The 72,089-nt window shown below is 38.7% G+C and overlaps 1 protein-coding gene and 1 pseudogene across 1 annotated transcript; one reads left to right on the plus strand and one right to left on the minus strand.

Annotated features, from left to right (window-relative positions):
• The first annotated feature begins 12,859 nt into the window (after nt 1-12,859).
• On the plus strand, nt 12,860-16,884 carry LOC136759664 (mucin-3B-like; annotated as a pseudogene).
• A 31,868-nt stretch (nt 16,885-48,752) lies between these two features.
• Nucleotides 48,753-53,971, minus strand: slitrk2 (SLIT and NTRK-like family, member 2). Its single transcript, XM_066714973.1, has one exon. It carries the CDS (start codon nt 53,334-53,336, stop codon nt 50,790-50,792), a length of 2,547 nt encoding a protein of 848 aa, XP_066571070.1. The 5' UTR covers nt 53,337-53,971; the 3' UTR covers nt 48,753-50,789.
• Nucleotides 53,972-72,089: the final 18,118 nt, after the last annotated feature.

Consider the following 72,089-nt stretch of genomic DNA (forward strand, 5'->3'; position numbering starts at 1 on the left):
CGGATGGTCTAAAGCAGGGGTTCCCAATGTCTGGTGATGAAAGGCCAATTTCCGGAGGTTGCATGGGATGGGGGGCCACAGTAGAAACTGAGCCACCGATGAAAATGAAATATGTCCCAAATCATACCTTTTTATTTCCTATACATTTCTGTTAGGGAACATTTATGAACTTTAATTGTTGTTTTATTATTTTCCCCCAAATTACATATGCAATTTGTAACAGAACATTTTCAGAAAATGTAAAAATATAGTACAGGTTCAGAAAAGGGGTGGTTGAAGGTTGGCTTTGGGGGGCCACACCAAATATCCTCGAGGACCGCATTTGGCCCCCGGGCCTCACTTTGGGAACCCCTGGTCTAAAGTCTCCTCTCTCAGGGTTTTCGGCTTGGACACAAGCTAATTCTCTGATTAAGGGTCTTACACCCCCCTCACCCCCTTCCCATTTTATTTAGAAGGGTTAATGACTTAACACAGATAAATGTTTAGCTTTTGCCTCTGGGGGTTCCATGAAATTAATTACAGCTGACTTTTACCCAAATAAATAACACCACAACCCAGAAAATATGAGAAGAAGACCCAGTAGGTCATAGAAAATGCAAAAAAGGGAAAATCTACAGAAATGAGTCATTGACATTGCCTCACAGTCCACAGCAAGTTCAGACAGATATTAATCAACATGACATAAGAAAAACATGTTATGCAGACAAGGTAGACAAAATATTTTGAATAAAGCAAAAGCAGTGATTTAGAAAACCAACACAAACTCACCTACGAGGTAATATTGTTAAAATTCTAAACAATTTACAACAATTCTGATTGTTCAATCTAAACCTGAGCTCATCTCTTTATTATCTCTGTTAACTGATATGCAAGTACTGTAATTAGATTACAAAACCTTTCACACTTTGTGTCAGTTGTGTTCAGATTATTGCACACAATTTATTTTTAATTTGCGAACTAAATATAAGTTAAAGGGATGTCTATCCCAAAGTTGCAGTTCGTGAAACTTAAATGATTGAACTCAGTCATGTTCACTTTATTAGCAAAAAACCTTATTGTTAAGTTACTTCTGATTTAATATTTGATTGCATCTTTTTTTCTTCTTCAGATCAGCATATCTCAAGGTAGTTCTGTTCAGCAGTCCTGGGTCTTTGGCTGCCAGATCAAATTTCAGCTCACTGGCATCAACCATCTGCCAGCAATATGAGGTGGCATGGAGTTCTCCATACGGAACAGGCCACTGGCCAAGTGTACACTACAGTATAATCCCTTCAATGTGGCTTATAAACTCAATACTTTGCACAAGTATCTTTTCAGCATGAATATGGTCATAGAACATGATGCATGAAACAGAAAAGAAAGACATTGCTTTCAAAATCGCATTCAAATCTGAACTTCTCTCTTTTTCTTCCCTTACAGAAATACATTTATGAATCAAAATTCTGTAGTTTTTTCATAACCATTGAAGGAAAAACTAGCAATGAACATATCAATTAAGCAAACAAACAAAGAAGCATTAACTAACTTGCACATTACATATTGAGATATAATCTGAAACGCTACCTCATAGAAAAATGTACTTGCCTTCTCGGATCTAAATCTCCACACCGAAGTTAAAATCTGAACATTTTACTATGTTTTCAAGCAAAGCAAATGCTTTACAGGAAGCCGATAAAGAGCAACTGAAGGATGCCCAGTCTCATTATCTGAATATCCTCAAAAGACAGAGAGAAAAACATGAAAAATGTAAGAAGACAAAGGTTTGCTCACACAGGCTTGTTCACCTGGAGCAATTCGTCATACAGCTCTTGAAATATAGTACACTTTATAGTCCTTGAATAAACCTACCTGTATTAACCTACATGACAGTATACTGCTTGTCTTTTTACTTCACACTGTGAGTTTTGAAACGATATTCTGCAGAACAGCTATGAGCTACAAACTATCCAGACAGGCTTATATAAATAAAATATTCAGATTGAGACAGACGGTAACAGAAAAACAACAATAAAACTGCATGCAGACCCTCAAGAGGCCTTTTTTGTGTGAATGATGCCACTTCAGTCGATGTTTTCCATCTGTAGCTGAATTGATTTCCTTCACTCTTATTTCATACTTTTTCATTCCATTTCTTAATAATTCAAGTATGGATCTGGGAGTATCTTTGAGGCTTTTGTATTCAATACGCTTTACAAATGTAACACAAATGTTACAGCAACACCAATATCAACACCACTGTCAACATCAAAAGAAAAAAATCTATTGCAATATTAGCTGTATAAATTACAATATCTAGAGGAATCGACTGTTATGTAGAATGATGACAGAGAGGATATCAAAATATTGCAACTACTACTACTAACAACTTCTTGAGAAAAGCTGCCCCCCAAACTTAATCTAATGTGAATGAATTACACAATAAAGCTGTAACATACAAATAATTACTTATAATTTAGATTAAAGCTGAAAAAGTATCAACTCTCTAAGAACACCAAGAATAAAACATCCTTCAAAAGTTATGAATATTGACTTGTGACTCACTAATTCTTAAAGTGTTACTGCCTGGAACTTCGACTCTAGCCCCTGAAGTAATCCTATAAGCTTTAAGTGATGTGAGGGGTGAACTTACAGAATTGCACCCGGAAAGTGCACAGTCTGCTTTTATCTCCTGTGTAAGAATATTTGCAGCTGTGGGAACTGCAAAGCTGGAATGCAGAGTTTTCAGTGGTCAAGAGCTACAACATATGTTAGACAATTATAGACAATTCAACTAATCATGTAATTGAAGGAATCTATTGTAATCTAATAAATCAGGAAATTATTATGGCGTAACCCCCACATTAAAGGCTGCTGATAAGGGACAACCCCAAAGAAAAGAAAAGCAACAGCTCACACTGAACTCTGTAGATACAGCTGCTGGTGGCAAACTAGTTCAGTTGAGGTAATGTGAAATATCTGTTCAGTTTAACATCTTTATTCTTTAAATATAGTATTGTCACAAGAATTTCAAAATCACCAGAATTCAATTGTCCATCGATTATATGGAGATAAACACATGCAGATAATAGCACATGCAGGTTGAGCTTTATTTCATATAATGTTACTGTTGTTTGTTTGTTTGTTTGTGTTTTACAAGCACGTTGAACTTTTGTTTTCTGCCTGTTTGCCTGGAGGCCTCCTCCTTCCCTTCTCTGTAGTATTGTTGCAGTATTACTTCACCTTTGTGGTCAGTGAACACAGCACCATGTCACTTAAACTCCCATCTCCTGCCTGATAGGCACAGCTGGGGTAGAAGCCAGCAGTGCTGTTGAGAGAACATCGCCGCTGCTCCTGGCAAAGTCAACATTGACAACTTTGTCTTAATGATTAAAGAGCAAGACAGAGTATGGATCAAAAATGGCTGTACAAACACAGAGATGTGTATCTTAGGTGTCATATTTGATATTTAGAAGAAACTGAAAAGACGAACAGTTCACATGGCCATACGGAGTGAAAAAGGACAACCCACTATAGCACACCACAAGACCAAAATATATATTTGGTGTGGTGTACCTAACCTAGTTTTTGCTTGAAACTTTTCTTTAAACACATACACATCATCTTGGCTATTCTAAGATGTAATTGCAACTGTTCTGTGTTCTTTTACAAGTTCAATGACAAGCCACCTTACCGGTCGAGGACCATCTGTTTAAAACCTAGCCTAGCCATGAGTAATAAAGATAGTCAATAGATTTATTTGACAGTCAATATTAAATGCACAAATGCTCTAAAATATTGAAAGGGGAACAGCTAGGGGATCTAATTATAATGTAAAGGTCAAATAGTTCCCTCATCTAATTGAAACCCTACTAAGAAGGGAAAAATATACATACAGTATTTGCTAAAGCAACGGTTCATTATCAATTCCAAATGAAAATATAACAGTGCATGTGTTTAACAGTCATTTTCCATGGCCCATGATCTCTTTGAATAATAGTGTTATGAACACGTAATGTTTTCACTGTCATGGGAAAAAAGTTTATGGGAAGAAAAATGAGTGAGAGATGATCAAATTCTGCCTACATGAAACACATGTAGAAGAAGATTTAGTCCTTTTTCTTCTGATGCAGATAAAGAAGATTAAATACAGACACAAAACTATCTAATCCTCCAGTGTTATGCCATTTACTGAGGAAGGTTGCTAGTGGGTGACATATTATACATATATATGATTACAGTATTGACACTAGCTATGTAGTTCACTAGATACCATGTAAGGCCCCCTTGGACCTCTTTCCTGGAATTAGCCTATGCATTGACTGAAAAGTGGAATAATCTGGAAAATCCAGATTAACATGAAACAAAGGCATGAGGTCTTCATTGCTAGTAGGGATGTTCTGACCTTACTGAACTACAATATTGTAGTTCTGTCATCCAAGATATTCAGAAAAGTAATAGTCAGTGCTTTAGAAGTGTTGAAAGGAAGATAAATAGTTTACATTTGTTGATCTATTGTCAACTAATGAATAAATCAGAGTATCAGAGTTCATGATTATTCATGAAGTCCATCCTATTAATTAATCAGATTCATCCTGATTCCGTGACTGTCTGAGCTCAGAACTGAGAGGATTATATTTGACATTTGTACAGATACAAACCAAGCCAAACCCAGACAACACATGAAAAGGCATACACTGCAATTGTTAGATTGTATAAAGATGTACAACAATGTACTTATACACAACATGCCTTACTACATAGCCACCCAATTGCTTACCACAAAACTTTTTCGCAAAGAGCAATTCTAAATATTACATTGTACTTCAATATGATCAGAAATAACCCTCTAATAATTAAACACAGACGACTCAAGCAGTCATTATGAAAAAAAAGAACAAACCACAGGACGTTTGGGAATACTACACTACAGTGTCAGCACTAGCACTGCACTGCTTCATAGAAGATGAGATTGCATCTCTGTGCTCACATGTATACTCTCAGTTTCATAATTATTGTTGCTGTTGAAATGTATTGCATTACTGTCTTGTGCCATATTTGAAGTGGTTGCAGGCAGTTAACTTTACTGCATTTAATGTATGGTCTGCTGTATAAGTCAGTGTATAAGGCCACCTAAATTAGTATTGCACTGCTACTCATTTAAATGTACTTGTGAGTTAATCATGCATTACAAATCATGCACCTATATTATTATCTATAATAATAATAATAATAATAATAATAATAATAATAATAATAATAATAATAATAATAATAGCTATTTTAAATACACTCTCTGAAAGCTGAAAGAGGCACTTGTTTTGTTTTTTCTAAAGAAAGTTAGAAAATGATAAAATCATAATGATTAACATAATTGCTTAATGTTTTATTAGTTTTATTTTTATTTCACTTTCCATTTTCAGTGTTGGAAACTAATTTTATATTGGAGTGATAAAAGCAACAGATAGGAAATTGTCATACACAACATTTACTGTACTTTAGAGAACCTTAACAGAAATGATCATTTTTATTTGGCAACCCAAAAAGCATTTGAAGTAACTTACTGGCAGTATAATATGTGAAAGGTTTGGCACTATGCTACTTTATAAATAACATTTTTGCTAACAAATCTGTTTGTGCCCCTTGATATTTTTCCCAGAAAGTGTATATGTTTGTGTGAGTAAAATAGCTATTTATAAAACACTCAAAAAGCTTTTAAAATCCTGCTCATACCATTGTATAGCTTGTGATGTTTTCAGGGGTTATTTTTTTTTTCTTCTCTCTGATTATCTATTATTGAAAAATAAGACTTACATTTTCCCAATTAGTGTTGAAAATCAATATATAATTTTTATTGGCTCATTTATTTCCCTCCATTTTTAAAGATCAGCAGCCTTAAATTTCAAGACCAAGAAGACAAAATGTGTTTAGTTTAATCAAGCTTCAATGATATCCAATTATTATGCTGAACTAAGGAATTAATGTTTTGAGGAAAAATAGTACACTTTATTGTGTATATTCTAAGTATATACATTTAGGTCCATAAATATTTGGACACGCCAAATGTACGCCACCACAATGGATTTGAAAGGAAACAATCAAGATGTGCTTTAAGTGTAGACTTTCATCTTTAATTTGAGGGTAGTTATATCCAAATTGGGTGAACGGTATAGGAATTACGCCCATCTGTATATGTGGTCCCCCCAATTTTAGTGGCTCAAAAGTATTTGAACAAACTAACATAATCATGAATTAAATTGTGTCTGGAGTCCCAGACACAATTTACACAACTGTAAAAGTCCCCAAGAACAAACAGGAACAGCTGCAGTGCAGGCCTGGCAGAGCATCACCAGGGAAGAAACCCAGCATCTGCTGATGTCTATGGGTTCCAGACTTCAGGCAGTCATTGACTCCAAAGGATTTGCAACCAAGTATTGAAACTCAAAATTTAATTCATGATTATGTTAGTTTGTCCAAATACTTTTGAGCCCCTAAAACTGGGGGGACCACATATACAGATGGGTGTAATTCCTACACCATTCACCCAATTTGGATGTATCTACCCTCAAATGAAAGATGAACATCTACACTTAAAGAATATCTTGATTGTTTCCTTTCAAATCCATTGTGGTGGCGTACAGAGGGTCTTCACCTGAACACTTTGTAATTGTGTCACTGTCCAAATATTTATGGACCTAACTGTCTTTAAGAGAAAATATATTAATGCATAATGATGTCTCTTCAGCATTAATTAAGTAAAAACTAACAAAAAGTACTGTAGTAAGATTGTGATGAATGTTTCCAACTGGATTATCAATAGACCTTTTGAACAAAAATACAATAAATCATCCATTAAAAAATAAATGCAATTTAAAAATTGTTTCATGTAAATTACATTTTCTGAAAGTGATTTCTCCCTTTATGCAATACTATACTACACTGTTTGTCTTTGTAAAAGAACACTTTCAAACCTCAACCAGTCTCTACACTATTCAATTGATCTCTTAATTGCTTAATACTAGGTAAATGCATTTTAAATTGTTGTAAAACTGTATTTATTGCTAAAATAATCTGTTCTTTATTACAGTTTCTTGCTTATGTCAGGAAGAGAGACTCAATTTAGAACGTGTAGGAGTTATAATCAGTCACCCGAACTGCGAAAGCACATGCGTAAGACTCCATCCTACATATTGATCTGCAGTCAGTAATATCTGAGATGTCCCAGAACTGCAATGTTCATGCTTTTCCTTGCCAAGTTCTGAATGAGTGGAGAATGTTGCAATATGGATGGTAAGTTAGGCGTGCATTGAGGTTAGACTCTTTTGCCCAGAAGGCTGGAATTAATCATTTTAAGAATGTTTCAGGAGTGCAGTTAACTGGTGGCATATAATGCTATGACAATATTTCAAGTTATAACTGGAAATTCCCATGTTTAGAAATGATGGAAATGGGCAGAAAGTGTCATGGAATAACATAACGCCTCAAAGTGGGTTTTTATCATCGTTTATTTAAAGTTGTAATAAAAAAATCTTTAGATGTTTATACTGAGTTCACATCTGATGATTATACATAGTTCAGGAGAAATAACATAAGTGGTATCCTGTTTTCCTTTCTGGATTTACCTCTTGAGTAAGCACAACTTATAGCAACTATATACAGTGGCTATATGAAATGTTGATGCATTTTAAATGGGATTTGTTTCCTTTGATTTCCAACTCTTACACCCACCGCTAACAATAGCAAGGCCAGCTGCTCTACTAGTGCATCTAGAAGCGAGGCTGTATATGTACTTGCACAATAGATGGCTCGGGCAATCAAGCACCTTGTGCACCCTCCACACATTAACATGGCAGTGAACCTCTGGTCCTGCAGGAGTATGGCCACAGATTCACTGAATAACACACCGCTGGCTAGTCAACTGAGTAGCCACAACTGAAACAGTATACACAACATGGCAGCAGGAACATTCATGCTGCCTCCGTGCAGCACAGGAGAAATCACGTTCACTGAACGATACAGAGCGGCCAGCTCCACTGTGCTGTCATAACAACTATACACATCACGGGGTGCAGGAAGCAGATCATGCACCACCACGTGACACGGGAGCAGTTGTCACCTATTAGCGCAGCTAATGCAGGACAACACCAGGCTCTTCCATGACCATCAAACCATAAACATTGCGGTGTGCAGGAAACCGTTCAAGCACTCTTCGCATAACATGGGAGCATTGGCCGCTTGCTCCACCAGCCCAGCTAGGAGCAAGGCCACACCAGCTCTACAATGTCGTACAAGTGAACAACAATATATATAGCGTGGCAGCAGGAACGTTCATGCCGCCTCCACGCAGCACAGGAGCATCCAACTCAACTGAACAGTACAGAGTGGTGAGCTCCACTGTGCTGACCACTTAAAATGTCGTACAAACGAACTAAATGTAAACAGGTGGTACATTTGGCTATAGGGTTATTTTCTTTGTGTTGTATTTAGGTTTAATTAATTTATGTATAAACGTTATCAAGCTATATACAGTTTGAAGTTTGCATACCCACTGGTTTGTCATCTAAAAGAGTAGAATAACTAATTTTAATCTAAGTAGCGACATCTCTGCGGTCCTTCTCACCTCCAGCCGCTAGGGGCCGCTGCTCTGCAGAAGTAAATTAAGTTAAGTTAAGCACTTCCTTTTTCATTGCTTTTCCAGGTTGAGCTGAATGGGGAGAGAGATGCAAAATGGATGCTGCGGTGCATCGGTGCTAATCTTCGGTAAATCTTTAATCTAGTTATGACATCTTGTTGAAGTATAAATGTATACAGGTTTATATATTGTTATGTTACTAGATTTGTGAACATATTACATGTTTTAGGTGTTTTATCGTGACGGATGCCTTGAGTTTAAAGAAGGAACCTGATGTCTCCTCGTGGTTATCGAAGGTAATTAATCCAAATGATTTGACATTCACATCTGTGTTTTACATTTGTATTTATATTTAAAATACTGATATTGTATTTCAAGAGTGTTTGTGTTAGTGCCCTTTTCCCATTAAAGCTAATCCAGGAACAGTTGTAAAAGTGAACTATAGTGTAAGCCACTGATTTATGTGAGAAAGTAAACACATGCACACATGCAATACAGTGGGCTAAATAGATGTATTTTGTATTTTGTCTTTGTCTTCGTACAGCTGTAAGCCCACTGCCGTATTGTCTAGTATTATTTAGTATTCTCATGTATTATTTATTACTATTGTGTATTATCTTGTATTTTGTTTTATTTTGTATTCTGTATCTCGTATGTCCTATAGTAAATTCATTTCATGCCAATTTAGAAAGACCAGTTGCACATCCTCTCATAGCAACATATAAAAAAAATAAAGAACCGCAAAGAAGTTAGTGTCTCCTGTGTAGTGCATCACTTCCACGGGCTACACGGGGTGCAGGAACCACTCATGCGCCACCCGCGGAACACAGGAGCAGTTGACGCCTGCTGATTAGACCAGCTAATGCAGGGCAACAAAGGACTAAAGTGCTGACAAATGAACTATGTACACAGCAGAACATGAGAGCCCGCTCAAGTGCTTACCACTGAGGACAGCAGCAGTGGTCTCTAGCTCTATGGAACACAGCCAGAGCGGCCACAGACCTGTTGACCAGGGAACTATGTACACAGCGAGGCAGTGAGAACAACTTGAGCGCCATCAGCTGGGAACAGTGGCAGTGAGCTCCATTCTACACAAGCCAGAATGGAGCCACAGTCCTGCTGTTTAACACATATTATATACATAGTGGGGTACAGGCCAGACACATGCACCACCGCAACACAATGCATTAATGAACAAACTATCTACAGAGCGGCCTCATAAGGCAACGTACCTGGAGGCCGCATGACAGACCCTAGGAACACATCGACAAGCTGTCAGCAAGTCCAGGAGCAGCTCGCATGGGTGCTCAACTGGAAGGCATAGTCCGGTGGAAGGGAAAGACACGGTTCAAATAGCTCCATCAGGATGCACAGACTGGGAGAGGAAATCAGGAGCCAGAGCCCGTGGGCTACTGGGGCTCGACTGCAGACAACACTGGATTCCCAATGGAAGGGTCCGGTCCTGTCACATCCAACCTATAGAACCGGGCAAATGTAATCGGCGAAGCCCAAGCTGCAGCCAACGGGGCACCTTGAGAAAGTGTCCATGATGTGGCCACGCCTCGAGTCAAGTGGGCCATCAGGTGTTCAGGCACCGGGGTCCCAGTGGACTCGTAGGCCATGGTAATGGTGTCCACAATCCAATGCGAGAGGTGCTGCTTTGAAAGCACCTTGCCCTGTGTCCATGCTCCATAAGACACAAACAATTGGTCATAGCACCGAATGTCCTTAGCGCGTTCCAAATAGCACCTGAGGGCCCGCACAGGGAAGAGCAGGTGAAGCCGACTCTCTTGCTCCGAAGCAAAGGGAGGAAGATGAAAAGCCATCAACTCAATAGGCCTGTTGACATGAAATGGAGACAGCACTTTCGGGAGGAACGCAGGGTTAGGCCGTAGCGTGACCCTGGAGCCATCTCCCACAAAACGGACACATGATGGGTGTATGGACAGGGCGTGTAATTCGCTCACACTAGCTTCGGCTCAGCTGAGTTCAATGGCTCAAATGTGGCTTGGAAAAGTGCATTCCCCGAGAGAGGAGGTCTGCTGTCGTGTTGGACAGGCCTGGGAGGTGAACTGCTCTAACGGAGCGGAGCCATAGCTGCGGCCACAGAAGCAGACGGCATGCTAGACAGTACAGTCTGCACAACCGGAGACCTCATCTGTAAAGACCCAAACCATCACTACAGTGTCCTCAATCAGAGGAGGCCGAGGGGGAGGGTCTGTGATGCTGCCACTAGGAGGCCCAGCAGCCTCTGGCAAGGCCTCTGGCAACGCAAGGGGGCAAACACGACATCCATGCACTTGGAAAAAGCTTGGGCTAGTAACAGGCCGCAGGGAAGAACAGCAAACTCGAATGCTCGGCCCTCGTAGGCGAAGTGGAGGAATTTCCTGTGTACCTGCACAATAGGGATGTGAAAGTAACCGACTTTCAGATGCACCACAATTAACCAGTTGCTGGGCTTGATGGCCTGGGACATGGTGTGCAGTTCAAGCATGCTGAAGCTCAACACAACGGTTCAGGTGTCTCCAATCCAAGATGGGGCGGAAACAGCCATTTTCCCTGGGTACTAGGAATTGTTGGGATTAGAATCCCCCATGCTGCCCCAGAGGGGGTGCTTCATAAATTGCTCACTTCTGTAGGAGAGCAGCGATTTCGACACAAAGTGCCACACACTGCAACGGGTCCCTCACTCGCGTCCGCACCATGCCTCAGAAGGGGGGTGGACAGGCCTGAAACTACAGGGAGTAGCCAACTGTTATAGTTTGGAGTTTCTGGGAGGTATATGGGTGGGCCAGAGACTGTTGGAATGTCACAGGGTCGAAGTGCAGGAGGGAAAGGGGGCGGGGGTCCACCAGGGTGGTGGGACTGCTGCCTGGGAGCCGAGGTCAGAAAACGTCAAGCTCCTGAAGGCTGCCTGCGAGGCTGGGACGAGGGTGTAACAGGGCTAGCTGCAGGGACTGTTCCTTCTCCTGGGGAGTGCGCGTCAGCATCTCCTCCATGGAGGGGCAGAAAGTAAAGCCTGGCGATATGGGCACATCTATGAGGCAGGTCCTGTCCGTGATAGGCACCCATCTTGCCTGTGATAGCCAGAGCTGGGAGCGTGCCGCCACAATAGCTGCCAAGGAGCATCCAGTTGCCCTTGCATCGTGACGCATCACATTGACCAGCAGGTCGGTCCCCACCACTATCTCTCTGATAGGGGGCGGGCCCTGTAATACAGTGACTGGGTCTGAGGCCTCAGCCAGCTGGGCCAGGTAAAGGGCCAGCAGGCTTTCGGTGTTACACAGGCAACCCGCTTGGGCCAGCCTCGTAGGCCCTCCGGAGCAGTCTCTCAGTCACACGACATTGCCTGTCAGGACAGGCCAAGCCCCGTGACTCTGTAGACAGCAGGGTTAAGGAGACCAGCGTGGCAATGGTGGAGTTCACTCGGGGGAAGTCCACCAGGCCCGCTTCAGCCACACCCTGGGTTCTGGTATAAGCCGCCCCGGCCCATGCCTGGGCAGGGCCATTGCTGGGTGGTTCCAGGTGGCTCTCAGGTAATTCAGGAGGTCCAGCCCTTGTGGGCTGCTGCGGCCGGTGCTCCCTCTCAAACCTGGAGCGTGGGGGGGTGGGTCAGAGGGCCAGGGGATCTGCAAGCAGTCCACGGCCCTCTGGATCACCATCCAAAACTCCTGATCCTGACTTATAGGAGCAGGGGGAGTGTTGTTGCTCAATGGAGTGGGGGGGGGGCGAGGCTGGTTCCGTGTGCGGGATGAGTAATAGGTGGTCCTCCTCCCAGATTTCCTGTCTGCTGGCCTTGTCCATAGACAGTGTTGCATGGGCCAGTGGTGGAGACTTGAGATGTGGGGGGGATAGGGCCTGTGCTGCTGTTTGCACTGCCTGGAGGGTGCTTGCGCGTAGGTGCACACCGCGGGCACGTCAAGGCAGGGCGGGGTGCGGCAGATGGAGAAGCTGGCGCAGGAGGCGAGGCTGTCTCTGAAGCTGTGTATCTGGAGGAGGAGACAGAGGGGCTCGGAGAGAGGCAGAGGTCCAGATCCACCAAAGCCCCGTCAGACGCTGGAGTGGGAGATCACCAGGTGCGGAGGCGATTGCGGCGGTGCCCGGTGGGAGGCTGGGGCTCCGAAGGCACGCTGTAGCAGACCCAGAAGTCGCAGTCAATTCGCGCCTGCCGTTGGTGTTACTGTTGATGCCCAGATGGGGCAGAGGACCTAACCACTCCAACAGCAAGGTGCGTTGGCCACAAGTGGTGTAATGGTGGGGGCGAGAGGAGCTCATCCCCGACTGCACACACGCGTGACCAGAAAATGTGCAGCGGGGGCGCCGGACAGTGTTTGCACCAGGGGGCACACAACAACTGAAAAAGTGGAGTGTCTGCAGGTGTGTCTCCACCCGGCAACGTTTATGTACACTGGGGCACTGCAACACCAACCAGATGCAACCTTGTTGTTGCCGGACAGACCACTGTATATTCCAAGCACCAGGTGCTGGATACAAGCGCCGCGTAGGCCCAGAGGCTTAACCACACTGTGTGCCGTGGTTTCTGGGGACACCGGGTGACGCGGGCACCTCTCGCGAGCGAGATCTCTTACGACAGACCGAGGCTTAGGCCGGGGGGGCCAGGCCTCGGATTTTACTGCCGCTGCTAGCGCTCCTGCTGTGGAGGAAAAAGCCTTGTGGATAAAAAACAACACAGCAAGCAATCGGATAATATATAGCACTATATTAACATAATTATTATTTTTTTTAATTATCTATTTGTGAACTGAAACTGAAACCGAAAGCGCAGCCGGAGCCAGAGCAATAATACAGAGCAATTCAAGGCATAATACATTTTACAAATTCACAATTTACACAAGTGTATACGAGATATTACATACACAATATATAAGGTCTTACATCCTAGAATTAAAAAGCTGATACGTGCAGACAAGATGTTAAGTCACTGGACTCTCAGGCAAGCCAGCTGAGAAGTCGCTCAAGTCGCCGCAGATAAGTATCGCTTTTTCTCTCGCGTTTCCTCGTTTAGTTAAGTTACATTGACTGTTTATGTGGTTTGTTGTTTAGCTACGAATTGTATATCTTGCCCCTATTTTGTAGTAAGAGCAGCAACTTTTTTTTAGTGAATTTAGCCAGTTACATAGCGCACTCAACACAATTTACAATTGTGCAATCAGAAGCGTTACACTGTAGGCTGAGATTATTTAGGATTTGTTTAGCATTACTACAAGCTATTGTTCAGTGTAACTGCGTGTGTCTGGCACTGTCTTTGTCTGTATTCGGATATTAAGCGGCCATTAATTGTGCTATTAGCAGTCCTGCGTGGGAGGGAGGGCCATCCTGACCAGCCTTGTGTCATTCAATGCAACACAGGTGTGCACTGTCCTAATTAGTTACAGGTGTCATATTTAACCGCCCCCCACCCCTCTGCGCCAGCAGTCAGTGCCAGCAGCCTTCAGTGCCCCCCTTCCGAAGGGCCACGCTTACAAAGGGCAGGGACTCTAGCTGCGGGGACTCCAGCGAGGAGAAGACTGCAAGGAGACGCTACACAGCAACAACAGGCAACCATGATGATCTCTCCGATTCCTGTCCTGCTCTCTCCGTCTTCTCGGTGTGCACCTCCACACCATTGCTTCCCTAATCCATCCAACCTCATCTCTCTGCCTCTCCCCCCTCCTCCTCCCTCCCCTCTACTCCACTCTCTGGGGGCCTGTGGAACTGCCACTCAGCTTCCAACAAGGCTGACTTCTCCGCCTTTGCCTCCCACCAATGTCTGGATTTCCTCACTCTCACCGAGACATGGATCGCCCCAGACAACTCTACCACCCCTGCTGCATTATCCTCTCTGTTCGTCCTGTCCCACTCCCCTCATCTTACCCTTCTCTCCTCTTCTCTGCCCCCCCCCTCTCTCCTCTATCACAACCCACAGCTTTGAATTCCATTCAGTGGAAATCACCTCTCCCTCTCACCTCTTCCTTCTAGTTCTCTACCGTCCACCTGGTCCACTCACCTCCTTCCTGGATGAACTCGACTTTCTTTTCTCCTCCCTCCCCTCGCTGTCCTCACCTACCATCCTCCTGGGAGACTTCAACATCCACCTCTCCAACCCTTCCCACTGTGCCGGATTTCTTCCTCTCCTTCACTGCTTTAACTTCTCTCACTCCTTGTCTCCCTCCACTCACAGGGCTGGCCGCCAGTTAGACCTCAGCTTCTCTAGAGGCTGCTCCCCTTCAACACTCTCCGTGACACCCATGGACATCTCAAACCACCACTCCATCTCCTTCTCCCTTTCCCTCCCCTCCCTCCCCACTCCACCCACTCCCTTTGTCACCTTCCGCCGTAATCTCAGCTCTGTCTCCCCCTCCACCCTTGCCTCCACCGCCCTCACTCTCTTACCTTCCATTGACTGTTTTTCCCATCTATCTGTCAACTGTGCTACCTCCTCTTTGTTCTCCTCCCTCACCTCCTCTCTTGACTCTCTCTGTCCTCTCACGTCTCGTACTGCCCATCCCTTCCCTCCTCAGCCTTGGATCTCTGCTGTTCTCTACGCAACCCAAACTAGTCTGTGTGCCGCCGAACAGTGGCTAAGGAACAAACTCCCAGCTACCGCTCTCTACTGTCCACATTCTCGTCCTCTCTCACCTCTGCCAAGAAGTCTTACTTCCAATCACTCTTCGAATCCACTGTCAACAACCCCCCCAAACTCTTCTACACCTTCTCCTCCCTCCTTGCCCCCCCTCCCCCACCTCCTCCCTCATCTCTCACTGATGATGATTTCGCCTCCTTCTTCTCCTCCAAGATTGCAGACATCCGCAGGCTCTTCAATACTCCACCCTCATCTCCCATCACACCAAAACCTCCCACCGATCAAGCTTCTTCATTCTCGCCTCTCTCAGATGCTGAAGTTTCTGCTCTCCTCCTACATCACAAACCTACAACGTGTGCCCTGGACCCTCTCCCTTCTCGCCTCTTCCAAGCAACCACTCCTGATCTTCTCCCCTTCATCTCCTCCCTCCTCAACTCCTCACTCCTCTCTGGCTGTTTCCCCTCTGCATTAAAACAAGCTGCTGTCATCCCACTCCTCAAGAAACCAACCCTTGATGCCACCTCTCCTCAGAACTCCCTACTCCCCTTCCTCTCAAAGACTCTCGAGCGGGCGGTCCACCTGGTCCGCACAGCTCACTCCACCGAGACGGCTCTCCTGGCTGTCACTGACTCCCTCAGCTGTGCTCGGGTGGCCTCCCTCTCCTCCGTCCTCATCCTCCTTGACCTCTACGCAGCATTTGACACTGTTGATCACTCCATCCTCCTCTCCTGCCTTGCTGACCTTGGAATCTCTGGGACTCCAACCTCTCCTCACAGGTGTTCCCCAAGGCTCTGTCCTGGGCCCGCTCCTGTTCTCTCTCTACACTCGCTCCCTGGACCCCCTCATCGCTTCCCATGGCTTCTCCTACCACTTCTACACTGATGATGCCCAGATCTTCCTATCTTTTCCCTCTTCTGACCCTCTCATCCCCTCTCGCATCTCTTCCTGCTTGTCTGCCATTTCCTCCTGGATGCACTCGCACCACCTCAAGCTCAACCTCTCCAAATCAGATCTCCTGTTTTTCCCCCACTCTTCCTCACCTTCTGCTGACCTCCCCATCTCGATCCCCTTGGAATCCACCACACTCTCTCCTTCTCCTTCCGCTAAAAATCTAGGAGTCACCCTCGATCCTGCGCTCTCCTACACCCAGCACATTACCACGCTGACACGCACCTGTAGATTCTTCCTGAGCAACATACGCCGGATCCGTCCCTTCCTCACCGACTACTCGACTCAGCTGCTCGTCCAGTCACTGGTCCTCTCCCGCCTGGACTACTGCAACTCCCTCCTGGCCGGCCTGCCTGCAACTACTACCCACCCACTCCAGCTCATCCAGAACTCTGCGGCTCATCTGGTATTCTCTCTGCCACGATTTGCACACGCTACTCCGCTGCTCCGTTCCCTCCACTGGCTCCCGATAGCGGCACGCATTCAGTTCAAGACACTGACCCTCACCTACCACTGTCTCGACCACACTGCACCAAGCTACCTTCAGACACTCGTCTCTCCATACATCCCCTCCAGACCACTGTGCTCCTCAAGTGCCAGAAGACTAACTCTACCTCCTCTCCACTCTCCTTCCTCCAGAGCCCGCTCCTTCTCATCCCTGGCCCCTAAATGGTGGAATGACCTGCCCACCGAAGTCAAAACAGCAGAGTCCTTGACCTCATTCCGGCACTTACTCAAGACGCATCTTTTCCGACAGTACTTGTAATATTAGTTCTCTATCCCTGCTAGATAGCACTTCACAGTTTTTATCATGCTTCTCGCGTTCATGATTGTTTTCCTCCTTGCTCCCTTTCCCGTAGCCCTTGACTGTGACCCTACATCTTGACAGCATTTAGCTTTTACCATCCAGGATGTAGGACCTCACTTACTGTACTTGTGTAAATTGTAAATTGGAATCTGTAAAATGTATTATTTTGAATTTCTGTTTTAGTTAAATTGAATTTGTAAAGATTGATGCCTTGTACTTAACTGTATTTTTGCACTTTGTTTGCACTTATGTTGTAAGTCGCCCTGGATAAAAGTCTGCCAAGAAAAAATAAAAAAATAAAAATAATAATATTATTATTATTATTATTATTATTATTATTATTATTATTATTATTATTATTATTAATAATAATAAGTCAAAGTTAAGAGCTAAGGGAAAGGGAGCGTAGGGGAAATCAAAATAAACAATACAAGTGCAAGCAATGCAAGGCAAGAGTATGACAAACGTTGTATAAGTGCAATCTTACAGGAGAATAAATGACTAAATTACAAGTAGAGTCTGAAAAGATGCATCGCTAGAAGGAGGTCAGGAACTCTGCAGTTTTGACTTCAGTGGAAAGGTCGGTACACCACTTAGGGGCCAGGGATGAGAAGGAGCGGCTCTGGAGGAAGGGGAGTGGAGAGGAAGCAGGGTTAGTCTTCCTTCACTGGAAGACCGAAGTGGCCTGGAGGGGATATATGGAGAGATGAGGGTCTGCAGTTAACTCGGTGCAGTCTGTTCGAGACAGCGGTAGGTGAGGGTCAGTGTCTTGAACTGAATGCGTGCCGGTGGAGTAGCGTGTGCGAATCGTGGCAGAGAGATTACCAGACGAGCCGCAGAGTTCTGGATGAGCTGGAGCAGGCGGGTAGTAGTTGCAGGCAGGCCGGCCAGGAGGAAGTTGCAGTAGTCCAGGCGGGAGAGGACCAATGACTGGACGAGCAGCTGAGTCGAGTAGTTGTTGAGGAAGGGACGGATCCGGCGTATGCTCAGGAAACATCTGCAGTTGCGTGTCAGTGTGGTGATGTTCTGAGTGTAGGAGAGCACAGGATCGAGGGTCAGTCCTAGGTTCTTAGCTGAAGAAGAGGGAGAGAGTATCGTAGATTCCAAGAGATCAGCAGAAGGTGAGGAAGAGGGGAAAAAAGAGGAGATCAGATTTGGAAAGGTTGAGCTTGAGGTGGTGTGAGTGAATCCAGGCACAGATAGCAGACAGGCAGGAAGAGGTGCGAGAGGGGATGAGAGTGTTGGATGAGCGAAAAGACAGGAAGATCTGGGCATCATCTCCGTAAAAACGGTAAGAGAAACCATGGGATGCAATGAGGGGCCCCAGGGACGGTGCGGCATCTCCTCGCAGTCTTCTCCTCCCTGGAGTCCCACAGCTAGAGTCCCTGCCCTTTCGGGTTCCTATGGAAGTGCGCAGAAACCCCTCCCCCTTGGGCAGTGCTTCCAACTTGAAAGATAACTGAATTTTATCAGTACTCCATACCACAATGTCATCTTCACTCAGAGACCATGTACCCTTTAAACTTGTTTTACATTTTTGTAATGACTGGGGTGCAAAAATACATTATGTTAAATGTGTTCATAGGTCTTTCCGTGTTACACCAGTTCATAAACCCACCAGTTGCCACTGGCCACATGCTTCACAGTAGGTATGGTAACTGTTTTTTTTTGCTTTGGGCCAGACATAACTCATTGCATTTAGGCCAAATAGTTACATTTGTGTTTCAATGGACCACAGAATCTTTTGCACATATTTTTACAAATTCCAGGCAGGGTTTTACATGGGCTTTTATTAAATTTTTTTAAAGAATTGTGTTCCTTCTTGCACTCTTCCATACAGGCCAGACTTGTGTACTACCTGAGCTATTGTTGACAAATGGAAATTGTCTCCTGTCTAAGCCATGGAACGCTGTATGTCTTTCAGAGCTGTAATCAGGCTCTTGGTGGCTTCTCTGACCAATGCTCTTCTTACCAATGCTGCTCAGTCTGGGAGGACAGCCTGCTCTTAGATGATTCTGGGTGGTGCTGTATGCCTTCCACTTCTTAATGATCAACCTGACTGTGCTCCAAGCGATATTCAATGCCTTTTAAATATTTTTATACCCCTCCCCTGATCTGTGCCTTTCCACAACTTTATCCTGTAGTGGTTTTGAAAGCTCCTTTATCTTCATAGTAATATATTTTCTTGGAATGTACTATCCAACCATGGATCCTTACAGATGTATTTGATCTAAAATCATGTAAACCACTTTTAGTGAATACAGATGGACTACATTCAACTTATTGTGTGAATTCAGAAGGCAATATTGTGTAGATCAGAAAAAACAAATCCCATTTAAATGCAAGATGTCAACTTGTAACGCAAGAAAATGTTAAAAAGTCCAAGGGGTGTGAATACTTCCTATATCCACTGTATCTTTAGGGGTTTGAGCATTTACCAGGAATTAGTCACAGGTGAAATGTTTCTCTTTAAAGCAGGAATGTGGATGTAGAGAGGTAAGTTGGGTTTGTGTGATTGATTTCTAGACTGTGAAGTTCATATCTAAGCATGCTGGCCAAATTGACTGACATTTAATTAATCATAATTTGATTTCCTTAATGTAGATATCTATGATGCTAATGAAAATACATAAATAAATGTGACCCTCATAACCTTTTATACCTCCAGAAAATGTACAGCTCCAACACATCAACTGTATTAATCAATCATGTGCATAACCTTTTATTGCATATGAATCAATCCATTTCATTAAGGGTTTTCATCACTATTCTGGTTTTCTAGGACATTGTTTGTTTTATGAAATGGACACAGAACATTCCTTATTACACTAGTTGTTTTCTGTTTAAGTAAAGATCCTAGGTATTACAATTATAGACTATTTGTGCCATAAGTGTTAGCAAGTACATTGTCATGGTGATGAAAAAGCTGTAATATTATGTAATAAATCACCTCTTGAGATATCATGGGGGTTTCCTTTGTCATAAATGTTTTCCTTCGAACAAGTGTAAAAATGTGACCCCTTCATGCATTTTCAAATAAAAAACTACAGAGAAAACCAGGTGTTCAGTGTTGATAAAGCTACTGAAGTGTGTGTGTGTACGTGTGTGTGTGCATGTGTGTGTGTGTGTATCTGGGGGTGGTGTGGGGGTAGGCAGTATCAGTAAAACCTTAAAAAGTATTCATAGAACATGTTGATTTGCTATTCATTGATTAGATGAATTCAGATATACCCAGTTTACCTTTTAATCACTTTTGTTGAACAGCATAATTATTCTACTGTTATATATATATATATATATATATATATATATATATATATATATATATAGTGGATTATATCTGTAGCAATATATATAACTAACAGTATGAATAAAGAAAAATGGAAATCATTGCCAAACATAATTTGTCATCATCTCCAGCTATGTGATAGAACATAAAAACTGTCACAAGAAACTAAATTGGAAACAAAAGGGATTCACCATCTGTGAGTTATGCAAATTGAAAAAGTGAGCTGTTTTTTTTTTCCATAGGATGCCCTGATTGTTGCATAATTATCGTTGACAAGAATTTGGCTCATGGAATCTAGGCAAGACAATTAGTTAAACCTTGAATTTTAAACATATAGTCCAACAGTGGGGAATATACATAGGGGGCAGAAAGAAAACAAACAAACACCACAAATGTCTTTTCATAGACCAAGGAAGTAAGGACACAAGTGCTTCTTTTATCTAAGGCATGTATTTAGTTCTGTGTACATGTGTGCTTGCATGTATGTATTGACTGATTTATTCTGTTTTTTAAGTTTTCTCTCCACAGCTTTTGTTAACATTTTGTTGCTGTCAATGTGGTTTACAGAACAGTTGGCATCAAAAGAGCAGCTTCAGCCGGTATTTCAAGCATGTCTTTTGTGAAGGCTCCAGATAGTTTCGCACAGAGCGATTCTAAGGAGGAGGTGGAAGTCTAGCCGTAGGGTAACCGTTTTATGCTGGATCTAGCACAAAAGGTTCAGAATGAGATTTTAAATGGCCAGTTAGAGCATTGTCAGCGTTACTCTGGGCTTCAAAAACACAAGGGCTGTTTGCAGAATAGCGGTTTAGTTCATCACTCTTGATGAAAGACGTACTTATTCGCAGTGGATTGCCATTGTGCTGTGTCTTTTGTACAGTATTTTCTATAGTATAATAGCATTGCTGCTTGCATATATTAATCGGATATTTAGAAACAAAGATAATTGCCTGATTTCAATTTTACACCTTGGTGTCTTATTTGTGTGCCTAAGAAGAATAGGATCAGTATTGTCTTTTCAATATACTTATCTTTTTCTGGCTCTGCTTTAAAAATACATGAGCACATATCCATGGTGAATTGCAAATGAATAGTGCAGGATGAACACTAAAGATTGTATGCATCTCCTCAAAAGGTATGATGTTGATCACGTTTAAGAGTTACAGGAAGGGTTAGGGGTTTGGGGGTTGAGTTATGTTTCAGGGTAGGGTTAGGACTGGCACATTAGATGGAAAAACACAAGATGTGCAGGTGTAATTAGTGTGGTATTGATAATCTGTATGATAAAAGTGTGAAAGGAATGTAATGAGTCAATAGATGCTATTTTTAGATGCTTGTGTTTATTGTTCAAATGTATCAATTTCAAGTGCTTTGTCTTAATCCACTGGTCCTCTTAATATAGATTAAATACAAGGAAGTTAACCAACCTGGTAGATGTGCACTGTCCGTTAAACAGACCTCCCCCATGAGACGTGAGATGTTTTCATCCTATTTATTTAAAGGGAAATGTAACAATCTTTAATGGTTATCCTTGTTGATTCGTATGCTATATGTATTTTGGGTGATCAGTCTATGACAGGATTTTAATCCAGAACTGATTTTAGGCCAAACTCATTAAGTATGACCATGACTTAAAAACAAATTGGATTGCATGAAATTCTGTGCTAGACTTATGTGATTAAATTATGCAAAGCTCTCTCTTTTTGATCTCTAGTTATTCAAATCAATGGAGAGTATGTCAGATAAAATCAGGTTGCACCACATTTTAATTTCCAAACAGAATGATGTATTGAATACATACATGAAGAGTGATTGTAAGTTATTTCTATAAATACTGGTAAGTCAGATGTGCAATATACCTAAGTAACACATTGACATTCGTGAGGTTAAAGTGTACAATTCATGTAGAAATTCCTGTCAGTTTACTTGACATGCCTTGTGCAGGCATTTGAAATATTATTCCTCCCTCTTGAGACCTCTGCATAAGCTAATGATAGTTACAATATATTAATGTGTGACTAAGTACATGTGGCACATTGGTGGATGAAAATAATGCAGTTCAGTCTCCTGCATTACAGTGATATCATGAAAATGTGAATACTCCTGGATTCACAGTCTGTACAATGAATGTGCAATGATAAAAACAACTTTAGAATAGAATAAGACAGAGTAAACATTTCATTTTGGTAAAGAAGAAAAATGGCATATATATTAGTTTAATATTGATGTGATTGAGGTTGATGAAAGTTCAAAATGCATAACTCTTTAGAAAAGTTCATAAATGCTGTATTGAAGTTCTATTCAAAATAATCTAGGTTATTTTAAGGGATTGGAGAGTGAGTCACCTAGGATAAAAGCTTTAGCTAAAACAAAATTAAAATATCATAATTTTACAATATCGCACAGGTTTCTGTACTTGTTTTTTTAGTACCAGTGGCAAATGGCCTGATTCACTAAATCCTCTACAACATATTGAAAATTGTTTTATTAAAATCCTCCTTGACTTTTTTCATGGTTTTTCTGTGTGGTTTAAAAAAATGTATGTAGGTGTTTTTGTTTTTTTTTTGTTTCATCTGGAGCTCTCAGTTACTTCAGTTATACAATCCAGGTATTGGGGAGTGTGGGGGGACGGAACAGTCTGCCTTTCCTTCTGGTTCAGTAGAAGAGAACATATATACAGTAAAATTATTTAAATGTTGTTTTACATTTCATGTCTTATTAGATATTATTTTTATTTAAGGGACACTACCTGTAATATAATTTGCAGTAAGCAGAGTATTTAATTTATCCCTTTAACCAGATAATTAGACCAATTAAGTGCATGATTTGAACAAAAGCCAGAAAACACTGCTGCACTCATTAGGAGATCCATGTTCTAGAACAGTGGTTCTCAATCCTGGAGGACCCCCTACCCTGCTGGTTTGTGTTCCAACCAAGCTCTCATTTCCTTAATTGAACCCTTAATTTAACTGATAATTTTCTCAGTCAGAGCCTTTTAATTATTTTTAAAAGAAAGGAGTTTAAGTTAAGTATAAAATTGGATAAGTAACTTATTTTCAGTTAGGACAACTCATGCAATAACTTAACAGCTTATTGACAGTGTAACAAGCATTTACATAGACATTGGCATTGGTCTCACATTCAAGGGGTCCCTGCCTGTCATTCATTTTGGCAACGCTTTCATGCCTGACCGACTTCAGCTTTGGACAGGGGCAGCATAGCTGCCACTCCCCCTTTGACATGGGAGCCAGGACACAGGCTGGGGGGTGGAGGGGAATTCAGAAAACATGGCAGGGGAACACTTTTTTTGGTGAATTTAAATACAATTTTTTCCTATAAATTTTCTCAGGCAACCAATGGTCTTGTGCGATTAGGTGAGTTTCCTGAACCATCGCTTTGCTTAATATCTTATTAAGGACTCAAGTTTGTATCAGTTACACAATTTCAAAATTCAAATGTATGCAAATTATTACTTCAATTACGTGTTAAATTAAGTAATTGAGAGCTTGGTTGGAACAAAACCCAGCAGGGTAGGGGGTCCTCCCAGACCAGGGTTGAGAACTGCTGTTCTAGAACATATTAAAATAAGAAGAATTACATTGGCTTTCTCGTTCATGTTCATTCTAGACTGGAACACAAATTCAGGACCCTTTTTTTCCCTCAAGGGTATCATTTTGTTAAAAAAAAGCACACACAAACACAAAAACAGGTTCTATCTCAAAGTTTGCTTTTCTCGCAATCCTCTGCTTAGTCCTTGCCAGTGCTGATCCATCAGGAAACTTGTCTTACAGAAATACACAACCAGTTTACTCACTCCGGGATGAACTCTCCAGTATGACAGGGGACTAATACCTTTCTTACAGAAGGGATGCCTTTACTTAGCTCTGCAATTCTGACAAATCTCCTGTCGGGTTTAATAGCAGTTGCCTTTGATGCCTGATCAAGGTCCTGTGCTTCCAGGAGAATTAGAGTGCTTCGATGCAGAATTCGGAAGTCCACAGCGGCAAGGTAAAGATAAGAGAGGGGACACAGCCAGGCTCTGATTTAGAGGGGAAATAATATATAACATGGCCTAAGGGTAAATTTACATTATAAACACTAAAGCCCAAGTAGTTCTTATTCTTTTATTATAATCCCTAGGGTATTCGACAGCTTAATAACTGGTTGTACGTGATGTGAGGTGATGTGGTGCATTGGGTACAAGTCATCATGAAAGCATAATTCAAATTGTTTTATGTTGGAACAGAGACAGGGTGTTTTAATCATTCACCATACTTCCCCACCACATCAATGAGTCTATAATAAAACTACTGATATAAACTAGCCATTGGGTTAATAGAGCATGTACAGCATTTTCTATCATGTCTGCGTAGACAGATTTTTTCAAAGTGGAAAACACACATTGTCCTTGATAGGGAAATAGATACGTAGTTTGTACTTTAGAGGAGGAAAAACAAGTACCTGAAACTGGTGTGGAAGACCTAATTGGCTAATTGACCAGCATGTGTGGTTGGCCAATCAGTCAATTATCCCGCTGGGTGGCACCACACCCTTTTTAAAGGGTCTCAGCTCTCCAACTGAAGACGACACAGACACAGTTTTGTTCTTCAGGCCAACTTGCTGGTGGCTTTGTTTTGTGTGAGTTTATTTAAATAAAAGTATTTTATTTTCCATACTTTTGTTTCTGCCTCCTGGGTCCCAGCTCAATATATATTTTATAGACCATATCAATGTAACAATCCGTTTTCCATTTATAATATGACTGATGGGAAAACAACTCGGCTCTTCTAAATGTAGACAGAAAATAAATTCACAAAGGAAAGTACAGTTTCCTCACTGGAGACAGAATGGTAACAATCTAGATTAAAGATCTCATATAAAAGATCGATAAAACATACAGAAACCATTTGTTAGTCATTAATAGTTAATTAGGTTCTTTGATGCATTGCATTGTACCCACCTTTGACTCCCAGGGTGATCCATTAGCTGAAGAGGATCCTCATATTTGTTTCTAGGACAGCTTAAGATGTGATTAAAGAGAAGCACCTGATGAAATAAATGACTGGATGATTAAACAAAATATCCACTCGCTTTGCATCCCTGTTCTCTAAAATGCCTGTAAACACAGTAATGACTAGACAGTGCCTTAGAGCTTTAAAACTTGCAAAGGAAGCAACTGTTACATAAAATACAACTTTTTGTAGACACCATATTTGGTATAGTTTTCAGTCATCTCCAGCACTAAATGTACCCAATTGCAGTATTCTTATATTTATCTTATAGAACCACTTGCCAGGTATATGAACAAAATAACAAAGGGGTTCGGTCAGGTACAAATATACCATGAAATAACATATATGAATCACTGAAAAAATGACAAATTATTAAACAAATTTTGACCTGTTATTTAGCTTTGTTTCATTAACACACTTCGATCTGGTATAGGCAGACTAGGCTTTTCTGCATGAAAACGTCATAACTGGCTTGCCTAGCCTAGTTTATTTTTGATAAACTATTATGACTGACATCTCTAAAGACTTCAACAGCCAATCATGGAGGTTTTATTTCATTGGGGTATTCACATTTTGCAACAGACAAGTATGTTGTTTGACATGAAGGGAGAGTTCAGGTGAGAAGACGGGTTTAAAATGACAGTGAATGTGGAAGCGATGCGAAGGGCGATTGAGTGACAGGGGCAAATCAGTGAATCAGTGATAAGGACAGTTAAGCAGATTATTTATATTTTACTGTATTGGTCTTATATAAGATTTGGGGAAAGACTTATTCAATTCTGGAACTGAATGTACACATATCAGAAGTGGGGATATACCGTATCCCCACTGGGGATAAAATATGACGACCAGAGGGGGGGATGAAAAAAGCAGAAGGAGGAAAACCCCGCCATTCCTGGTGGCAAATTGCACCCAGCCCATACCTTTAAATCAGTCAAAATTACAAATACAAAAAATGAAATTACTATAGTGAGATGAGATATAAAAATAAAACAAGAGGACTATTGGGGAGAGTATGGTGGTGGTATCAATAAGAACAAAAAAAAAAGCTTTTTTTTATCTAATAAGAAACTTATACTGAGTATATATATATATACTGATTATACATCTATCTCAGTAACCCCTTTTTTCCTGAATTGTATGTAGTTTATACTTCCATCACACATGCATATCAAAAGGTGCATACACAGCTGTGTTGGACTTGTCAGTGTGGCAGCCTGTACATGTTTAGCTGCAGCTCAATTCTTCAACATCAAAAATCCATAATCATAATTATCTCTAAATTGCACCCCCTTTTGCACCGTCAGCACCACATGGCCATAAGGCCAGAGGCTGAAAAGGAACAAAAATGGCTGACACAGCATAGCAAGGTCTTTCAGGACAGTTTGGAAGTAAGCTTGAACAGGCTTTTTCTGACGCTGAGCTTGACCTTCCCAGCAATATCTTGTCAGATCTCCAGGACTGTGAAAAGCTCTGAAATGTGTCAAATACACAAACAAATACATATTTTTTTTCCGTTGCTATCACAAGTTCCCACATTGTTAAATAATACATTATGTTTTTAATATTAGAGTTTTCACAGATTCATAATAAGCATAATAAAGCTAAATCAAAATGTAATACCAGACATTAATTAATAACTGATTTATAAACATACTGTGCTGTGCCAGTGATTAATTATATATTACTTGCCTGTTGTTTAAATCATCCTATAACATATTTAATATATATCCTATCAATTTTTAATGAAACATCAACTAATAGCATTCTCAAGGCTTCACATTAAATTGTGCAGTGCATTCTTATTCAATAGTCTCTGGAGTGAAACTGCAAATAATAGCATAGGTTACTTATTTTAGATGACTGTAACCACCCCAGTCAACACGCAAAGGCCTCTAATTCTCCCTTGGGGGTTTCTAGGGGTGTGAGGTTAAAACTTTATGAATCATGAGGGGCATCCAGTAACACTTGTTCTTATCTTTTCCCAGCCCACACACACATCCTCATTCATTGTATTTTAAACCTGCATTTTTATGACACACAGTTTATCTCCCTGAGGCCTAATTGTATCAGACAAGGGGAAAGAAAATGGCTCGGCTTCTAAAAGCAAGAGTCAGGTGAATGAGAAAAACAGAGAAGGAAAGAAGTGTGAGGGTCAGTGGATCACTGTTACACACTTTGTTCTGCCCGAGTAGGTTTTATCTGAGGCATGGAGTTTTTACCTCACTTAAGATATGTGGAACCAGGTTAAGTCGATTCCTCTCTTCAGACTTGCCTCACCATGGGGCTTCAAGTGGTTTCAAACAGGTGTCAAACTTAGGCTGGGAATAGTGATAAGACAGTAGATACATGTCACTTTCTATATCTTTCAGCTTGTATGTCTTAGTTTCAGTCTGTTCCCAGTCACTCCCTATATGTTATTACCTTAAAATGCCTTATATAAGAACTGTCTAATGTACTCTCTCCTGTTTTATTACTTGATGACTTGGGTCCTTGATTTTAATGATAATCCTTGTTTTCTGTTTTATTTGTTTCCTTGAGAAATTCAGTTTCATTGGACTCCTGGTTTGTATTTACAATTTCAATGCACGTTCTTATCTTGGACTTCAGCTTCACCATTTAGAAACTAAGACCTAGGCTAATGTTCCTGTTGCTTAATTAATTAAAAGAAGTTAAGGATCAGTACATGGGGCAAAGTACTTATTCCTAGGTATCCTTGTTAATTATGTTTTTTTGACACAAGAAAAGCTGCAGTCAGAGAAACAAACAGCTATTTACTGTTACAATTGAGGGTTAAGGGATTTAAAATATAAATCCGCATGAGGTGCAGTATCAGGCAAGTATAAAGGCTACTTCAGTCAGGACAACTCATGCAATAACATGGTGTTTATAAGTAGTAACAAGCATTTACATTGGTCATTGGGCATTGGTCTCACATTCAAGGGGGCCCTTGCAGCTGCCACTCCCCCCCTTGACATGGGAGCCAGGATGCAGGTGGAGGCTGGGGAGGTGGTGGGGAATTAAAAAACACTGCAGGGGATGCTGTTTTGGGTGAATTTATATACCATTTGTTTGTACTCATTTCCTGAGGCAGCCAATAGGCTTTTACCCACTGAGTACAATTAAGAGAGTTTCCTGCCTGAACCATTGCTTTACTTAATTTATTGCAGGTCTCAGAAGTAGAGGGCGGTGCTCTTCCTTTACTTTAATGATTGGATTGACGGCATTTACAAACAACAGCTCTGTGTTTCTTTTCCTGTTCATTATTCATAATGCACTATATAAGTTGAACACAACTGTATATGAGCATCACTGTCATTGTCTACAGGCTGTACGTATGTTTATGCCAAAGCGCAGTGTGCATAGATCACGGGTACTCTTTTTCAAAAGCCTGATTAATATAGAATGCTGTTCTTGCTGCTTTTGCTAAGTGGCAAATTAGCGACAGTAGCTAGCCAAATATCCAGGTTAAATTGACTGTGAGTGATAACAGTGTCTATCTGACCCAGATTCCATGTATACATTAGCATCATATTTTAAGTCATTTTCAATATGAATCCTGTGACAAAAACAGCTACATTTCTACAGTAACAATGTTGTTTCATACTTGAAACAGTATCTGTGTCTCTATGGGCTGATTTCACAGACCCAGATTAGCTCTAGTAGTAAACAACCAAATGTTATGTTAGGTAGGATAATCCAAGACTGGAGCTAAACTATATATATATATATATATATATATATATATATATATATATATATATATACACTCACCTAAAGGATTATTAGGAACACCTGTTCAATTTCTCATTAATGCAATTATCTAACCAACCAATCACATGGCAGTTGCTTCAATGCATTTAGGGGTGTGGTCCTGGTCAAGACAATCTCCTGAACTCCAAACTGAATGTCTGAATGGGAAAGAAAGGTGATTTAAGCAGTTTTGAGCGTGGCATGGTTGTTGGTGCCAGACGGGCCGGTCTGAGTATTTCACAATCTGCTCAGTTACTGGGATTTTCACGCACAACCATTTCTAGGGTTTACAAAGAATGGTGTGAAAAGGGAAAAACATCCAGTATGCGGCAGTCCTGTGGGCGAAAATGCCTTGTTGATGCTAGAGGTCAGAGGAGAATGGGCCGACTGATTCAAGCTGATAGAAGAGCAACTTTGACTGAAATAACCACTCGTTACAACCGAGGTACGCAGCAAAGCATTTGTGAAGCCACAACACGTATAACCTTGAGGCGGATGGGCTACAACAGCAGAAGACCCCACCGGGTACCACTCATCTCCACTACAAATAGGAAAAAGAGGCTACAATTTGCACAAGCTCACCAAAATTGGACAGTTGAAGACTGGAAAAATGTTGCCTGGTCTGATGAGTCTCGATTTCTGTTGAGACATTCAGATGGTAGAGTCAGAATTTGGCGTAAACAGAATGAGAACATGGATCCATCATGCCTTGTTACCACTGTGCAGGCTGGTGGTGGTGGTGTAATGGTGTGGGGGATGTTTTCTTGGCACACTTTAGGCCCCTTAGTGCCAATTGGGCATCGTTTAAATGCCACAGCCCACCTGAGCATTGTTTCTGACCATGTCCATCCCTTTATGACCACCATGTACCCATCCTCTGATGGCTACTTCCAGCAGGATAATGCACCATGTCACAAAGGTCGAATCATTTCAAATTGGTTTCTTGAACATGACAATGAGTTCACTGTACTAAACTGGCCCCCACAGTCACCAGATCTCAACCCAATAGAGCATCTTTGGGATGTGGTGGAACGGGAGCTTCGTGCCCTGGATGTGCATCCCACAAATCCCATCAACTGCAAGATGCTATCCTATCAATATGGGCCAACATTTCTAAAGAATGCTTTCAGCACCTTGTTGAATCAATGCCACATAGAATTAAGGCAGTTCTGAAGGCGAAAGGGGGTCAAACACAGTATTAGTATGGTGTTCCTAATAATCCTTTAGGTGAGTGTATATATATATTTGAAACATCATTAACCACTTCAAAGAGGGCATATTTTCCTATAATTTCACAGTGAACATTTGTAATTATAAAATATCCTCAAGCTGCCTGTACACAAGGCATCAAGGTTTTCCCTTCATTTTAAATAATCTCCTATAGCATATTTATACTTGTTTCACTCTATCTTTGTCTGTAGTTAGTTCTGAAAGCTTTCATTAAACTTTTGATTGATAGAGGAATTTACACTATTCAAAATATATCACACTGTTATATTTCCATTTCAATTGCCTATTAAACATTTGCATAAGCTATTACATTCATTTTATTTAGCCTTTTTAGGCCTAAACCAAATCAAAACTTTGACCTACCTGAGAATCACAGATAACAAATTGTACCCTGTCACAACACTATTCATAAGTGATATAAAGGAGTCTCTCTGGCAATAAATAAATACATATCTTTTCAAAAAGCGACAGGATGCTGGTTTGTTATTTGTAATTCACAGGCAGGTCAATGTTGGTCGAGGCCCAAATATGAATTCTGCAAATAGGAGATTATAACTATAGATTATATAATTATAACCTGTATTTTACATATATTTTATTTCTTGTGATACTGCCAATTCTGTATTGTTGTGCTTTTTTATTATTATTTAATGATTGCTGTTATTATTCCTTCCTTGTTTTTCATTTTAAATTTAACTTCTCAAAAAACACTCAGACAAATATATTTCTAAGACAGATAAGAAATAGGTAAGTATACATAATAACATATCTCCACCAAAAATTTAATCAAACTTGAGCTTTTGTTTCCATAAAAAAGAGGTTCAAGGTTAGTCTTGATGTAGATGTTGTGAACTATGCATTTGGTGCAATAACTCTCCCTCCTTGTTTGCTTCTGCACCGTGCCTCATCTGTCTCGCTTCACCTTGGAGAGGAAAGAGATCAGCAGCGAATTAAGACTGTTTGCAGATTTAACATATGAATGAATCACAAATGTACTGCAAACACAAAATCATATTAATTTCCACCCCCTCTGCAGAATATATATATATATATACACACACACACAGTACTGTGCAAAAGTTTAGGCAGGTGTGAAAAAATGCTGTAACGTAAGAATGCTTTCAAAAATAGACACGTTAATAGATTATATTTATCAATTAACTAAATGCAAATTGAGTGAACAGAAGAAAAATCTAAATCAAATCCATATTTGGTGTGACCACCCTTTGCCTTCAAAACAGCATCCATTCTTCTAGGTACACTTGCACAAAGTCATGGATTTTGTAGGCATATAGTCAGGTGTATGATTAAACAATTATACCAAACAGGTGCTAATGAGCATCAATTCAATATGTAGGTTGAAACACAATCATTAACTGAAACAGAAACAGCTGTGTAGGAGGAATAAAACTGGGTGAGGAACAGTCAAACTCAGCTAAAAAGGTGAGGTTACTGAAGACAGTTTACTGTCAAAAGTCATACACCATGGCAAAACTGAGCACAGCAACAAGACAAAAGGTAGTTATACGGCATCAGCAAGGTCTCTCCCAGGCAGAAATTTCAAGGCAGACAGGGGTTTCTGGATGTGCTGTCCAAGCTCTTTTGAAGAAGCACAAAGAAACAGGCAACAATGAGGACCATAGATGCAGTGGTCGGCCAAGGAAACTTACTGCAGCAGATTAAAGACACATCATGCTTACTTCCCTTTGCAATCGGAAGATATCCAGCAGTGCCATCAGCTCAGAATTGGCAGAAAACAGTGGGACCCTGGTACACCCATCTGCTGTTTGGAGAAGTCTGGTCAGAAGTGGCCTTCATGGAAGACTTGTGGCCAAAAAGCCATACCTCCGACGTGGCAACAAGGCCAAGCGACTCATCTATGCAAGAAAACACAGGAACTGGGGTGCAGAAAAATGGCAGCAGGTCCTTTGGACTGATGAGTCAAAATTTGAAATATTTGGCTGTAGCAGAAGGGGCTGCATTTCTGCAAATGGAGTTGGGGATTTGGTCAGAATGATTGGTCTCCTCAATGCTGAGAAGTACAGGCAGATACTTATCCATCATGCAATACCATCAGGGAGGCATCTGATTGGCCCAAAATTTATTCTGCAGCATGACAATGACCCCAAACATACAGCAAAAGTCATTAAGAACGATCTTCAGTGTAAAAAAGAACAAGGAGTCCTGGAAGTGATAGTATGGCCCCAACAGAGTCCTGATCTCATCGAGTCTGTCTGGGATTACATGAAGAGAGAGAAGCAACTGAGGCTGCCTAAATCCACAGAAGAACTGTGGTTAGTTCTCCAAGATGTTTGGACCAACCTACCTGCCAAGTTCCTTCAAAAACTGTGTGCAAGTGTACCTAGAAGAATTGATGCTGTTTTGAAGGCAAAGGGTGGTCACACCAAATATTGATTTGACGTAGATTTCTGTTCTGTTCACTCACTTTGCATTTAGTTAATTGATAAATATAATCAATTAACATATATAATATATCATATATCATATATATATATATATATATATATATATATATATATATAATTAAAAAAGGATAGAGATGATCAGACTTTGTGTGGAAGGTTATTTTCTCTGTTTTCTAAATCATCATTTACACAAGACAGAGATGCAAAGTTAAAGGATAAATTAAAAACACCAGCGCTCAATGCAAGCTCATTACCACTTCTCCAAAAAGGTCTGCACTGCTGGGCAAGTCAGTAATCGCCTGCTTAATAAATGCTTTGAACTTGGACCAGGGGGTATGGACATTACATTGGCTTTTTTCTCAGCAGCAGTACATCATAATGTTGCTCCATGCAGACAGTCAAATGGAAGGCTGCTATTTTAACCCTTATGATTGAAATTATAGCATGCAACTGAAAGCAATGGCCTGAATCATCATTGCTTAAGTGGGCCATTGCAATCCCAAAAGACCCCAAATTATACCATAAGGCCATGCACATTACAATACATAAGTATTCCATTAAAAGCAGTTTTGAAGTTTCTTCCTCGGTGCCCGTGGTGGTTCTAGACCATTTCAGCTGGGGGGGCCTGGCTGGGGCCAGTTGTAATATTAGGGGGGCCATCAATTTCTTCCCCCCTCAGAACCGCAACTGCTCCGTGATGTTTAAAGGCAATGTACACCAGAAACAAATGTGCATTTCTCATAAAATGGTAAAAGAAAGATCAACACTATATAGCCTCCCCTGTATAACATCAGAGGATTTTGCTAAAGATCGTTATATGGGGAACCACCACAGCTGCCAACTCAACAGTCAGCTGCCCTCCTCACTCAGAATCATGTGACGGTGACATTGATTGAATCGGAAGTTTACATATACCCTGTCTCAACTCAATTCATTCACATTAAATCTATACCTATACAGAAATCTGTGAGGAAGTAATATCCTCCATAGCAGATATAACAATGCAGAATACCAAGGGACATATACAACAGGAAATAATAAAATGACAGAATACACTACTTCAGTCAACTGATTCGGTTTTGGTATAGGCCTTTTCAAAATTACCTATTACTGTGCATTTGTGAAATGGATTGCAAAAGCACTCCATTAAGGACAGCCATACAGACAAGTTCTGATGGGCATCGCTGAAACATTAGAGTTAGGCATTTTCACTTGCATTGTCTGCCTCTTCTTTCTTGAATGCCAGCCAAACCGAATAGTCACAATTAAAAAGAAAAGGAAGCATAGGAGGTAAATTGTAAGGTTGTCTATTAAAGCAATTACCACCCCTCAAAATTGGTGCCTTTTATCTTTCTAAATGTCCTTTTGTGTGCATCATTCAGCTGTGAAGGCCTGCAGGTGTTGAAACATATTTTAGTGCTGCCCGATACAAAGCAATACTGAGCAGCACTGTGAGAATGAGCCCATTAAAACAAGGTATCCCTTTATCTCCAACATCTTAATCAATATGTCCATACTCGGCCATGAAACGTAAGGACTCAAATGAAACTTTTAGTATCTTGGAATGATTTTAGACACTTTCACATCCAACAGAGGGAGAAAATGTCATATGTGGATTCATTTGTATATCCCTCCCCCTTCCACGCTGCCCCAAAACACACAAACAGCACTGCTATAACAATGTTTTATATATATATATATATATATATATATATATATATATATATATATATATATATATATATATATCAAAAATGTCATGGAGCAGGGGTGTATACACTGTTGATTTAGAATTGACAATCATTAACAAAATAATGTGTTTCTGGCATATTGAATCTCCCCTTTTTAAACATTCTGTTAAAACAAACAAACACACACACAAAAAAAACTATTATGATCTTAGAATGGTACCTTTGAAAGGAAGTTTCTTGCATAAACTGTCATCGTTTTGTATCCCTGGCATGCTGCCTAAGCTGTACAAAACTATTTGCAGCTGCACCAGAAGAGATACATCAACCATTCTCACTTTATGTCAGTTAATGTGAAAATTACTAAGGCTTCCATGCCAGAGGTTTGATACATTAGTGATAACCCAAAATGTTTTTTTGGTTTGTTCGCCAAGACCTTAACAGATTGATAAATGGTATGAGTGTATTCAGGCTTTCAGAAAAGAGAACGGTATTCTGTTAATAAAGACAAACTGCAGACGCAGGCTATATTTAATTCTAATTTGAGATTAATTAAATAGAATTTTCTTAAGTTAATGGTTTTAAAGATCCATGTGCTATTAATCCTATTCACACCAGCTTAAAATGGAGTGTCATTCACTTAATTAAATTGCAAGTTTTTGAACCATGACATTTACTTACTGCGCTGTTGTAAACAATTGAAAGGTACGCTAATCACTGATATATCCTGTTTGTTTTTAATGCAATAAAAATAAGTGATGTTTTCAATATTTTAAGCTTGCACAGGTTTTCAATACTTTAAGCCTGCACCGCATTAATGAAAAAATAATTGTGAAAAGGACTGAACTATTTAAACTATTTGAATAAGTGTTATAATTTCATGAGCATATGATGGTTGTATGAATAAAAATGTGAATGGGTGTGTAACAGGAAATAGAACATTTGCTTTGGAGACTGTCTTTTAAAAAGGAACCATTCATCACAGATAATTATAAAGGGTGGTTACCAGTTGGCATTGCTATTTGAAGTACATTAAAGTAGCATTTTGAATATACTTCACAGCTGCATGGACTGCTCTATTGATCCAAACAGTTTATGACATCCCATGAGTGTTTTGTCTTGCCCAAAGCTTGAACAGCTAGGGGCTTGTAACATCATAACTAGAGCTTGATCCATCATGTCTCCTGTTATTTAATAAAAGTGGGAGGATTTGCAAACCTTGGGCAGAATGCTTCCTGCCCAAAAAATCTGACAATTGAAATACAAAAGCATTGGGTTACAGGGGAACCAACATTAACACCAATGTATATGCTAATACTAGGCTTGGACCCACTCACCTACCACAATAAGTCAGTTGAAGGGACCCAGAAGGAGCTGGAGAGAGAGAATGAGTAACTTAATGCAAATAATAGTTTGATCCTGGGATTCAATGACAAACCACACCTGACTAAAGAGAAAATTTGATCAATATCCTATGATCACATGCTGTGACCTGTGTCTAGTTTCAATCAACTTAAACAATTATTGGATCATGTGAAATTACTGAACTCGGGGGAACAGATCTTTTCTCAGCCAGGCAGCTTCTGTGTTTCTTCTCAGCAAGAATTATTGTAGGTCCATGGAGGGGATCCATCAGTCACATTCTTGTCACTAAGTCCCCAGCACTTTCCTCAGTTGGTGTACTCTACTTTGTGAGTGACCCATGAAGGAAAGACCAATCATAGTGATGAGTAATATATACATCCTCATTTTCATACCATGTCCCTTGCTAGAATGCATGCACATTATAACGGTGTACTTTAAAAGGACCCTGTTACAACATCTCTTCATATAAGGAAAGATGGCAGAGTTTCACCCTGCATTTGCCCACTTACAGCAAAACAGATCTACAACACTGTGAATAATTTATGTCTAGTGTTAAACATGCTGGGTGCACTAGGTTGTGAAAGTCACTTATGTCATCATTATTTGTGGCACGATCTATGGCATGGTGATTAGTTTCGGGGAGAACAAAGACAAAAGATTTTGTTGTTGAAAAGATGCTCAGAGAGTTGCAGTCACCTGGAAAACAATAATGACGTTTCCTGACATGTTATCTTAATTTGCATAAAAGAGACAGCATCATTGCAGTAAATTATGTTTCACATTGTATACAGGCGGTACTAGCTATACATATATTTTTGGTCCCTAAAGTAAATGCAGCGGTAAAGCTTTGCAGATTGCCTATGATCCCAAAGGGCATGCAAGCTTGTGAACAGGAATTTATTTCATCCATTCTAAAATATATATATACACAATACTGTGCAAAAGTTTTAGGCAGGTGTGACAAAATGCTGTAAAGTAAGAATGCTTTCAAAAATAGACATGTTAATAGATTATATTTATCAATTAACTAAATGCAAAGTGAGTGAACAGAAGAAAAATCTAAATCAAATCCATATTTGGTGTGACCACCCTTTGCCTTCAAAACAGCATCAATTCTTCTAGGTACACTTGCACAAAGTCAGGGATTTTTAGGCATATAGTCAGGTGTATGATTAAACAATTATACCAAACAGGTGCTAATGAGCATCAATTCAATATGTAGGTTGAAACACAATCATTAACTGAAACAGAAACAGCTGTGTAGGAGGAATAAAACTGGGTGAGGTACAGCCAGACTCAGCTAACAAGGTGAGGCTGCTGAAGACAGTTTACTGTCAAAAGTCATACACCATGGCAAGACTGAGCACAGCAACAAGACACAAGGTAGTTATACTGCATCAGCAAGGTCTCTCCCAGGCAGAAATGTCAAGGCAGACAGGGGTTGTGTCTGGATGTGCTGTCCAAGCTCTTTTGAAGAAGCACAAAAAAACGGGCAACGTTGAGGACCGTAGATGCAGTGGTCGGCCAAGGAAACTTACTGCAGCAGATGAGACGCATCATGTTTACTTCCCTTCACAATCGGAAGATGCCATCAGCTCAGAATTGGCAGAAAACAGTGGGACCCTGGTACACCCGTCTACTGTCTGGAGAAGTCTGGTCAGAAATGGCCTTCATGGAACATCATAGTCTGTCTGGGATTACATGAAGAGAGAGAAGCAACTGAGGCTGCCTAAATCCACAGAAGAACTGTGTTAGTTCTCCACGATGTTTGGACCAACCTACCTGCCGAGTTCCTTCAAAAACTGTGTGCAAGTGTACCTAGAAGAATTGATGCTGTTTTGAAGGCAAACACTCACAGTGATCACACTGTTCACTCACTTTGCATTTAGTTAATTGATAAATATATCAATATATATAAATATATTTCTATTAACATGTCTATTTTTGAAAGCATTCTTACTTTATAGCATTTTTTCACACCTGCATAAAACTTTTGCACAGTACTGTATGTAGGTATGTATGCATGTCATTTTGATGGATATGTAATATGAAAATTGCACTGAACATTTTCATTAGAAATATTTAAATGGTGATACCTTAATTAGGTTGTTTCTAAGCTAATATAATCCTAAAACAAAACTAAAATGAATGAAAAATGCACTTACAAGCCATATAACAGCCAATGGCTAAAACTGTTCCTCCGAGACCCAAGGAGTCCTCAGCTGCCCTTGTATACCTCTGTATTTCATATAAATGTATTATTTATATAAGTTTTATTTAAATCATACATTATAAGCAAGTTCATCCAATTCTAAAGTCTAAAGAGCTATGTATATGGCAAGCCAAATATTCCAGCAGTCACTGGTGTGGAACATGGCCCTATAGCATTCACTATTTATTTATTAGGACACATATAAGCTGCTTTACAATATGCTAGCTCTCACAAAATGATGGATAATATAAATTCCGTTAAGCTAAATTTTTAAAAGAAGAGTAAGCATTCTCCTTACTTCACTGCTTATGCCAATTTAAAGCTTCCTGTGTCCATGAATTTTCATTAAAATGGTGTCATTGATCTGAATAGTCACCTTATATCTCCTCCTTATTAAATGCTTGGTATAGGTTTGAAATTTATACTCATGTTACAGTGGCTGAACCGAAAGTGAAGCCTTTTTATGTTTGATTGGCAACTTTTAAACAGTGAATAATAATGTATTTCTGCTAAATTCCATGTGAACTCTGTACACCATAGCAGCATTTTTTGCAATTATGTCCCTTGGTTTTCCTCAGATTGGAAATGGCAAAAGCTGTAGGCCATTACATCATTTAAGCTAAACTACAGAATACATCTTAGTTCTGGACGGAAGCTCTAGCCTTTGAGGCACAGTAATATATGACTGAAAAACGGCATAGGGTAGCAGACCTTTAAATATGTTGTGTGCCTAATCTGTGCCAGAAGACCATCCAGAATTTGAAATTCTAGTTGCAGCACAAGCTTAGGTTATTTTCCCTATTTAGCAAATTATTTGTTGAGTTCCAAACGTGGTTACCTTACTTCACATTGGTAACCTGATCTTTCAGAATAAGCACCATTAAAATCAATGGGATTGGTCAAGTGGAAGAGCTGGAAAGCAAAATAATGATGCCTGTTTCTTAAATTGTCCTTCTTATTTTTCTGTGTAATGGATAACTAGCTATTTACACTGGCACGATGACTGGATAATGGTAGAACAGCGTTAAAGATCAGTTTCTGTAGGTTTATGGGCTTGGATTTCTTTTTTTTTCTTTTTTTTTTAAACTAAGCCTACTTTTACCCCCAGGAGAATTTCCCATACTCTTGCTGTACTTCAATAGGTAGTTAAATTATTTCCTCAGAGCTACCAGCTGTATCAATCCTTTCAGAAAAATAAGTGGTATGAAACCCTTCAAAATATTTATTTCCTGTGTTTCTTTATCTTTTTCTTCCATTCTCTCGGCAGCCTCAGAGGAAGCTGCACTGAAGATAATCCTGCAGTTTACAAGTAATCAACATGAATTAGTGTTGTGCTGGTGCACCAAAGCTCGGTCTATAGTAGACTTGTCCCAGAAGACTTGTTTATATTTTTATCTCATAAATTGCATTCTGATACAAAATCTATTGCCAAATGAACTAATTATCCCTGTCTTGGTCAGTGGGCTACCTATTTGTGCTGTGATAAGGGCAAGGTAACAAGGATAAAATAAGTATCTGTTTTTATCTCTCCAAGTGTATTTTCTCCTTACATCTGTATTATCATATTTCATACTAATACTGTACAAAACGTTTATGATAAATTTTGTTTTACATTATTACCGCATTTCTATACCTTAAACAAAGAAGCTTTTACATACACTTAATTTTGCTATAGAGGAAAATGACAACCCCCATTAAGCACAATACAACTTTGAAGGTGAAGTGAAGACGCTATCAACCTTCTTCCAGTAAGTGGCAGACCTCTTGTACTTAATCCTACACTTGGGAAGAATCCAAGTCATGTTTCAGAGTTGCATCCCTCATTTCTGTAGTAAGTGCACTCATTTATCATAGAATACTTTAGCTTTTTACACACACACATTATGTGTGTATATATACACTCACCTAAAGGATTATTAGGAACACCATACTAATACTGTGTTTGACCCCCTTTCGCCTTCAGAACTGCCTTAATTCTACGTGGCATTGATTCAACAAGGTGCTGAAAGCATTCTTTAGAAATGTTGGCCCATATTGATAGGATAGCATCTTGCAGTTGATGGGATTTGTGGGATGCACATCCAGGGCACGAAGCTCCCGTTCCACCACATCCCAAAGATGCTCTATTGGGTTGAGATCTGGTGACTGTGGGGGCCAGTTTAGTACAGTGAACTCATTGTCATGTTCAAGAAACCAATTTGAAATGATTCGACCTTTGTGACATGGTGCATTATCCTGCTGGAAGTAGCCATCAGAGGATGGGTACATGGTGGTCATAAAGGGATGGACATGGTCAGAAACAATGCTCAGGTAGGCCGTGGCATTTAAACGATGCCCAATTGGCACTAAGGGGCCTAAAGTGTGCCAAGAAAACATCCCCCACACCATTACACCACCACCAGCAGCCTGCACAGTGGTAACAAGGCATGATGGATCCATGTTCTCATTCTGTTTACGCCAAATTCTGACTCTACCATCTGAATGTCTCAACAGAAATCGAGACTCATCAGACCAGGCAACATTTTTCCAGTCTTCAACTGTCCAATTTTGGTGAGCTTGTGCAAATTGTAGCCTCTTTTTCCTATTTGTAGTGGAGATGAGTGGTACCCGGTGGGGTCTTCTGCTGTTGTAGCCCATCCACCTCAAGGTTATACGTGTTGTGGCTTCACAAATGCTTTGCTGCATACCTCGGTTGTAACGAGTGGTTATTTCAGTCAAAGTTGCTCTTCTATCAGCTTGAATCAGTCGGTCCATTCTCCTCTGACCTCTAGCATCAACAAGGCATTTTCGCCCACAGGACTGCCGCATACTGGATGTTTTTCCCTTTTCACACCATTCTTTGTAAACCCTAGAAATGGTTGTGCGTGAAAATCCCAGTAACTGAGCAGATTGTGAAATACTCAGACCGGCCCGTCTGGCACCAACAACCATGCCACGCTCAAAATTGCTTAAATCACCTTTCTTTCCCATTCAGACATTCAGTTTGGAGTTCAGGAGATTGTCTTGACCAGGACCACACCCCTAAATGCATTGAAGCAACTGCCATGTGATTGGTTGGTTAGATAATTGCATTAATGAGAAATTGAACAGGTGTTCCTAATAATCCTTTAGGTGAGTGTATATATATATATATATATATATATATTGTGACAAAGTTTGGGGTGTAGTTCAAGGGCTGGATCCCTATACTACCACTTTCACGCCGACTTTACAACCCTTTTTATGATTGACAACCTGCTTGGCTAGTGACAGGAGAAGAACCATGACTACTGATACGACCCAAAACACAGTTTCAACTCCCTGCTGATTTGCAATAAATAATAAATAAATAATTTATAAATAAATAATACTTCCATATAATAATAATTATAATAATAAAAATAAACTCTTGATTACCAGATTTACTCAATATCTTTTAATACATTGCCACTGAATTTTGCAAAATTATCTGCGCTTTTAGACACATTCAGAGCCAGAAACAAGGTATTAACTGGCGTGAAGACTGAACTACCCTCTAACACTCTTAATCTATAATCCTAACAGACTTGGCCAGTACAAAACTGAGATGTGAATAACTTCTAATGATCACATCTTCTTGTTGCTTTACCCACTCTGAACAAACGTCTTCAGACTTATAGAATCGTTCATGAGAACTAAAAATAGAACGGTGTTAGCTTTGTGTGTACGTGTGTGTTAGTGTAATTCCTTTTCATAAAGGATTTAAGTCTAATGCCTGTTTCAGCAAAGCAATTCATATAGTGATAGCACAAATCAGTTTACTCCTGCCCAATTGAAATCAGTATTTGTTCATTATATAGGCTTTTTAAATTTGCATTTGAAAAGGTCCCATTTCAACTACTCCTAAGATTCCATATATCCATATGATATTTAAATAGAAAGAAAATTATAAAAATATTTTTGTTAGAGTAGGGTTGTGTGAATGTAAGAACTCTTGAAAAAGCACCAGCTCTTTAGAACTGTACAGCAAAAGAGCAGAAGCCTCTTTTGAAAATCTAACTCTACTTGAAATGAATTTTTCACTGCCAAAAAGTGGGATTTCAAGCTTCCTGTGGGGGATTTCAGATTGTAAGAGTTCAATCCTTTAAAAAAAAAAAAAAAAAAAGTGTATGGCTGCAGTTCACTCTGCATCTATGGAAACAGGATTCTTACAGGTGGAGTAGTTTTTCACATCAGCAACACATACAATAAACCTTTATTTTAATTGGTTAAATTCATTTGCAGGTTTATATTGTATATTGCTCACAAAAGGGTGAAGGGTATATTAAAAACAATGTTGTTTTTTTCCCATCTGTATAGATTCATGTTGGCAAGTATAAAGACAAACTATAACCATTCCTTAACACCTCATTAACATTCATCACTGTAAAAATGTCTTGGTGTCCTTTATTGTGTGCACGAGATGTCACCCTGGATATAAATTACCTGTGAACGAAACAGTTTGAGGTTCCCAGCTCTCCTACACCAATTTAAACACAAATGACACCAAACATGCACATGAGCAAATGGCACTGCAAGGAGTTTTAATTCCATGTAATCTATTTAAATAGAGTATGTTTGAATTTTGATTCTAAATAGACGATGACCTACTGTACTGATGTGCGGTTGTAGAGGCCAGGGCAGAGTTTCATAGAACTACGGTGGCCAAAGAGGCTCCTTCAGGTGGTTCATGTAAGTGGTTCCAAATTATTGAAAGAGAGGAGCATTTTGAATTGCTTTTCCCAAATAATAATTTTGTATATTGGAATAATTTATACTGTTTGCAGGAAATACTTATTTTTAAATAAGTATTATTAACAAACAAATAATATAAATAAAGCCCACTCCACATATTCAGCATATATACCTGCATATTAATGTAAATTGCATCTGTATTTCACAGAACCCAAAACTGTAAATAATCTCATCCAATAGAATGAGCTATATATATGATCCAGTAATCAGCAGGACATTTTTATTCATCCCTTAAAACCTTCATGTTTATATGCATTCCTAAGTGCAAAAATAAAACATTTTCCGTGCTTTAGTCTGAAATGTAATGCAAGCTCTGATGCTACTTCATTCAACTTGTCCAGGAAAATGGACTGCCTCATTGTTGATGAATACTTCATTGTGCTGCAATCGTACATTATGGCTTTTAACTGGTGGACAGGGGTGATTTGATACTTGAGCAGGCTTTGCATGCCTTGTTACACAAACCAATAAAATCTTCTTGAGACACTGGCTATCTGTGTAGCTGCTTCACACTTCTAGCGCCGAGTAATGATTTCAGTGATAAAATGTTATGGTAAGCATCGAGTGGGAAACCTTTATTAATAATGTTTCTTGTGAAGGACTTTAAACAATGGGCTGCGGAGTTCTGGATGCTCTGTATTACTTATTTGAGTTTTCATGACACTTTAAGAATTTGAAATATTAGAGTATATACAGTCAGAATTTAGTTTTACTGATTCAGTATCTTCGTCCACTATTTGTAATGGTTCTTATAGCCTTGTGACTGGCACCCTGATGCTGCATGAACAAAAAGAAAAAAGCACCTTTTTAAACTCTTTTGTGAAATGTAAAGAAAGAGAAACAGCAGGAGATTCTCTGCAAATTTTAAATAGTAGAAATTGCAGACACTGCAGAGATTCTGAATGGCTTACATCACAGGTTTGCAGTTGCAGCTCTTTTCAGTGTTTCTAGCTGCACCACATCTTAAAAAGGATACCTAATAATTAATTTGTATTCACATACATACATACATACAAATATATAAATGAAGATAATATGTATATTTCTCTCTCTCTCTCTCTCTCTCTCTCTCTCTCTCTCTCTCTCTCTCTCTCTCTCTTTTATATATAGCCTATATACATAAACTGGCTTTGTATTGCAAATTAAAACCATATTCAGACTATATCTGAATCACAACCCTCACAACTCATCTTAGGATAATAAACTTTTATTAAGTAATACAAATATTTAATAGAGAATTCTACTCTCAATATAGGCACTCTAGTGTTACTATTATAATATATAATAATAGAAAATACTCTTTTTGTATGTTTTGTCTGAGGGACTTAATACTTATGACTATGATGAATCCACCCCACCAGAAACATTCCACTAAATGTAAAATGAAACATAAAAAGCACAGTGAAGCTGTCACAAGTCACGTCTACTACATTTCATTGTTTGTGATTACTATCATATTAATATAGATTATATAATAAGAAACAGGCCTATGCTGTTTATATGTACATTTCTATTCATCATTTGACAGAATGTGCATTTATGTAGTATGGATGTAGCGTAAGACCATCAAGACCTCAATGAGAACATTTTACAGCAATGTTAAAGGAAAAATGTTAATCTCAGGTACTCTCAGTGGGCGTTCTCTTAAGCCTTACCTTATCTTCACAGAAGTACATACTGTCTTTAAACCATGGCCAGAAATAAACAGTTCAATTCCTAATATTTGTATGTTGGGTTGCATATGAAACCTCAAAAACAGTTTCTTTAAGCTCCATAGTGCCACAATGATACAAAATGTGTAGTGCATCTAGTTTCTAACTTGACCACATCACAATATTCATAAACAGTCAAGGATTTATATATTTTAATTGTCATCAACTACGTGGATGTGAACTCACCATGGATGCAACAACTCAGAGGTGGTCAATGCCAGTTTCCCATAATTCCTTGAAAAACAAATTGGTTGAATATTTCAGAATAGAAGATTGAAACCACCTTTAGTGAATTCTGCAATGTCTCTGTTAGAGTACGATTTATAGATTAAAAGAAAATAGCTCTGTCTTATACTATCGGGTGAACATTGGTTGCTTGGCTGGGCATTGCTGAGAAGCCTTTGGGGATTCCCCGTGGTAGAAGCGTTCCACTTGAAAGCAAATGTATTCATTCATTCAATCATTTATCTTCTAGTAATTCAGCCACAAATTGAAAGGTTTTACCATCCACATGGGTGGTGGTCTTTGAATGGCATGTGATGCAGAAGAAATACATCTCTAACGGTCCTAAAACTGTTTAATGTATGCCACTAAATGCCCTTAAGGGTGTCTATAGGCATTTTCTGCAAATAACAACTCACTGATCAAGGAGGCTGCAAGCGATTAGCTTTGCTTTTGTTGTCCCATTCAATTTTCTCTCTCAAAAGCAGAACACTTCTACATACAATATTACACAGACCTTAAAGTATCCAACTGCAACAGTTATCTGAAAAGCAACAGAAATGCACCAGTAGAGGGGGGCTATTGTTTTGATAACAACCACACATATACTTTGTGTATATTTCCTTGATATACACAGACATTGTATGACTAAAGTAATATATTATTTATTAGGTACTATAATCAATTATGAAGAGTGGGATTAAAAGCTTTCAGTCATTTTACAAACATTTTACTTTAATCACTGAAAATGTTCATGTGGAAATCATGACTTTAACTGGTTTGGGATCTATCAGGTTCCATTGCTCAAACCTTTTGCATAGGCTTGCACATATGAAAAGATTGATGTAATTCAGTTCAATACTTTATGCAGGGTGCTCTGCATGGGTGTATTTATCTCCATGGATTTCCAAAGTATCTGTATGGAAAATCTGAACCATGTTCACAAAATATACTTGAAACTGGTTCCCAAACAGGCAAGAATAGCTGAAAGGAATGCCCCCAGCTTCAAGCTTCTGACAAGAACCTAGTGAGTCACCCTCTCTACAGCTTTGCCTATCTGCATGTCAAATAGCCGCTGGCCCCAAGCTCTTCCCTACATCTCTTTATATAACTGTGTCTTACATCATTTTGATGAATTATAGGATAAAATTATAACCTTTCTTATGTGTTTATGATCATAGTAACAAATTGCATCAGACTGCTTTTACACTGCATACACACATGCACACAACAGTAAATTCCACTGTGGAAATTGAAAACAAGCCGTATGAAAAGGCTATGAGAAACACACATTCTTCAGAGAGCACCTTGAAGAGAAACAAAGTAACATGGTCTATGTTTCACAACAGATAGGATATTTCAGATCCAACTTAAACTTTATATATTTTCAGATAAAGAAAAAGAATGGTCTGATAATTCTGGATTACAGATGCTCAATTCTAACAATTTAACAAATCAATGGAATATACCAAAAAATAAATAATAATACAATGTTATGATGTGTCTTTTATTTCTTATCTTTTTTTAATATAGAAATTGTGTTCCTTCAGGAGAATCCTTTTGAATCATTGTGGATTTCAATTTAGCATTATACTGTTAGAAAATGAGCACTGTCTAAAAAAAGAGCATGTGCCCTTTCATTAACAAAAATAAAGCACATAAATGTACTGGTATTGTTGCTATTTTAATATACTGTAATTGAATATTTGGGGTTTCATTATATATATGTTTATATTCCTTGATATATATGGTAATTTAATTGCCTTGATATATATGGTAATAGTTACTGCTGCAACAAAAATGAGTCTAAAGAAGTAAAGTGCTCAAAATGCAACAAAACTATTTTTCATCTGCACTTTTCACATTTGATAGAATGTAATCCCTAACCAAATTTAAATCACTGTACATACAGAAATATATTAACATGCAGATAATAACCAAACAACACTGATTGAACATTTATCTGAGGAATAAAAGCTCTCTTTGTAGAATTCCCAGTCAATTACAGGTGCTGAAGCACATAAATAAGTTATTTATAAGAGCAAACACATATAAACTAATGGTATTCCCCTAGTGTATATGACTACATGTTTCAAACTAAAAGCAAACAAATAATAAACATCCATTTAGATTTTCTCTAAACTATACATCTGTTTATATTGTACAGAGATTGGGTTCTTTATAGCCTGTCAGAGAAATAAACTTTGTTCCAATGGGCAAACAACCTAATTGGTGTGCAGGACATGTGCAACCCACTTATTCTCATGACCAATAGAGGCATCAGCACAGTGGTGTATTGTGTCAGGGCAAGCAAATTGCTTCTAGATGAGCAACATAATAATCAGTAATCCTAAACCATCATTACTGCAACTGTTGTTTTGGAATAATAATAATAATAATAATAATAATAATAATAATAATAATAATAATAATAATAATAATAATAATAATAATAATATAACAGTGTCAACAAGTACTTAGTTTATTATTATTTCCAAATCTTAAGCTATGGATATGACAATGAAACCCAATAACACTGAGCAGGTTAAAGCAGGCATTCCCAAGATCCCACAACAGTTAGAGTTTAGCTTATAAGTTTGCTTATAAAACTCACATTCATAAACCTTATTCTTAAATCCGATATGTAAGTGTTATATGAAGTAGTGCAGATGGCAAAATGGAGTTGAGAAAGCCCTTTACAAACTTATTTGAAAAATGACAATACAACTGCCAGCTATTTGAGAACTATCTACTAAAGGTTCTGCATCTTTGCCATAAGGCAACTGTGGTAGTTAATGAAAGCTATATTAAAAAATTCTAAAGGTATGACAAACTGCCAGGCAAATTTTGTTCCCAAGTTTATATTCAGTTAAGTTGCCATCTGTATGTAAGAATAATAAAACTACATTGTAATAAACTACATAAATACAATGATGCAAGTTTAACATGACTTCAAAGCTAATGTAAAGCACTAACATCCAAAAACAAAGTAATGCATTATATTCAAATTAAAAATAAATAAATAAATAAAAACTTTTGAAGTCTTTTTGTTCGTTTAATTATTGGTGTCATGGAAATAGTATAACAAGAGATATCTTCAGACTGGACAATAGTATGACCTTAGTTCAGTCTGGGTTGGGGGGTGGGAGTGGATTTGTATTATTTTCACAAGAACTGTGTAGCTTTTAAAAGATTATATATTTGACCAGTTTGGCCTTTCTAAGATACTGCAGATAACAAGTCTTTGTTAGCATAACACAAGTTTAGAATTTTGAATCAAAAGAATAAACACTTAAACTATGGATAGTCGCTGAGATAGAAATGCTTGCTGACTTTCACACAAAGTTTGGGCAAATTTAAATGTCAATATAAAATACACAAATACAATAATTTCCTTTTTTAAATCATAGAAAATGTCCCTTATTGTAACGTTTCATGCAGGATGCCTTGGACAGCGATACTGCTTAAAGTAACAAGTTTAGACAAAATTGGATTCATAGTCAAGCTTTAACAATTTAAGACCATAGTCCTCCTCAATGACAAAAGTTTTTTATGTGTGGCACATATCTAAAAAAAGATTACCCTCATTTAACTCAGTTAAACGATTTGTTTTGAAATTGAAAAGATTAGTCTACTTCACATACACTTGACAAACAGTTGCCTAAAGATTTACAATAGACAAAACTAACTGAGGTCTGTTGAATATAAAGGCTGTTTGTGAAAATGAGCCATACAAATAATTTAAAATCAGTTATAATCAGAAAGATTCATAAAAAAATCAAGCCATTATAATTATGTTTCCTTCTAACCAATATGAATCTGAATTTGATGTATGTATGTATATATACACTCACCTAAAGGATTATTAGGAACACCTGTTCAATTTCTCATTAATGCAATTATCTAACCAACCAATCACATGGCAGTTGCTTCAATGCATTTAGGGGTGTGGTCCTGGTCAAGACAATCTCCTGAACTCCAAACTGAATGTCTGAATGGGAAAGAAAGGTGATTTAAGCAATTTTGAGCGTGGCATGGTTGTTGGTGCCAGACGGGCCGGTCTGAGTATTTCACAATCTGCTCAGTTACTGGGATTTTCACGCACAACCATTTCTAGGGTTTACAAAGAATGGTGTGAAAAGGGAAAAACATCCAGTATGCGGCAGTCCTGTGGGCGAAAATGCCTTGTTGATGCTAGAGGTCAGAGGAGAATGGGCCGACTGATCAAGCTGATAGAAGAGCAACTTTGACTGAAATAACCACTCGTTACAACCGAGGTATGCAGCAAAGCATTTGTGAAGCCACAACACGTACAACCTTGAGGCGGATGGGCTACAACAGCAGAAGACCCCACCGGGTACCACTCATCTCCACTACAAATAGGAAAAAGAGGCTACAATTTGCACAAGCTCACCAAAATTGGACAGTTGAAGACAGGAAAAATGTTGCCTGGTCTGATGAGTCTCGATTTCTGTTGAGACATTCAGATGGTAGAGTCAGAATTTGGCGTAAACAGAATGAGAACATGGATCCATCATGCCTTGTTACCACTGTGCAGGCTGGTGGTGGTGGTGTAATGGTGTGGGGGATGTTTTCTTGGCACACTTTAGGCCCCTTAGTGCCAATTGGGCATCGTTTAAATGCCACGGCCTACCTGAGCATTGTTTCTGACCATGTCCATCCCTTTATGACCACCACGTACCCATCCTCTGATGGCTACTTCCAGCAGGATAATGCACCATGTCACAAAGGTCGAATCATTTCAAATTGGTTTCTTGAACATGACAATGAGTTCACTGTACTAAACTGGCCCCCACAGTCACCAGATCTCAACCCAATAGAGCATCTTTGGGATGTGGTGGAACGGGAGCTTCGTGCCCTGGATGTGCATCCCACAAATCTCCATCAACTGCAAGATGCTATCCTATCAATATGGGCCAACATTTCTAAAGAATGCTTTCAACACCTTGTTGAATCAATGCCACGTAGAATTAAGGCAGTTCTGAAGGCGAAAGGGGGTCAAACACAGTATTAGTATGGTGTTCCTAATAATCCTTTAGGTGAGTGTATATATATATGGTTTTAGAATAATATTATACCGAAGATTTCTAGTCAGATAATGTACCCTTCAATCAAATATCAAAATAAGTTTAATTCAGTTTGCTTGTTCCTGTTGTGTATGTGAGTTTTATACAAATATCACCCACATATGGTGATATATAAAGATTTAATAACTAGCCAATAAATGATCTGTCAAAATCAGAATGCCTTGATTTGAGAAGTGACACTAAGATTCGGTAGAATTAAATTCAAAAGCTGTCTGACAAATACCAATATACATGTGTGTGTAGGTGTGTGTGCGTTCGTGCGTGTGTGTGCATCTGTGTACACTGCCTTACAAAAACATTGAATGTTAAAATTGATTCTTATTGAACATTTGAATAACTTAATGAAACCTCACTCACCAAGCTAAGACATTGGTGAATTACTGCAGTGAAAAGTTGAGCTCCCTGCAATCACCTATACTGTATATATATATTCAGAAGCACACTTTGCAATGTTTTGAACGTCTTAAAAGGCACATTATATACAAAAACATTCTTCTTCTTCACATGGATAAAGCATTTTTTTTTCAATTTCATTTAATGCAATTGACATATAATTCTATTTTACATCTTGAAATTCTTAAAATACAACACATACTTCAACTTAGAGCAGAAAGCAACGTTAAAATATTTAAGTGCAAAGGCACTTCTGGAATCAAATGGGACGCCAAGTGGATGTAACCGGTAAATGTGTTGCACACACACCACCACATGTTATATACAGAAAAAATCATTTCAAATGACTCATTTTTCTGGACATTTCGAAAGGAAAGGGGGAGGTTCCATTTTAGCCATAAAGAAAATGCATAAAGCTGAATTATACATATTTTGCTTGCTACAGTGTAAACGTTTCAAGTAGATGAAATAATTTAAAACTTCGACAGTGTAATAGAACACCTGGTACTGCATATATTAAAATTCTCATGTGTACATCTGAGAGAAACGAGAAACAAAATCCCTAGTCAAGTTGTATACATGTCCTCCATACAGTCTGTAGACTAGATATATATATATATATATATTTATATATTTATATATTGTATTGATGATGTGGGGATTAATACAGGTTTTTTTTTCTTTTACAGTTGGCTGATTGCAGTTTGTTTCTCCAGAACTTCGAGGTAGTCTGGTTCTGTTTTTAGTTTTCCAGGAAGCAGAGGCTGTTCGTTTTTTGATTGATCAGCATAATATTTCCTCGGCGTCCCATACAGCACCGTTTTATTGAACCGATCCTGGTTGTGCCGCCTTGCTGGTTCGTATTGGGCGGCGAAGGGCCTTTTCGGTAAGGTGCAGAAATTATAGTTTATCACCCCGGCGGTGGGAAGCTCCTTCACCCTCTCTGCTATGTTCTGGTAGAGCAGCTCTGGCTCTCTGGTCCCGCAGGGCTGCTTCTCAATGAACTCCACGGTGCTTATTGTATAGGCAGGGCTGCGGGACTGCTCGTCCTTTTTGGGGTCCAGGGTGCTGTAACTCAGTTCTTTGAGGTTTCTGTAGTAAGCCACCTGATCCTCTTCTTTCTGCATGTAAATTGGGTTTTGACACATCTGCCCCACGGGAGGGGGGATGTAGTTATAAACGTGGCTCTCTGTTTTGTCGGTGCTGGTCTCTGTGCTGTAGGAGCCATATTGAACCTGGAAAGAGTTTAAGTCCAGATTGTTGGCGCTGGTGGGGACGCTGTCGACGCCTTTGCGTCTTTTTAGCACAAATACAAACAAGCCTGCGCCGAAGCAGACTGACAAGATGAACACCACCAGTAAACCCAAAATGAGAACCGATAGCGGTACCTCTGTGTGAATCTCTGGCAGGGGGTCTGTGGGGGCACTGGCGGAATAGGGCAGATCCGTGCTGCTGCTAACTGTTGGCACCGTGGTGACTATAATCTGGCTGTTTTCTGGGCAGATGGCATCGTTACGCAGGGATCTCAGGAGCCTACCTGCATGCTTTGAAGGGGAATCGCATGTGATTTCATTAACTACAACGCTAGTGCTCGACAGCTCCATCCAGTTCTTGAGGGCGACAATGTCACAGGTACAATCCCAGGGGTTTTCTTGCAGATCAATCTGAATGAACGCAGAGAGCTGGTCCAGCACACCTCTCACCGGCAGATGGGAGAAGTGGTTGTTCCTGAGGTTAAGCCTGGTCAGCATGGTCCCTCCAAACACGTTATCAGGCAGGGACCTTAACAAGTTGTTGTTCAGAAACAATAACTGCAGATTGTGCAGGGAGTTGAAGGTGTGCGGCAAAATGTCCTTTATGACATTATATTCTAGATACAAATATTGCAGGCTTTGGAGCCCTGCAAATAGCGAGGGAGAAAGACTCTCGATGTAGTTGCCATTAAGGTAAAGTCTGCGTAAATTAGTCAGGTTTTCAAAAGCTCCGTCCTGAATAATTGCTATCCTATTATTCCCCAAGTGAAGCAACTCCAAAGAGCTGTATTCAGTGAGATCAGTCCTATACACGGTGTGTAAATAGTTACCTGTCAGGTGAAGTTTCTTTGGATATGAAGGTTTGGGTTGCAGATCGGATATATTATGTAATTTTTTTTCTTGGCAATTTATGTTTATTCCACTGTCCGGGTTCTGAGAAGAACAGATGCACACGTTTGGGCAAATCATTGGCACAGGTGACCTTGTTTGATACACCATTATGGGTCCAAATATCTGTTTGTCTTTATGAGAGATGGTCACCCGAGGTGTGGTGCGGATCTTCATTTTAGGGGGGCGGGAGGCCTTTGGTGCTCTCGTTGGGGTGACCCCGGGGTGCAATGTGGGAGCCGGACCTTGGTACTGCGAATCTGATGCTGGATGCATTGCACGCTGGTTCGAATCACTCTTTCTGGGGCAAAGATCTTGTCTGATCAATTGTGTAATGTCTTTCCCGTGAAGTCGAAACGGCGTCTCACACACAATATCCCCGACAAAGACAGAGATGGTATCCAGCCAGGCTTTGAGAGGGAGCAAATCGCAGGTGCAATTCCAAGGGTTCTCCTCCAGCTGGATCTCCATAATGCCACCTATGTGCTCCAGCACCCCAGCAAAGGGCAGCATCTTCAACCGATTCCCTCTCAGATCCAGATGGGTTAACAAGACAAAGCGAAATACATTGTTGGGGAGGGAAGGCAGGAGGTTGTCATTGAGAATCAGCACTTTGAGTTTATTCAGTTTGCTGAAAGCCCCTGCCTCGATGGCACTAATGTAATTATAGTCTGCTTGCAAATACTCCAAACTTTCCAAGCCCACGAAAGTATCCTCTTTGATCATTTCCAAGTTATTGTTGTTGAGATGCAGTCGTTTTAGGATTTTGAGTCCCATGAAAGCCCCCGTTTGAATCTCCTGTAACCCGTTGTTCCCCAAGTGGAGGGTGCTGACATTGCCATAGTTCACAAACTCGTTGGGCTGAAGTCTGGAGAGGAAGTTTCCATTCAGAAAGAGTTGACAGACTCTGTTTGGAGGCGGCTGGAACTGGTTGACCGCTGTAAATCCCTTGTTTTCGCAGTTGATATTCAGGACATTTTCCTTCTCGTCGCATAGACAGCGATTCTTACAGAGGTCTTTGGTAGTTTTGCGGCTTGAAGAGAAACCGGTGACCGTTAAAACGCTGAGCAACAAAACGCTGTTCAGCATTTTTACAACAATGTCGCTAAAAGCACCAGCATCAACGTTTGTAAGACCCTTGTAAGTGGGGCTTTCACATTTATAAAGGCATGCAGGTTTTTTGTTTTGTTATATATAGATAGATATACTAGTATATTTATATAAATATCTATAAAACAAATGAAACAAAAACAGAGCTCACAAACGCACAGGGCTCTCCATTGACAGTGTCTTCAGTCCAAAAGGCAAAGGATGTATGAAGGCAATCATAGAACACATTCTGTGAAAAACATTTTCTTTTTTTGGTCTGGGGATACCTCGGCAATACTATCCCCACTGGAAAAAAAAGGGACCATTCATGCAGCAGTTTTAAACATCTCCGTAGAAAAGGCGAATAATAACAGCCAGGTACTCACTGAAGACAGAGCGCAAATACTGTTTCCTTCTCTTGATCCCGGAGTTTCTCATCTTGCGTCAAATACAAAGGCATGTATATATTCACTGCGCAGGCAATAAAGGCGAAAATGAAAGTAATGTTAAACCTTAGAAACAGCCGATTTGATTGCAGACTCTGTGCAGGCTCATTCACTCCCACTGTGACTGTGTTGTGTGTGCTCAGTTTGGACCAGGAGTTTGCATCCTCCTCCAGCTCCAGCTTGGGGATCCTACGTCACTCGCATTGAGGGGCAGACTGTGTTTGCTGGGAGAAGAGCGTTTATCTAGGATCATTGCATTGGTTTTTAAAGTGTCATTTGTGCACCAGTACTGTGAACTAGGCTTTCAATAAATAATTATTATTTAAAACACACACACACACACACACACACACACACACACACACACACACACACATGCACCCACATGCACACCAGAAGATTTATGTTAAAAAACAAAATGTTGTAGCCACACACACACACACACACACACACACACTTCCATTATTTTAACACTCACAATGTCATGGTCAGAATTGCGTTACCAAATACAATGTTATTTAAACCGGGTCAGCGTAATATAACCTAAATAAACGGTTATTTAAACAAGTATTACGTCATTATAAACACAATGCATACAATTTTATGCAATGTGAAACTATTTTTCATATACTGTGTGCATATTAGCAGCCTATAATATTTCTTAACATAAATCATCATAATTGTGCGTTACTCTACTTCTGAAAGTCTATTTAATTTGAGGTTTTAAAACAGGGTAAACATGAAACTTCAAATAATGCATTTATTTGCAGTATGTTAAATACCATACAATTTTAAAAGCATAGAAATGTTTTGGACATGATATAGGACGCATAATTGCAGTGCTGGACATTATGGAGCAATCCACTAGGACGTGGAAAACGATCTTTTAACATTATCATTTGGGGGTGATTTTCCCGTGTTAATGGTATATTGTTAACCAAATTACAACTTCAAATTGCGATCAAACACTTATTAAAGACCAAATGAACACAATGGGACACATATATTCTGACAACAGATTTTTATTAAGAAAACCCATTATTATATTGTTATTGTTTGATTTCACTAATGTATTCTTTGTATTATTTCATCAGATAATATTCTAAACTTTTGCTTGGTTTCAGACACTGAATAATGACATCCATTTCATTAACTTTTTTTCAGAATATATGAAGTATACTTAGTTTATTTACCTTAAACAGCTAAGTAATACCCCTCCATGGGGAAAGTTAAGTGGTCGTTTGTGAGTTACTGGTTTTGCTTTCTTGAATAGTCGAGATTGCAGTTCTATACATCTTTATGTTTTTCATATCAACCAACATGTGGGTAACTATTGAATTTGCCCTTACCTTAACATATTGTCAAATGTTAGTATGACTTAAACATGAAGGAACATTTTCTCTCCTTTTTGGTTTTCGGTTTGATGTTCAACAATATTGCCAGAACAATAACAAAATAAAATCAATACGGTAATATAACGACTCCGAAATTACCTTTTAACTGCAGATTTTGAGCATATATAATGCTGAAGGCTGTAGTGAGTGATGGTGGTGCAAAGATTTAAACATTATCACAACTAGTCATAGTATCCCATACTCTATAAATCGTTTTCTTCAGAGTAAATGACAAGGCGCGCTGCTGATAATGCGGATTGTCTCAATCACTGCTGCTGTGAAAGACAACATTTGTCACTATATAAAGCGTGTTACTGCAACTATTCAGAATTGATCCTAGTAAAACAAGTGCTTGAAAGTAATAAACTATTTGTAAAACGAGATAGTTCAGCATGACATCAACCAAACCCCAAGTTATTATTATATGTTTAATCATAAACTTGTATATGACAAAGTTCTTAATTAAAGGAAAGGGGTAAAAGAAGACGAAGATAAAGACAAAGAAGAAGAAGGTTGTGCTTTCCTGTATGTTGAGGTTCTCTATGCTGGCACAGAGCTCTATGCTCACTCACTGTGCGTCTCCAGGGTGTTAAATAAGCGGTTATTGCAGGCAGGGAGTGAGAGTCAGCTGTACAGGAACGTGAGGCAGAGGAAGGCATTGAGAATAGTTTATGCTAAGACTACATGGCATTACGAAATAGGTTTATTAAATAAATGTATTATTCGCTATTCCAAAATGTAGTATTCTTACCTTTCCAACAACTAAACACTATGTGTTTTCCATTTCTCATATTGTTTTAAGGTATATCTTACTTCTTCTGGAATCATATCTGGTATTTAATTTTTGTACCAATTTATATTACCGTGGCATTAATAAATGGTTGGTAAATAGTTTATAAAATACTTAGGAACAATTCAGATGCATACTAAGTAGTGTTTTTCATTGTGATAATCATTAAAACAATACAAACACTATTTAATAAGTATAATAAGCATAATGCATATTTTAAGTACTATTAAAGCTATTTTAGTCGTATGCTCAAAAAATAAAAAATAAACCGGACATGCTTTAACACTTGTGAAGCATGAAAAATAAAGCAGGGTGAGCTTGAGCATTTCTTTCCCATTCAGTTGAATAAAGCCATGATACGCATGCGCATCCACTCCACTTTCAATCTCACCTATTAATCGTCACCTGTCTGCGCATGCGTATCAACAAAATAGAAATACCCACAGTTCGTCGCTGCGTTCGCTTGAATGTGTGTTATTTCTTCTAGTTGTTAAACGGAAAGGAGATCGGGCAGGTATAAATGTATTTATAATTACTATATTAATTAACATGTATTTGTAATTAGGCTTACTAGTTTTTCATAAAATGGTATTGTATTCTAAAAAAGCGTATTACTTACAAAGCAGTGAACAATGGAAATTGTTTACTATAGTCCAAGAACGTATACAAATACAATTCAGACAGGACTACAATTAGTGTAGCCTGACAGAAGTGTCTACCTTCACTCACCGCACATCACTGGTTAGGATCCATTAATAATTACATTTACAAACTTTCAATAAACATTTATAGGATATGATTTATCATTTGTAATAAACATTTGAAACAAACGTGTTTTGGCAACTCACAAAAAAATATAGCCTAAGATGCCCCGTAAATTACGCAATCTGAAATATTAGAACATCAGCCAATAGTCTACGTCGCTGTATGACATCGACCCCAGTTTATTTAAAGGCAAGGTACATAGTGTTTTCTGTCTGTTGCTTTTATTATAAATACAGCACCATTGTAATGTTTAAGATTTATAAAATAATCAGTAAACAAATTGGCTGTTTTTGTATCTTGTGATATGCCGTTATTATGAACAGAAATGACTATATGCAGTGTTGTCATTACGATTTAATGGGTTAAAATGGGATATCTGAAATGTTTAAGAATTGTGTGATTGTTACGAAGATAATTAATGTTTACATATAGCCAATGCATTTGAGATATGATGTAGTAAAACATTGTGACTCAATGTAAAAACAAGTTTAATTGTTCATATTGTAAGGCATTGTTTAACTGCCCAAAAGAAAAAATATACATTTGCAGGGATTTCTTTGTGTACATTAAAGATTCAAAAGCTAAAATGCAATTTTAAGCGGGTTCTATGCTGTAAAGCGGTGGGTTCCAACCCTGGTCCTGGAGAGCCCCTATCCAGCAGGTTTTGGATGTCACCTATTCTATCATCAATGTTTAAACACCTGAAAGTATTTAATTCGAATTAATTAAGCAGGTGGTTTGGAAAATGTAGTAATTTAGAAACCATTGGAGCAATTAACTGAATACCTTTAGATTTCAAGAATTGCCTAGTTTGAATTGTGTGATTAATAACTTGCATGTGTTCCCAGTATTTAGAAATTGGTGATGGTGAAATTGGAGACCACTGCTGTAAAGCGTAGGTACCTCCCATTTAATTCCAGGGACTGCATCACCTAATTTGTTGTGACATTAGCTGTATTCGAAACCGCATACTACCATACTACATGTTGTAATGAACCCATACCTATACGGACTGCAATGCACATTTCCTCATACCCTTCTATTAGTATATTTGTGACACCTTTACCTGGCCCGCCCCTTTTCTGTACAGTGCTTTCCTTGGCTTCCTTCTAAATAAAAACCCAGCTGTATTGCCGCTAAATAAGTAAATGAGATCACATGACATATATAGTACACTGAATCATTCATCCTCATACTGCCTACTGTACTACTTACTAGTCAGAAAATCAGGATGTAGCATGCAGTATATACTTATGCAGTATGTAGTAGTGTAGTATGTTGTTTTGAAAACAGCCATTGCCAAGCATTTTCAAGTGATTAGCTGCATAAAATATGATTAACAGTAGCTCAATGATCAATGCTAGTACTTCGAATCCTGTGTGGGCGTAGCTTGCCCAGAAAAGCAGTGGGTTTCGAAATAAGGCTTCAGTCCATTATCTATGGCAGAGTTAACATGTGTGATTTAACCTTACTGGAGACAATATGCTTGAGGGAGACGATTCTGATTAATTGACAGCAAGCAAATTAAGGGCAAAGGAGTTAATTAATATGTAAATTAGCTCTATGTACAGTTCTCGTGATGTTTGGGCAGGAAAAGGGTGGTTTACATGAGTGGAGAACAGTACTCGAGACGCTTGCATCACCAAATACATGTATGTCATGTGACAACATGTTCAAATTAAACAGGGTAGATGTGGCCCTTGATATGGTTGTTGCTTGTGCCTTGCATCTTGTTGTTTAATAATACTTACCCAAGTGGTTTGTCACGTCACTGATGGATCTAACAAGCCATGAATATAAGTGTTATCTTTCAAGTCAGAAGCACTGCCCAAGGGGAGGGGTTTCTGTGCACTTCCGTAGGAACCTGATCGAAACATCACTATCAAAGCTGCCTTTGGCCCCTGCGCTCGTCACTCAGAAAAGGTCCCTTCCCACTTCCTGTTCTATAAAACGTGACGTCAGCACAGGTTCGTCCTCTTTTGCCATTTCGCCTGGACTCGAGAACGTGAGTTCTCTGTGTCTTGTCTGTGCATTAGACCCTTTATTGTTATTTAACAATTATTATTCAGTTGGTTGCCTTCACAGCTGTCATGTCCTTACCTCACCACCAGTGGTCATCGTCACCAGAATACTAGTCCTGTCTCTGGCATCACATTCCATAGCCACATGTGCATTCCGTTTAATTAACATTCTTCCCTCCCATTGGTTCAACACTCCACTGCTCTCTCAGTTCTCTCTATATATATCCCTCTGTTCCCCTCAGTTTTTGCAAAGTCTTGAGTTCATTTGTGAATTAATTCCAAGCCCGTATGCAGTGTTTCGTGACTCCATTTACCTGACCTTGCTTCTGCCTTTGTTTACGACTCCTGGATTTTCCCTAGAACTCTGTTTGCTGATCGACTGACCTTTTGCCGGCCTTTTTTGATGACGTCTCTTGGATTTCCCTTTTAAACCCTGATAGCCTGTTTCTCTATCCTTTCCCAGTCCCTGACCAGCTATAGCCCCGCACCTGGGTCCTCTTCTCATGACATCCTCTGACCTGACAATGTCTGTGTTGTTCACCACTGTTTACTGTGTCTGTGTCTCTATTTGTATTGCATTAGTTATTATTGATAGCTAATCCGACTGTTCCGTCCATGCTCCGGGGCTCTGGTTACGCTTTCGGTTTCAGTTTAGGTTATGTTAATATAGTGCCTAAAATATTCCGACTGCTTGCTGTGTTGGTTTTATTGTCAACAGGGCTTTTTCCTCCACAGCAGGATCGCTAGCAGCGGCAGTAAAATCCAAGGCCCGGCTGCCTGGCCTGAGCTTGGTGTGTTGTAAGAGATCTCGCCCGCGTGAGGTGCTCCTCCGCCAGCTGGCGCCTGCACTACAGCTCGCAGCTGCGGCTGTAGGAGATCTCGCTCTCTCAGGTCGCTGAGAATGAACTCTGCTTAGCCCCATTGTCTGTGTGTGCAGGCCTCGGTTTTAGATCCCACTACGGCTGGTGGTCTACTACCCTTGGACCCTGGATTCCGCGTCACCCGGTGTCCCCGGAAACCCCGGCACACACAGTGTGGTTAAGCCTACGGGCCTAAACTGTGCTTGTATCCAGCACTTGGTGCTTGGCATACACAGTGTTCAGTCCAGCAACAGCAAAGTTGTGTTTGGTTGGTGTTGCAGTGCCCCCATGTACATAAATGTTGCCCAAGCGGCCCGCCTCCGAAACACTGAGAGCCTACTGGCCCTGTATTTGGCCCAGCTGACAGAGCCCTCGGAGCATGATGGTAACAAGATAACAATAGGTTGTGAATGGAACCCCAGTTATCTGAAAGGAAAGCACTGCCCAATAGTTGCAAGGTCGCACGGGAGTCCTGCTCCCGGCAAAAGAGGACGAACCTGTGCAGTGCTTCCTTCCTTCCTTCAGATCGTTTTATTAAGTTAGGATTACAACAGGATGTACAGTACAGTAGCCTGCTGAACAGCGCACAACAACAATATAGCATAAGAAAAAGAAAACAGCTTTCCGCAATGCCATTAACCTGAAACACCATTGCTATTCATGAAACGTCCATCAGCAACTTACTTTACCTTAAAACCCACAACAAACTGACTAGTTATCTAGCACTTTTATAATGCTATAATTTAAGGAAATATATGGTTATCACGGAATCATTTACTCATAAAATGTGGCTTTACATGTGGAAATGAACATGTTTTTCCCATGTTGGATTCCAATTTGTTTTGGGCCACAAAAATGATTCTGAGTTTTGGAGCCATCACTTAAAACACTGCATGTAAACTCTCCTTATGGCAGTGGAGTGTAGTGTAAACACTAATCGTTAATATTATCATTGCTACATGCTATATCACTCTAAACTTTATCATATTTAACCATGGTACTTTAACATGATTCGACCAGGTTATAACCATGATTTTACAAAGTTTTTTCCATTTAACGTAATTGTTACATTTAACTGCTGAAAACTAAATTCTTCATCTTTGTCGTTGTCTTCAGGGATTCCATTATATGGTTATGGAAGTGCCATGCTGTATGTATTATTTTTTTTGGTCTAACTTTTGGAAATATTTAATTTAAATCTATGTAAGGTAAAATAGCAGTAAACACCAAGCACAAAATGAGGAAACTCAAACACCACATATTGAAGCCTGGTCTTGAGCATCCTCCAGGAAATGACAGATGGTAATACAGATGGGTGATACTTATCACAGGGCCTTGTGTGTCAGGGGAAAATTGGATTCCGATATGTCTTGGATTGCTGCTTTTATTATGGTAGGGTTTCTAATAATGCAGTTTTACAAAATATTATGATTATGTTTTGGCATCATGACCAGAGAGACTAGTGTTTGTGTGTGTGTATATATATATATATATATATATATATATATATATATATATGGATGTGGTGAATCATCCCAAGATTATTTTCTTTTGTCCCCAACATTGGGAACATGACAAAACAAACAAACGAAAATAAATGCACCACAGAACAGCATGCATATAATTTCAACCTCTCAGTGACATCAATTGATCTTTTTCTCATACATCATTTTCTGTTGCTTTGAATGGTGACAAACAAACAAAATACATTTAACACAATAGATAGACTTCTGCTGTACTTTATTATAATTTTTAAGTCTCAAGTAGTCTTAAGCAACTTTTACAAGCATTCCATTAGTGCTCTCATAAGGTAATGAAGCATACATATATTACTCATAAACAATAAGCTAATATTCATGGAAGATGTATTACCAGTCACAGTTACATGAAAAACATAGACATAGACTCTGTCTACTTTAACGTTTTACATTACATTTACAAATTATTGATAGCTGTAACTGTACACATTTTAATGAGCTAGATTCTTAACATATATTGTATATTAGGCATAAGATTGACTTTCATAACAATCAATTGCTTATAATTGTTATGCCCCCAGATTAAACTTTTTAAATGGCTTATTAAAGTAATCATACATTATGAAAGCTATAAGTCTCTTTAAAATATACAACAGAAACAAAAGATGGTCATATTATAAAGAGAACTGTAGTTTATATTTCAGTTGAATGATTCCCTACAACCTAATTGGGAAGCCTGTGCACATTGATCCACCATCACAATGTTTGGCACTGCTTCAAGTGAACACATTGTGCCAGACATAACTGTTAAAATGTCCCCTCGCACATTTGTTTTGAGGTTAAGTTAATATGGGGATCATTATTTATTCAAAATTTCACATAATGGTTCTTTGTGGCGGATATGCTTTAATTGCAAAAAATTCAACATGCACTTTTCTTCCATGTAGAAATCTCATACATTCCAATTTGCTTTCATTTTCACCTCAGCAAATTACTCCAGAGGAAGCTTATTTAATAAAACTGTTAGAGGATGAAGATCCTCTAACACTTCATCAAAAGATTAAATTAATTATACTTAGAGAATTAGGAGAGGAAAAGGAGAAATACAATTATTCTCTTTCAGAAAGGTGCCCAAGTCTGTTCCTTGTGGACTGCATTCTTCTGGAATTTATTTAAGGAAAAACTCATAATGCCACATTTTGACCAAATGTTTGCCTAATGTAGCCACTTTATTCCTTTCCTTTGGGTCTTCAGGTGCCAATGATTCAGAGTATATACCCAGCTGGATTGGAGCCCTCCAGGACTGAATTTGGTAACCGTAGTCTATTACTAACCCCCCCAAGTAGTGCTGACTTTAATAATTTAATCAACTTCTTGAACATGTAATACAAACACATATATACATAATAACCCCCAAATTATTTGCAGAATATTACTTCTCTATTATATACACAGGATTGCTAGATAGATAAATAAGTAAAAACAATAAGCCCCAGTACTTTGCAGCTGAACATGCCTTCCCCCTCTGTCTCTGCACAATGTTAAATATTACACATAGAGACAGATTCTGCTCTTTCATCTATATGCACACTTCCATTAAAATTGTCGTACCATCCTAGAAGAAAATCACTAGGGCTGAAATAGCCTCTTAAGTTCCTTGTTCTGTTGAGACAGTTCACTGCAGGGGAACACAAGAAACTGGCTTGGATCCCAGATGGATGTTTCACTACTTACTGAGAAAATCAAAACTGAGTTTGGTGAGATTTTCACAATTCAGTTGCCAATGATTTCTGTTCCGTTCGTGAAAATTTATGAAATATAAAGGATATCAGCTGAAACTGCATGGTATCTGATATTTAAAGTGTAACATTATCCTACATGTATAAATAGTAGTAGTAGTAGTAATAGCAGTAGTAGTTGTAATAATATTAATAATAATCTTAGTATTACACAACATATCTTTGGGCTGTATCAGTAAAGTCGGATAAAGTGGAACAGGTCACAAGTCAGTTGAAAGAATGATCTGAGAAGTCACTCTTCGCTAGATTTGCAAGTCTTCTCAAACACCTAGTTAATGAAGATTTCAACCATGGCTGACCGTAGAACATAATGAATACACCAAGATGGATATGGCTGACATTGCAAAAGTTCTGGAGGTTAAAAAAAAATGCTTTGGAGGAAAAAAATAAAGAATCCTACCCATGTAAGCATTAAATGCTTGACAAGATGTACTGTACGTCAAAAAAGGGACAGAGTAGCTTGCCCTTAATCTAGGACAACTAAAAAATGCCATTAGCAGTGGATTTTTGAGGATTACAAAAATATTGTGGCACAGGTCACTATAACCTTGACAGAATGTACAAGCTTTTGACAAAAAGTCTGATATGTTAGAACAGTACATAAGCAGAAAATATAATTATTCAATATAAAGAGAGAATGGGAGAGTGAGAAAAAGAGAGAGAGGGCTAGTGCATAAAGCTTTCATGAAAACAAAATCACTGTGTTTCACTGTCTGTCACAGATGTGTGGTGACCAGAAAATTATCCAGGGATTAGAGGGACAAAGATAATTCTCTGCTGCTGACCATTCTTTAAGGTACAAAATCACTAGTGGAAAATTGGGCTCAGAGGTCCTAGATTTGCTCCTACCATTTTCCCTAAATGTCTGTTTGCCATTAATTGAATCCCCATTCAAAATACAGTATTTTATTTAAGATATTAAACAATACTGTTTAATCTACTGATTGCTTTATTTTGAATATTTGTTAAATCAACCCATATTTACTACTTATTTATTATATATCAATTAAAAGAGTACATAAGCTGTCTCCTGAGTATTGATGCATAGATAGTGTAGGTCAGGGATGGCCATCCCTGTTCCCAGAGAGCCTCAATCCTGCAGGCTTTCCAGGTCTCTCTAAATTACCAATCACTGGATACTGTGATGGAGCAAGGCCCATCCCTTTGCTAAGATGGTTATAAAACCTTTTTCAACAAACAAAGGCTTACCTGTGGTAGGGTTGTGGAGCAGCCATCTTGGGAAAGTGGGGGGGAAGGTTACAGAGGCCCTCTTGACAGGGGAGTCGCCTTACTGTTGACAAGGGGAGGGGGTTAATATTGTTTGGTGTGTTATTTCCTTTGTTTATAGTTTATATTTATGTTATAAAAAATATAACTTTTTATTACAAGTTTGTTATTTTCATTTGAAACCTAGTTTTGTAATGTATGTTTGGGGTTATATGATGTTAGGTATTTTTATGTTACCCCTATTTTTCGAATGGTTGCATCTAGGGGGCGGGGCCAAGCTGCCCAAAGTACAAAAGCTGGATCAAGGGCGTTAGTAAGGGAGAGTTGGGTGGCGTTTAACACTTGCCCATGTGTGGTCCTGGTTTGACGAGTCTTGTATTTTCTATTTTCTTTTTGTTATGTCTGTAATTATTTATCCTGTGTGTTGGCAGTTACTAAACTTGTTTTGTTCCTGTATGTTTAGTTTTTTTTGGAAAGACAATAAATGTCCCTGTTTTTGAAGCCTTGCTATCCTTGTTCATAACTGTCTGACCTTGGGACCACCTCAGACACCTTGAACACAGGGACATTTTGCTGAATTAAGACCTACAATTGGTTCAATTAAGCAGTTAACGATCTGGATAGAACAAAAACCTGTACACCCTGTGGCTTTCCAGGACCAGGGTCAGCCACCCCTGGTGTAGAAAATACTTTGAAGTGAGAAAAATATATTTACAATACTGCCTTTAAATACATATATGAAGAACTGCATTTCTTTCCCTGTGTGTCTGTGTGAACAAGGTCACAGTCTCACTGTCTCACTGTGCTGCGGTACTGTGCTATAGTTCAACCCTGATACCTAGAAGAACAGGGTCTGATAAGAACCAATTTTTACCAGCAATTTGGACTCGATACATTGTACAAACCCTCCTTATATTAAACATTACGTATGCCTTAATTCTCCCCGGTTTGACTATGTATGGGTCTTCCTGAGCAGTTGTCAGGCAGAAACCGAATTTTCACTCATCACGGGACAGACATGTGGGTCCTGTTATCTTTATCTCCTGTCTGGTCTGCATAAAAGTGCCTGTAGTTTGTAATTACTCTAAAACTGTTCTTGAGATTGCCTCTTGAACCTCTTCCTTGCAGCTGCTTGTAATAAAAAACATTTTGATTGGAGGTGCCTATTGAGCCAGACAAACATTACTGGGGGGACTATTAAACGTTCTCTCAACATTGAGGGGGATTTCCCCCCCATCCCCCCTAAACCTATGCCTATGTTATAACTACAACAACATGGAATAGTTTAAATTTCTTTAGATTTTAAGTAAAACCTAAAAATAGTATGTTTTGCTTGATAAGCAGTTTACATCCTAGCTCTGTTTAAGAATCATAAATAGGACTTTATTGAACTGACAATACATTAAAAAACAGTGCATACAGTATGTACATGTTATTAATCTGTTAAAGCAACAGCTGAATTGTATTTGAACTGAACACATACACTATTGACTTACAAGCCTTACATCAAAGATATTTGTTAATCCCTCCTCTGAGAAATACACTCATCAAAGATGTCTTGGCCAATCAATTTTAAAAGTTACATTCAAGTCTTCCAATGAAAACTGGTTAGGAAAGTCAACACTCTGCCAGGGTGTGTACAATATCAGACATAAAGCTTAGAAATTAATGGTCCTTAATTAGGTTAGAAAAAATAGGTACTCACAGGTAAGTGGAGGCTCTTTGTACTTTAAGATAAAAAAAATATGCAAGATGTTAACACAGTCAAGAGTGATTAGGCTTGCCTTTTTAGTTGAGTAATCTGAAAGCATTATCTTCAGATGTTGAACTCACTCCTTTGTAGATTAGGAGCTATTGCTGTATATTACGGAAATTATGTGACTGAAGTCTATGGCTGTAAGAAGACAACATGTTGATATAAATAACTGTCATCATGGCCTTTATTACATTATTAAAGCCCCCATGGATTGCCATCTGTTCTTGGAGATTAATGCTGATTTTGTTTCCCTAATGAATGAGGCAAATTTGTTTCAAGACTTTTTTCCCTTTTTTTTTACAGCCTAGAATGTGAACGTTCAAAATTTGTGATAACTCATTAGTTAGCTTCATATGGCTTAATGTCAATTCAAATTTACTAAATATCAAATGATAATATTGTTCGCTACCTGTGGTGAATAATATATGAACAGATTGCCTGGTTAAGAAACCCAATGACAGTTCAAAGACTTATTATTGTTCCTTTATTTAAAGAGGTAAAATTAATTCTCCATCTTTTTATGGTAATGCATTTTAAAAGAAGCATGGCACTATTCCAGCATTTTGTTCTGAAATGTATTGAGAATGACATATATTCAATAACTCAATAGCACTATTCACTATATCAAAATACATAGATTGTAACACTTTGTACAATAATTTAACTAAACTGTTAATGGCCATGGTCTCCATTTGGCTCTGGGTTTACTATCCTTTATGTTTTTGTTCATATGAACCTTTTTATCCCCTCAATGTTATACACTTTTGATTTTTTTAATTTACAAAACACACAACCGTCTTTCTCAATAACAAGTGTAACAGCTATTGTATTCGTTATGTCGTTCTTCACGTATTGCCTTTACATCCAGATGTAATATAATTATTTTGTTTTAATTTATACAACCCTATATCATGCTTTGCATACATTAATTGGATACATCTGCTTTCTCATTCAATATATTAGGGTCTACGTACATCTAAGTGGAACATAAGTGTATATAATACTTTAACCTTGATGCCGATATAAAAACAAACAATTACTGTTTGGTGGCAAAGGTCATGTTAATCATTAGAATCTTACACCTTTACAACCTTTGCTACATACAATGTGTAGCATAGTTTGTTTAATGTTACACAAATCCCACTCTTGTTGAAAGGTAAAAGTGGTTAAACTAACACAAATCAAAATCAAATCAAAATGTTGACCAACTAGCTGATATCCTGTACAAACCTGTACCCTGTCACGGTTTCATTTTTTCTTAGAAGCAACTGTCTAGTACTTTAAAATATTCACGGAGTAAAACACGTTCTTGCCATACAGTAGATAGTCACCCATTCTCTATTCAGTACTTCATGAGTGACTATGGTGACCATTCTGCAATTGATACATCAAACAAACAACTGCAACTATAACTACAAAACATCAAAAAAATTTCATCTATGGTTTGCAGCTACAGCATTTTCATCAGCATACTTCACTAGTATTGTGTATGTATGTTCAAAACAATCAGCTCATTTTATTCATTCCCCCTTGGATAGCATGTGTAGTGGTATGCACACTCCCCATGGATTTTATGATTCTCATGTACTCCTTGAATTGCTAATAATAATCACTAGGGAAATGGCATTTGTAGATATATTTTGATTTTCCAAATCAGATTTGGAAAATAGCCCACTTTTTTAAGAGCTTATTTTCACAAATATGCTTGATACTGTTTTTCTGTAATTTAGGTGAAAATATTATTTAGATTCTATGAAAATGAATGGGGACTATGTTGTCAACTGATATTTACATCAATGTATGAGACCAAACTGTGAAACTGAATGAGTCAATATTTGTTTCCATCTTCTTCTTAATGTTATAATACATTTTGATGTTGTGGAATTCAGCCATTGTGTATCCATTCATTAATTTATTCAGAAATGTATTTGAACCATCCCCAGCGTATTCTTATAATTGGACTTCAATCATAAACAATTGTATTCACAAATCGTGAGATTTGATGATGTTTGCAAGTTATATAAATGCAATATAGCTTTCTACAGATAGTTGTCCTCTTCATAACAGTACATACAATAACTGTCAGTCTAAATTCATATCTGGTGCAGCAATTTTAAGCATTGTACACTACAATTGTGAATACACAAATAACTAACATGACATGATAGTTCTTTAAGGCAAGTATTTTCATATCAATTAAAATGCATTACCATTCTGAAACAATCCCCAGTTTGGCTATAACTTTTAAGGGATGCCCAAGCAACGTTGTGATGGATTGTGTCACCAAATTTAGAGAAGTGCTGACCTGCACACAAGTTTCTCTAAATGATTTTCTGTGGCTAGCTAACTTCAGTGAGTGATGAATTGGAGAGTTTGACAGATTAATCCATGGGTCTCAATTGAGATGCTACCACCTTCTTGGAGGGAAAACAAAAAAAAACTTTCAATAGTTTTCTTTTCTCTATTTTACCATAGACTTCTGAGAAATGCTTCTTATGAGTATAATCTATTTCTGAGCCAATGAAAGAAAAGCAGTCGACGCACAATTCACAAAACAATTCTCAAGTAAAACCACTCTTGTTTTTGAAGAATATTGGAGCATCTTTTTGACAAAACATTTCTTATTTATGTTTAGATTTGTTTCCAGCTGATGAAGCCAAATTATTTTTGTAAATGTAGAATGATCCGCCTCCTTTTCTTAAGAAAGGTGTTGTAATGTTATTTGTTTAATGGTTTCAATCCACACTGGATACCCTTACTTAAAATACTGCCTTCATACCTTGAAGAAGAAATTTAGTTAGGGTGCCAAAGAAGTAAATGGCCTTTGTCTCTACAAACTCATATGCAGTTGTAAAATAAATGTGTGAGCTATTATAGAAGATATTGTGCAACCTTAAAGCAGTATTAAATTAGATTTGACCTGAGGAATGAAGAGCTAAAGGCACTAGGTAAAGGCTAGGACCTAATAACTCATCATATTCTGTCATTCGTTAGCTCAGAGAAACTGAAGGAAAGAAAAAGAAAGAAAAAGGAAAATATGTCCGCAGATAAAATAAACAGAATTAAATGGCTGCAGTGGCCATTTGCGTCATTGCAGAGCACCATTAAAATCAAAATGACATGTATTCCAAGAAATTATTTAAGCTGTTATTGCAGACACATGAAGCATTCCTCAGTGCAAAGGGATTTAAAAATCAAAATTGCCCTGAATTCTGCATTCTCTTTTAAAGTCCTGGGTTGGATACACTAACATAAACAAATGTCTCCCAGTCATAGCGAGGACACAATTTGGATGAATAATGTTTTGTAAGTCACTGAGACCATACTGATTATCAGAGTACCCACACACACAGGAACACACGCATACACATAATTGACTACGGCATCACACAAAACAAACAGTGGCAGAATAATTGTTTGGCCTTGTGCTATACCTTCCAGTGACAAGATTTAAATCCCTGTTTTCAGTGTCTTACAATGGGAAAACATCAACGTTTTAGCTGTTTAGCAGAAGAGTGCAATTTCAAACTGTTTTTTTTTCTTTACCATAACATTATACTATAAAGCTATCAAATTCTTTAAAAAAGTAGATAGATAAGAGGAAAGGAGGAAAGCTCATGTTTTTATTTTTGTATTCCTTATATTCAATAGAAGCACCTCTGAAAAAGAAATCTGAAATGTACTGGAATAATAAAAACCAACTGAGATTTGTTTTAGTAAACAAGGGTTTTTAAAAGTATAGACTGTTTATGTATTAAAAAAGGTCTGCAGTAGTTGATTGACATTTGAAGAATATATGCAGAATATACACACATCAAAGAGAATGCTCTGCAGTTACAAATCCATATACTAAAGACTTTTATTTTTTATAAGAGTTTTTTGAGGCTTATCACATTACACTTTTAGAAGGTGTTTTTGGTTTCCCCTTATTTGTCCATGTAAAAGGTACATACAATATGTAGTATAGTTTGTTTAATGTTACACTGACACACAATTAATGGAAATGAATGAAGCCAAAAATAGACAAAATGTACTATTTTAATGTGACACTTTGATCAGCAAAGTTATTTAAGGTTATTCATAAAGTTCAAAGCTATGCTGCAGAAATTATTATTCAAGACACTCCTGGCTAACCATGTATTTAATTTTTGGAAAGTTAATATTTTGGAGAACAGCAGAACTGAAAATACTGCATTAACATTAAAATCCAATTAGTGGAAGTGGGTCACTGATGTATAATTCTTAAAAGGTATATGATAAGGGGACATTTCAGAAACCTACAAAGTATGTGGTATTTCAATTTGGAAACTCTGTCTGATCCAGGGAAACAAATAAATAAATAAGTTTATTTCTTTACAGTTCTGATTTAAAAAAAAAAAAAAAAACATTTGCTTTTAACCTTTAAAATACTCTTATAACCTGTTGCATTTTCCAATATGAACAGAATATGGTTCATTTACTGCATGTATTCAAAAGCATCTTAAAAAGTAGCGGGACAATGTAACATTATATATATATTCTGCTTTTTATATTTACATTTACCTACTTAATTCCAGATGTAGAAGACTCCTACACCCTCTTATGGTTGCATACCAGTACTTCAGATAAAGTATTTAAATTATTTAATTACAAATTACATTTTAGTAACATCTGTGTTATTACAATCACTTCCATTAACTTACTGATATTAAGTTCTTAGCCCTTTGTTTTGTGTCATGTTTCACATACAGATTATAAACACTATTCAAATAGGTGTTAACTGTATAGCTTTGGAGCTATTACTTCTGCAATGCAGTCTATTGTTCAATACATATCCTTGTTATCTCAGATTGGATGTACCCAGCAATTATGATATTTTTCTTTATATAAATTCAGAGACCCTTACCACTGTAGCAGATTTTAAGACAATATTTATGTTAATCAATGCATTTCTGTTTCTTGCCTATTGGTTGTGAAAACAAGAAAGGCAATCTGGCAGTAAATAAATCTTTCAGGAACAAAAACATGTTAGTCAAGAAATATACTTTGTGTTCCAAGCGCTGTGATGAGGAACACCTGATTTAAATGCTCCATAAATCAGGTTAATATGAAATGGTAGCCTACTGTACTTATTTCATGCTATTATGAACAAATTCCTAAACAAAACAAAACATACAAACAAACAAAGAGCCAGCAGATGACCTTCATGAACAATTAAGATTTCACTGTGCTTTTTGAAAGCTCGGCCTCATAGGTTTTGAAACTGGGGTCAATAAATCACTAGCAGATATTAGCCTATGTGGGGGGAATGACAAGGTTTGCCCTTCTTTTCATTTTTTTAAACATCCACCTGTTTGTACCCTGGTGAAAAACAAATTGAGTTCTTATCTCCTCTGGGGCTACACAATGTAAAGTATAAATCGTATGGTTACATATTACTGTTTTGTAAGCCAGAGATAAGAGTTATCTGGTGTCTGTAATTGTTTCGCTGCTTGCTCTGTAAACATGGATCAAAACAAACGAAAATATAATTGTGACTACAGAAATAAATAAATAAATACATGAATGAATTAATGAATTAATTAAATGGTCACATTTTCCTGATTGTTTTGCAGTGTAGCTTTCAGACTTGTTTTGTATTTGATGTGTTGTAGACATTTGCATTTGGACTTGTTGGCTCTAGAACGATACTGCAGATAAGCCACAAACAAGTCAATATTGAAAGTAGCAATAATTACCAATCGTTTTTGTAAATTGATACCAATCTTCTGCACAGCAATATGTGTTTCTGTATTTCAGCAGCAACATCAACTGAAAAGATAAGGAGAAAGCATTCTACAATCAATTTTACTGGCCTTCTACCTTCTCAAGTGGGTTGATGAAGTGAAATGTCTTAGAATATTGTGTTTAAATGTAGGAGGACAAAACGAACAAAACAAAAACATAAAATTGCAGAAACATTTATTGCAAGGTAGAAATAAGGAATTGTTGTAAAATGTAGATTCTAAATATACAGTTATGTTTAAATACCATGTAGTATGCTTTTTATATATTTTACAGATGTTAAAGCCCAATTCCCATATACCCCTACACTTCTAGAATGAACAGTGGCCAATATAAGGAGACTTTGGTTCAAATCAAATGTAAAAATCACAGTACCACGTTTTCGTCATTTGAACAATGCATATAAAGAACACCAACATTCAAGTGAAAATAGCAGTTACATTTGTGGGTGGCT

This window comes from Amia ocellicauda, chromosome 10 (assembly GCF_036373705.1).
Source record: "Amia ocellicauda isolate fAmiCal2 chromosome 10, fAmiCal2.hap1, whole genome shotgun sequence".
NCBI classification, from domain to species: Eukaryota; Metazoa; Chordata; class Actinopteri; order Amiiformes; family Amiidae; genus Amia; species Amia ocellicauda.

Bases quoted from the DNA above. Each gene is read 5' to 3' on its own strand.
- slitrk2 (XM_066714973.1), bottom strand. From the start codon at position 53,336: ATGCTGAACAGCGTTTTGTTGCTCAGCGTTTTAACGGTCACCGGTTTC.